This window comes from Leptodactylus fuscus, chromosome 7 (assembly GCF_031893055.1).
Source record: "Leptodactylus fuscus isolate aLepFus1 chromosome 7, aLepFus1.hap2, whole genome shotgun sequence".
In the NCBI taxonomy this organism is placed as follows: domain Eukaryota; kingdom Metazoa; phylum Chordata; class Amphibia; order Anura; family Leptodactylidae; genus Leptodactylus; species Leptodactylus fuscus.
In genome coordinates this window covers 48,951,019-49,023,107 of record NC_134271.1, presented here as the reverse complement: position 1 = coordinate 49,023,107, position 72,089 = coordinate 48,951,019, and the positions used below count along the sequence as shown (strand labels likewise).

Sequence of the window (72,089 nt, the reverse complement as noted above, 5' to 3'; positions counted from 1 at the left end):
TCTTGCTACTGCCATATAGTGCCAGTTTCTGACTGGTAATTCAAAGAATATATTGGGGTTACGTGCACCCACAATTTTTACTACTGGTATACAGTGCCATTGTCTGACTGGGAATTCAAAGAATATATTGGGAATACAAATACCCTCATTTCTTGCTACTGCCATATAGTGCCAGTGTCTGACTGGGAATTCAAAGAATATATTGGGGTTACGTGCACCCACAATTTTTACTACTGGTATACAGTGCCATTGTCTGACTGGGAATTCAAAGAATATATTGGGAATACAAATACCCTCATTTCTTGCTACTGCCATATAGTGCCAGTGTCTGACTGGGAATTCAAAGAATATATTGGGGTTACGTGCACCCACAATTTTTACTACTGGTATACAGTGCCATTGTCTGACTGGGAATTCAAAGAATATATTGGGAATACAAATACCCTCATTTCTTGCTACTGCCATATAGTGCCAGTGTCTGACTGGGAATTCAAAGAATATATTGGGGTTACGTGCACCCACAATTTTTACTACTGGTATACAGTGCCATTGTCTGACTGGGAATTCAAAGAATATATTGGGAATACAAATACCCTCATTTCTTGCTACTGCCATATAGTGCCAGTGTCTGACTGGGAATTCAAAGAATATATTGGGAATACAAATACCCTCATTTCTTGCTACTGCCATATAGTGCCAGTTTCTGACTGGTAATTCAAAGAATATATTGGGGTTACGTGCACCCACAATTTTTACTACTGGTATACAGTGCCATTGTCTGACTGGGAATTCAAAGAATATATTGGGGTTATAAATACCCTCATTTCTTGCTACTGCCATATAGTGCCAGTTTCTGACTGGTAATTCAAAGAATATATTGTGGTTACGTGCACCCACAATTTTTACTACTGGTATACAGTGCCATTGTCTGACTGGGAATTCAAAGAATATATTGGGGTTATAAATACCCTCATTTCTTGCTACTGCCATATAGTGCCAGTTTCTGACTGGTAATTCAAAGAATATATTGGGGTTACGTGCACCCACAATTTTTACTACTGGTATACAGTGCCATTGTCTGACTGGGAATTCAAAGAATATATTGGGAATACAAATACCCTCATTTCTTGCTACTGCCATATAGTGCCAGTTTCTGACTGGTAATTCAAAGAATATATTGGGGTTACGTGCACTCACAATTTTTACTACTGGTATACAGTGCCATTGTCTGACTGGGAATTCAAAGAATATATTGGGAATACAAATACCCTCATTTCTTGCTACTGCCATATAGTGCCAGTTTCTGACTGGTAATTCAAAGAATATATTGGGGTTACGTGCACCCACAATTTTTACTACTGGTATACAGTGCCATTGTCTGACTGGGAATTCAAAGAATATATTGGGGTTATAAATACCCTCATTTCTTGCTACTGCCATATAGTGCCAGTTTCTGACTGGTAATTCAAAGAATATATTGGGGTTACGTGCACCCACAATTTTTACTACTGGTATACAGTGCCATTGTCTGACTGGGAATTCAAAGAATATATTGGGAATACAAATACCCTCATTTCTTGCTACTGCCATATAGTGCCAGTTTCTGACTGGTAATTCAAAGAATATATTGGGGTTACGTGCACTCACAATTTTTACTACTGGTATACAGTGCCATTGTCTGACTGGGAATTCAAAGAATATATTGGGAATACAAATACCCTCATTTCTTGCTACTGCCATATAGTGCCAGTTTCTGACTGGTAATTCAAAGAATATATTGGGGTTACGTGCACCCACAATTTTTACTACTGGTATACAGTGCCATTGTCTGACTGGGAATTCAAAGAATATATTGGGGTTATAAATACCCTCATTTCTTGCTACTGCCATATAGTGCCAGTTTCTGACTGGTAATTCAAAGAATATATTGGGGTTACGTGCACCCACAATTTTTACTACTGGTATACAGTGCCATTGTCTGACTGGGAATTCAAAGAGTATATTGGGAATACAAATACCCTCATTTCTTGCTACTGCCATATAGTGCCAGTGTCTGACTGGGAATTCAAAGAATATATTGGGGTTACGTGCACCCACAATTTTTACTACTGGTATACAGTGCCATTGTCTGACTGGGAATTCAAAGAATATATTGGGGTTATAAATACCCTCATTTCTTGCTACTGCCATATAGTGCCAGTTTCTGACTGGTAATTCAAAGAATATATTGGAGTTACGTGCACCCACAATTTTTACTACTGGTATACAGTGCCATTGTCTGACTGGGAATTCAAAGAATATATTGGGAATACAAATACCCTCATTTCTTGCTACTGCCATATAGTGCCAGTGTCTGACTGGGAATTCAAAGAATATATTGGGGTTACGTGCACCCACAATTTTTACTACTGGTATACAGTGCCAATTTCTAACTAGGAATTCAAAATGCGCAAGGCTCCCGGAAAGGGACGTGGACGAGGCCGTGGGCGAGGTCGGGGGAATGGTTCTGGGGAGCAAGGTAGCAGTGAAGCCACAGGGCGTCCCGTGCCTACTCCTGTGGGGCAGCAAGCATTGCGCCACTCCACAGTGCCAGGGTTGCTTGCCACATTAACTAAACTGCAGGGTACAAACCTTAGTAGGCCCGAGAACCAGGAACAGGTCTTGCAATGGCTGTCAGAGAACGCTTACAGCACATTGTCCAGCAGCCAGTCAGACTCTGCCTCCTCTCCTCCTATTACCCAACAGTCTTGTCTTCCTTCCTCCCAAAATTCCGAAGCTTTACAGAACAATAACCCAAACTGTCCCTGCTCCCCAGAGCTGTTCTCCGCTCCTTTCATTGTCCCTCAACCTGCCTCTCCACGTCACGATTCCACGAACCTAACAGAGGAGCATCTGTGTCCAGATGCTCAAACACTAGAGTCTCCTCCATCTCCGTTCGATTTGGTGGTGGATGACCAGCAACCCACCCTCATCGACGATGATGTGACGCAGTTGCCGTCAGGGCATCCAGTTGACCGGCGCATTGTGCGGGAGGAGGAGATGAGACAGGAGTTGGAAGAGGAAGTGGTGGATGATGAGGACACTGACCCGACCTGGACAGGGGGGATGTCAAGCGGGGAAAGTAGTGTGGATGTTGAGGCAGGTGCAGCACCAAAAAGGGTAGCTAGAGGCAGAGGCAGAGGTCAGCAGCTTAGGCGAAGCCAGGCCACACCCGGAATCTCCCAAGATGTTCCAGTTCGTACCCAGCCCCGAAAAACTCCCACCTCGAGGGCATGTTTCTCGAAGGTGTGGAGTTTTTTCAAGGAATGCGCCGAGGACAGATATAGTGTTGTCTGCACAATTTGCCTCTCGAAATTGATTAGGGGCTCTGAGAAGAGCAACCTGTCCACCACTTCAATGCGCCGTCATTTGGAATCCAAGCACTGGAATCAGTGGCAGGCAGCAACGGCAGGACAAAGGCCGCCTGCCGTTCACGCCACTGCCACTGCCTCTGCCACTGCCTCTGCCACTGCCACTGCTGACTGTGCTGGCGATGCACTCCAGAGGACGAGCCAGGACACCACTTCATCTGCCTCCGCCACTTTGTTGACTTCTACCTCATCCTCCCCTGGTCCTGTCTTATCTCCTTCTCCTGCACCATCAAAGGCACCATCAGGCGTTTCTTTACAACAACCCACCATCTCTCAGACATTGGAGCGGCGGCAGAAATACACTGCTAACCACCCACACGCGCAAGCCTTGAACGCCAACATCGCTAAACTGCTGGCCCAGGAGATGTTGGCGTTCCGGCTTGTTGAAACTCCCGCCTTCCTGGACCTGATGGCAACTGCGGCACCTCGCTATGCCGTCCCTAGCCGTCACTACTTCTCCCGGTGTGCCGTCCCCGCCTTGCACCAGCACGTGTCACTCAACATCAGGCGGGCCCTTAGTTCCGCGCTTTGCACAAAGGTCCACTTGACCACCGACGCGTGGACAAGTGCATGCGGACAGGGACGCTACATTTCACTGACGGCACACTGGGTGAATGTAGTTGAGGCTGGGACTGCTTCCCAAACTGGCCCGGTGTACCTCGTCTCCCCGCCTAACATTCCTGGCAGGGACACGAGAAGAACACCCCCCTCCTCCTCCTCCTCTACCGCCTCCTCCTCCGCCACCGCCTCCTCCTCCGCCTCCTCCTCCGCTGTTAGATTGACCCCAGCTACGAGTTGGAAACGTTGCAGCACTGGCGTTGGTAGACGTCAGCAGGCTGTGCTGAAGCTGATCAGCTTGGGGGACAGACAGCACACTGCCTCCGAGGTGAGGGATGCCCTCCTCGATGAGACGGCAATATGGTTTGAGCCGCTGCACCTGGGCCCAGGCATGGTCGTTTGTGATAACGGCCGGAACCTGGTAGCAGCTCTGGAGCTTGCCGGACTCCAACATGTTCCATGCCTGGCCCACGTCTTCAACCTAGTGGTGCAACGTTTCCTAAAGAGCTACCCCAATGTTCCAGAGCTACTGGTGAAAGTGCGGCGCATGTGCGCCCACTTTCGCAAGTCGACAGTAGCCGCTGCTAGCTTAAAATCTCTCCAGCAACGCCTGCATGTGCCACAACACCGGCTTTTGTGCGACGTCCCCACACGCTGGAACTCAACGTTTCAGATGTTGAATAGAGTGGTTGAGCAGCAGAGACCTTTGATGGAATACCAGCTACAAAACCCTAGGGTGCCACAAAGTCAGCTGCCTCAGTTTCACATCCATGAGTGGCCATGGATGAGAGACCTTTGTGACATCCTACGGGTCTTTGAGGAGTCCACAAGGAGGGTGAGCTCTGAGGATGCGATGGTGAGCCTTACAATCCCGCTCTTGTGTGTTCTGAGAGAATCCCTGATTGACATCAGGGATAACTCAGATCACACAGAGGAGTTAGGGATAGCATCCGATCCGTCACAGCTGGAGAGTAGGTCCACACATCTGTCCGCTTCACTGCGTTTAATGGAGGAGGAGGAGGAAGAAGAGTTGTCCGATGATGTGATGGTGATACAGGAGGCTTCCGGGCAACTTCGAATCGTCCCATTGTTGCAGCGCGGATGGGTAGACATGGAGGATGAGGAGGAAATGGAGATTGAACTTTCCGGTGGGGCCAGAGGAGTCATGCCAACTAACACTGTGGCAGACATGGCTGAGTTCATGTTGGGGTGCTTTACAACCGACAAGCGTATTGTCAAAATCATGGAGGACAACCAGTACTGGATCTTTGCTATCCTTGACCCCCGGTATAAAAACAACATCTCGTCTTTTATTCCGGTAGAGGGGAGGGCCAATCGCATCAATGCTTGCCACAGGCAATTGGTGCAGAATATGATGGAGATGTTTCCAGCATGTGACGTTGGGGGCAGGGAGGGCAGTTCCTCCAGTAGGCAACCAAGTTCTCACCGGTCCACACAAACGAGGGGCACACTGTCTAAGGTCTGGGACACCTTGATGGCACCCCCTCGCCAAAGTGCCGCCACGGAGGGTCCTAGTGTCACCAGGCGTGAGAAGTATAGGCGCATGTTGCGGGAATACCTTTCCGACCACAGCCCTGTCCTCTCCGACCCCTCTGCGCCCTACACGTATTGGGTGTCGAAGTTGGACCTGTGGCTTGAACTTGCCCTATATGCCTTGAAGGTGCTGTCCTGTCCTGCCGCCAGCGTCCTATCTGAGAGGGTGTTCAGTGCAGCCGGTGGCATCATCACTGACAAGCGCACCCGTCTGTCAGCTGAGAGTGCCGACCGGCTCACTTTGATAAAAATGAACCACCACTGGATAGAGCCTTCATTTTTGTGCCCACCTGTGTAAAGCACCCCAACATGAAACTCCATGTCTGTACTCAACCTCTCCAATTCCTCCGCATCCTCATACTCATCCACCATAAGCGTTGCACAATTCTGCTAATACTAGGCTCCCTCCAACATGATTTCCCCCAACTCTGCTGGTTAGAGGCTCCCTCCACCCTGATTTCCACCAACTCTGCTGGTTAGAGGCTCCCTCCACCCTGCTTTCCCACAACTCTGCTGGTTAGAGGCTCCCTCCACCATGAATTTGCCCAAACTGGGCTGTTTAGAGGCTCCCTCCACCATGAATTGGTCCAAACTGGGTTTTTTAGAGGCTCCCTCCACCATGTATTGGTCCAAACTGGGCTGTTTAGAGGCTCCCTCCACCATGAATTTGCCCAAACTGGGCTGTTTAGCGGCTCCCTCCACCATTAATTGGTCCAAACTGGGCTGGTTAGAGGCTCCCTCCACCATGAATTTGCCCAAACTGGGCTGTTTAGAGGCTCCCTCCACCATGAATTTGCCCAAACTGGGCTGGTTAGAGGCTCCCTCCACCATGAATTGGTCCAAACTGGGTTTTTTAGAGGCTCCCTCCACCATGAATTTGCCCAAACTGGGCTGTTTAGAGGCTCCCTCCACCATGAATTGGTCCAAACTGGGCTGTTTAGAGGCTCCCTCCACCATTAATTGGTCCAAACTGGGCTGGTTAGAGGCTCCCTCCACCATGAATTTCCCAAAACTTGGCTGTTTAGAGGCTCCCTCCACCATTAATTGGTCCAAACTGGGGTTTTTAGAGGCTCCCTCCACCATGAATTGGTCCAAACTTGGCTGTTTAGAGGCTCCCTCCACCATGAATTGGTCCAAACTGGGGTGGTTAGAGGCTCCCTCCACCATTAATTGGTCCAAACTGGGCTGGTTAGAGGCTCCCTCCACCATTAATTGGTCCAAACTGGGCTGGTTAGAGGCTCCCTCCACCATTAATTGGTCCAAACTGGGCTGGTTAGAGGCTCCCTCCACCATTAATTGGTCCAAACTGGGCTGGTTAGAGGCTCCCTCCACCATGAATTTGCCCAAACTGGGCTGGTTAGAGGCTCCCTCCACCATGAATTGGTCCAAACTGGGGTTTTTAGAGGCTCCCTCCACCATGAATTGGTCCAAACTTGGCTGTTTAGAGGCTCCCTCCACCATGAATTGGTCCAAACTGGGGTGGTTAGAGGCTCCCTCCACCATTAATTGGTCCAAACTGGGCTGGTTAGAGGCTCCCTCCACCATTAATTGGTCCAAACTGGGCTGGTTAGAGGCTCCCTCCACCATGAATTGGTCCAAACTGGGGTTTTTAGAGGCTCCCTCCACCATGAATTGGTCCAAACTTGGCTGTTTAGAGGCTCCCTCCACCATTAATTGGTCCAAACTGGGCTGGTTAGAGGCTCCCTCCACCATGAATTGGTCCAAACTGGGTTTTTTAGAGGCTCCCTCCACCATGAATTGGTCCAAACTGGGGTTTTTAGAGGCTCCCTCCACCATGAATTGGTCCAAACTGGGCTGTTTAGCGGCTCCCTCCACCATTAATTGGTCCAAACTGGGCTGGTTAGAGGCTCCCTCCACCATGAATTTGCCCAAACTGGGCTGTTTAGAGGCTCCCTCCACCATGAATTTGCCCAAACTGGGCTGGTTAGAGGCTCCCTCCACCATGAATTGGTCCAAACTGGGGTTTTTAGAGGCTCCCTCCACCATGAATTGGTCCAAACTTGGCTGTTTAGAGGCTCCCTCCACCATTAATTGGTCCAAACTGGGCTGGTTAGAGGCTCCCTCCACCATGAATTGGTCCAAACTGGGTTTTTTAGAGGCTCCCTCCACCATGAATTTGCCCAAACTGGGCTGTTTAGAGGCTCCCTCCACCATGAATTGGTCCAAACTGGGCTGGTTAGAGGCTCCCTCCACCATGAATTTCCCAAAACTTGGCTGTTTAGAGGCTCCCTCCACCATTAATTGGTCCAAACTGGGCTGGTTAGAGGCTCCCTCCACCATGAATTTGCCCAAACTGGGCTGTTTAGAGGCTCCCTCCACCATGAATTTGCCCAAACTGGGCTGTTTAGAGGCTCCCTCCACCATGAATTGGTCCAAACTGGGTTTTTTAGAGGCTCCCTCCACCATGAATTGGTCCAAACTGGGCTGTTTAGAGGCTCCCTCCACCATGAATTTGCCCAAACTGGGCTGTTTAGCGGCTCCCTCCACCATTAATTGGTCCAAACTGGGCTGGTTAGAGGCTCCCTCCACCATGAATTTGCCCAAACTGGGCTGTTTAGAGGCTCCCTCCACCATGAATTTGCCCAAACTGGGCTGGTTAGAGGCTCCCTCCACCATGAATTGGTCCAAACTGGGGTTTTTAGAGGCTCCCTCCACCATGAATTGGTCCAAACTTGGCTGTTTAGAGGCTCCCTCCACCATGAATTGGTCCAAACTGGGGTGGTTAGAGGCTCCCTCCACCATTAATTGGTCCAAACTGGGCTGGTTAGAGGCTCCCTCCACCATTAATTGGTCCAAACTGGGCTGGTTAGAGGCTCCCTCCACCATTAATTGGTCCAAACTGGGCTGGTTAGAGGCTCCCTCCACCATTAATTGGTCCAAACTGGGCTGGTTAGAGGCTCCCTCCACCATGAATTTGCCCAAACTGGGCTGGTTAGAGGCTCCCTCCACCATGAATTGGTCCAAACTGGGGTTTTTAGAGGCTCCCTCCACCATGAATTTGCCCAAACTGGGGTGTTTAGAGGCTCCCTCCACCATGAATTTGCCCAAACTCTGCTGGTTAGAGGCTCAATCCACCCTGATTTTCAAAACAAATGTTGGTGCCAACCTCAACTTACTACAAGGGCCAAATTCACTGCTGGTGACAAGCTCTCCTCACTGCAAGTGCCAAATACACATGTTTCAAGGTGTTTTCCTACTGTCAGAGAGGTGGTATTGAGTGTGTAAAGTGTGTAGTTGTTAGGCTGTGATGTTGGGGTAATAGAGGGTCTTTGGTGTGTTAGATGCCCCCAGACATGCTTCCCCTGCTGTCCCAGTGTCATTCCAGAGGTGTTGGCATCATTTCCTGGGGTGTCATAGTGGACTTGGTGACCCTCCAGACACGGATTTGGGTTTCCCCCTTAACGAGTATCTGTTCCCCATAGACTATAATGGGGTTCGAAACCCGTTCGAACACACGAACATTGAGCGGCTGTTCGAATCGAATTTCGAACCTCGAACATTTTAGTGTTCGCTCATCTCTAGTGTTTACCACCGCCACCAAAAATATTCAACTGCTACTTCTGTATTACAGAGTTCATTGCAGCAATAAACATCATACTATTTTTGCAGATTTGGATGAAAAACAACTTTAACCCCTTCTTGGCATCTGATGTAATAGTACGGAGGATGTTGGGTATTCTTATTATTATGCTTTTTTGTATAGCACCATCATGGTCCGTAGCACTTTACAGAGTCGCCACCGTGCTTGCACTGATTGTGGGCATTAAGGTGCTGAGGCTCCATTTTCCTGGTGGCGTATGGGCGCCACCATTTTGGTGAGGTTTGGGCGAGTATGAGATCTGGGGCCAGTGTTCAGTTGACTATGACTTGTATGACAGGCTGTTTTATGCAGCCTGTCATACAAATGCAGATATTTAGCAAAACTTTGCAATGCATTAACATTTTAATGCATTGCACTAGTGATCAGATTCCCTGGGCTTCAAGACCCCTAGGGGTCTAATACATGCAATATAGAAAAAAAAGGGAAAAATAATTAAAAAATAAAGCACTAAAAAGTAAAAAATTCAAATCCCCCCCTTTTCCCTTGAATATATATAAAAGTTAAAAAACACTGTGAATCACATACACGTTAGGTATCCTTTTATTCTCCTAATTGATCATAGATGATATAGTAATAAACTCTTTGACAGAATATTTGTATCAATGGGAAACAAGATGATAATACTAAGAAAGTGACTGGTCAAGTCTCTGAGGATATTAATCTTCCCATGACGACACTTTATTATAATTCTATGTTAGGGCACACATGCTGTCTGCAGTCCTTTGGGATTAAAAAAAAGTACCATAAATTTAGTGAGAAAGAACTTAGACTGTGATCACATCTGCATTGTGTTATCAGTTTTTCTTTTCCTTTGAAAGAACAAAAACAGATCAGTTTAACCATCCATTGATTTCAGTGTTTAAACTGCTCACTTGTTATCCATTTGTCTCCGTTCCATTGTGGATCCATTTTTTAGGCTAAATTCACACTGCTGATGTTCTTTTCTAATACATCATAGACAGAATGATGTATATAGATACAGCACCCTCCCTTTGCATCCATCACCATTCACTCTAGTTTTTAAAAGATATTGCTCTATGGCAGTGATGGAGAACTTTTTACAGACCAAGTGCCCAAACTGCAACCCAAAACCCACTAATTTATCACAAAGTGCCAACAGAGCAATTTAACCTTAACCCCTTTACGCTATTTCACGTACATGTACGTTAGGGAATGTGGTTCGTTCCCACATTTCCACGTGCCTGTATGTGATGGAGATCGCACGGGCTCAGAAGCAGAGCCTGTGCAATCACCATGGGAGCCCGGCTGTATCTGACAGCCAGGCTCCCGCTGTAACAGCAGGGACAGTGATAACACCGATCCCCGCTGTTTAACCCTTAAGGTGCAGGTGGTCAATAGTGACCGCCCCATCTTAAGTGTTCAAAAGTGAAAGTCAAAATGCCGGCGGCATCGGGAGCCGGAGCTAGCTGTAACACACAGCTAACATTCTGCTCCTTAACCCCAGATCGAAGCTGCGCTTTAAGCGTGGGTTTTAACCCTTTGAATACGGCGGGCAAACATGTCCCGCCTGCAGCCCCCACATACCTGGCTGATCCTGCCTTGTGTTGGATGAAGTTAGTCTATGCGTCTGCATAGACTAACTTCCTCTATAGACTGCAATACAAGTGTATTGCACGTCTATAATGCTGAATCAGCGATCCAGTGGATCACTGGTTCAGGTCCCCTAGTGGGACCTCAATAAAAAGTAAAAAAAAAAAAAAAAAAAGCTAAAAAAAAAGAATTTAAGGGTATGAAAAATAAATAAATTAATTAATTAATCAAGCAAAGAAATAATGAACTTTTTGCCATCTCGCCTTATTAAAATGCTATAAAACGAGATCAAAAAGTCACACATACTCCAAAACAGTACCAATAAAAAGTACAGATCGTCCCGCAAAAAATAAGCCCTCAACTAACTGTCAACTGAACAAAAAAAATGCTACACATCTCAGAAGATGGCGATGCAAAAATAATTGATTTCTTTCTCCAAAGTTTTTTGTTCTGCAAAACTAAATGAGGTATCGCCATAATTGTATTGACCAGCAGAATAAAGGTCACATGTTACTTATACACTACACTGGGTGGAAAAAAAAAAAAAGTTAAAAAACAATACCAGTTGCTGGGGAGGTTTTTAATCCACCAAGAAAGAGTTAATAACATGTATTCTATAGTTTATAGGCACCCAGAAATGTTGTCATTACATAATACATTTCATCCCGCAAAAAACAAACCCTTATATGGCCACATCACCAGAAAAATAAAAAAAAATATAGCTTGTACAATGTGAAGACAAAAATCTAAAAAAATCACCAAATCATTAGAACACAACTGGCTACGGCAGGAAGGGAATGCATAAGCTGTGTATAAGCGTATATCAGGGGACACCCCAGATTTAGAGCTTACGAGGGAAAATATACCAGAACTGACCCCCAAAGTGACCCCCCAATCTTAGGAGCCACTGGGGATATAGTCCGGAATTTGGTGTTCCCAATGCACTCTGCACAGCTTATATATTCACGTTCCACCATCCGCTGTGCAGTCATGTCTGGGATACTAATGCTCATTAGACCCCTGATAAATTTTTTGAGGGGTGCAGTTTACAAAATGGGGTCACTTTTGGGGGTTTCCAGTGTTTTGGTACGCTAGGGGCCCTGCAAATACGACATGGCACCTGTAAACTATTCCAGCAAAATTTGTTCTTCAAAAACCAAATAGCACTCTTTCCATTCCAAGCCCTGCCATGTCCCCCATACAGCAGATTCCGACCACATATGGGGTATTGCCGTGTTCAGGAGAAATTGTGTAACAATCTATGGGGGGCTTTTTCTCTTTTAACCCCTTGTGAAAATGAAAACTTTGGGGATAAAGTGACATTTTCACAATCTGTGAAAAGGCTGTGGGGTCTAAATGCTCACTATACCCCTTGATGAATTCTGTGAGGGGTGTAGTTTCCAAAATTGGGTCCTTTTTGGGGCTTTCCTTTGTATTGATACTCTAGGGGCTCTGCAAATGAGACATGGTGCCTGAAAATTATTCCAACAAAATCTGCTTTTCAAACACCCTGTGTCGCTCTTTCCCTTCCATGCGCTGTCGTGTGCCCAAAAATCAGTTTACACCCACATGTGGGGTATTTCTGTGCTCAGGAGAAATTGCATAACAAAATGAAAAAAAATGAAATGTCTAAATTTCGCCTTCATATTGTTTTAATTTCCATGAAATACTTAAAGGGTTAACAAACTTCCCAAATGCTGTTTTGAATTATTTGAGGGGTGCAGTTTTGAAAATGGGGTGATTTATGGGGGTTTCTATTATATAGGCCTTTATAATCCCCTTCAGAAATGAAGTGGTCCCTAAAAAATGAGTTTGGGGAATTTTCTTGTAAATCTGGAAAATCGCTGTTACACTTCAAAGCCTTGTAACATCCAAAATAAATTAAAAGATGATCAAAAGATGATGCCGATATAAAGCAGAGATATGGGAGATAATATTTATTCATGTATTTGTGTGATATAACTATCTGTTTGAAAAGCAGAGCAGTTCACATTTTGAAAATTCCGATTTTTTGCAAAATTCCATCAAATTTCCTATTTTTTTTTAATAATAAATACACAAATATTGATTCAATATCAACACTAACATGAAGTACAGTGTGTCACGAGAAAACATTCTCAAAATCACTTGTGTAAATTAAAGCGTCTCAAAGTTATTGCCATATAAAGTGACACATGTCAGTTCTGAAAAACGAGGCCTGGTCCTTAAGGCACTTTTGGGCTGTGTCCTTAAGGGGCTAATAATGTGCGGATCCACAATTGCACACAATTACAAACCTGTAAAATATGGTCATACTAATGGGGCTTTATAGAGCTTTCTGCTCCACTGTGACCCACACACAGTCCAATCTGCTCCACAGTGTCCTCTACACAGTACATTCAGCTCCACAGTGGCCCTCACACAGTATAATGTGCTGCACAGTGGTCCCCACACAGTACAATTTGCTCCACAGTGGCCCCCACAGTATAATCTGTTCCACGGATGGGTGCCCAAAGAGAGGGCTCTGAGTGCCACCTCTGGCACTTGTGCCAAAGGTTCGCCATCCCGGCTCTATGGCAATACAGTGATCAGAGAAACATGCACAGGGTAGAAACACTGTATATATCCATCTACGGTCACCCACCTAGGTTGCTTTATTAAAGTGATTCAGCTTTACTTACGCTTTGAACCTCCTATGAGCCAAGTTGTACAGCTTAAAGTCAGTGCCCAATTCATTAACATAGTAACCCACATGGGCACTCAGAGAACTCGATGCAGATGTTGAGTGGATAAAAACACCAGCCCAGCTCAGGATAACTTCTAAGCACTTGGCCAACATAATGTGGTCAAATGTTACTGTAGTTTTATGATCAATCTTTATATTACATAGGCCAGTCTGCAGCCACTTTCCACAGGTATCTCCTAAGGCTCTCTAAATCAGTGGTGGAACTACTGCCAATTGCAGCTGTAACAATAGGCCATTACCTACTGGAATTCTACAGCAGATAACAGCTGCTATTTACTTACCAATTGCCGATTCTGCCTATCCTGCCCACCGGTGCCTGTCTTTATCAGTGGGCAAACTTACAAAATCAGCAAGGGATCATATTCTTATTTCCTTCACTGTAGTTTTTTTTTGCAAAAGACATATTGGAATTTAGTTTGTTGGCTCTGCTAGTGACAGTGAGTGATGACTCCCTGGGATGATGATGTCAAGAGCTTCAGAATACTGACGCAAGTAAAATATTGACAAACCTTTGACCTCTAGGGTGACATGCACTATTGAATCCTATTACATATTTTTTTTAACTGCTAGAGGATTTTCCAGTCTTGACCAACTTGTTAGTCCTGAAAATATTTGTTATCGTTTCGTTCTCATCTTCAAAGGAGACAAAATATGGGTAAAGTATTTCACTTTTCAGGTTTCATTGTTCCCCCCCCCCCCCATGTATTATCAAGCCTGATGTCATATAGCCAAAGATAGTACAACAGTAAAGCATAGGATGATATAAATTGGTCAAAGCTAAGGTGAGTAGACATTCAGGGACTGGTTCAGGCTTTAGGTGAGAGGACTACATTTCTAAAGATATATTCAGACATCGCAGAAATCTCTATAGCCAATAAGTTACTGAATGAGGTTTACACTAAACCATCTATATACACTATCTACACCCATGCAAATGAAGATCTCTGCGGTCGTGATGTATGTCACGCCTTCTGACGTTAAATAGGAAACAGCATTGGCATTAGTTGCATGCAAGGTGCCACAAAGTTCAGAGTTGTCTGATTTCAAGAAAGGGGTAATTGTGGGGTACCACAGAAATGGTCGATCCTTAAGGGACATAGCAAGTGAACTGAATTACCCCATATCAACAGTGGCCTATGTGATTACGAAGTGAAAGGTGAACGGTGATTGTCAGAATGTTCCCCGGTTACGAACCATTCATTTCTATGAGAGCGTGCTATTCGAAACGGCTGTTTCGAATAGTGTTCGCTCATCTCTAGTAGACAGTGTAAAAGAATAATGCAATTTAACCCCTTAAGGACACAGGGTAGTTTGGGTCGTAAAGAGGATGTCCAGGATAAACTAATAATTATCTCCTAACCTAAACTCCCTCCCCCCACCTAACTTCTAATTTACTTCAATAAAAAAAAGTATAATTACCCACTTTCTGATAATCCGGTGACGTTCCATTTCACCGCTTCCAAAACGGAACATCACTATCACTCTTCCCCCTCCGCTATCTCCTGCAATACTTACCAAGCCTTGCTGTGTCCAGGGAACGAGTCCTCCCCCTCTTCCTGTCTTCTGCTAGTGGGCAGAATAGCTTAGTTAGGAGACAGGGAGTGTGGGAAGGGCTAGTAATGGGCGTGATTGCTAGTCAGTGAGGGTGGGAGGGGCTAGATTTAGCCAGATGAAGGGTATTGTAATGGAGTGAGAGGGAGTTAGTGCAGCCGCTACAGGAAGTCTGCACAGCAGGAAGCTACTGCATGTAAACAAAGAATGTCAACAGCAACCAGAGACACACAGAAATCACTCCAAAAACTGTTAAAGGTATATGGGTGTACTTATTAACCCATCACTAGCAGTAACACATTTTATAAAAATAAAAAAATAAAAAATGATTTTTAGCCCGAAAAACCCTGTTTTTCAAATATGACATGTTTTACTTTATATGAGGATAGCTTCATAATACATTTACCTATAAAGGTTATTCCAAGATTGTTTTTTCGTGACACATTGTACTTTATGGTGGTGGTAAATTTTGGTCATTATACTTTGTGTTTTTTTTGTTTTTTTTGTTAAAAATTTCAATTTTGAAAGTTTCTGTTATTTTGGTTAAAACACAGATAGTCATATCACACAAAATTATTCCTAATTAACATCAACCATATGTCTACTTTATATTGGCATTGTTTCTTCAATGTACTTTTTCTTTTCTAGGATATTAAAAGGCTTAGAAATTTAGTAGCAATTTGTTGGATTTTCAAGATTTTGTTTTCTAGGGACCTACCGTATTTAATTGTGAAGTGACTTTGAGGGGCCTATAAAACAGAAGCACCAATAAATGACCCCATTTTAGAAACTATAGTCTTCAAACTATTCTAAACAGTATATAGGAACTTTGTTAACCCTTTAGGTGTTCCACAGGAATTAATGCAAAATAGAGGTGACATTTCCAAATGCCACTTTTTTATGCACATTTTCCATTTCATACCAGATTTTCCTGTAACAAAGATAGGGATAATGGAAAAACATACCATAATATTTATTACTCTGATTCTGCAGTTTGTAGAAATAGCCCATATGTGGCCTTTCTGTGCAACTTAACTCAAATACAGTCCTCAGAAATGAAAGAGCACCTTTAGGGGTCATTCGCATGGAGTAACGCGGCATTGATTCTCGCACGAAAACTCGCGTAAGAATCAGCGCTGCAAAACAGAATCCCATTGACTTCAATGGATTCCGTTTAGCGCACATAACACATTAAAATCAGTGGGAGGGTTTTTAACTCATTGATTTCAATGTGTTACGCATGTTAAACGAAACCCATTGAAGTCAATGGGATACTATTTTGCAGCACTGATTCTTATGCGAGTTTTCGTGCCAGAATCAGCGCCGCGTTACACCATGTCCATGCCCCCTCACATGGACACAATTCACCACTCTCCGTCACACCTCCATCAAACCCTGCCCAAGTCCTCACCCCTATAATTTTATATTACTAATTATTACCTCATTAACTGATTTCCTTTGTGTAGCGTCTTACCAGTATTGTGCTGTGTTCTCAGTCATTCATTTGGAAATGCCTGAAGAAGAAGTCTCTGTGCCTTGAAAGTTCTGTGAGTATCATTTTTCTGGTTAGGCAATAAAGATATCAGACCTATAATACTTTTGCCTTTTTGAAACAGAAAAATCATATACACTATAGTCATAGATAGGCCTTCTATACAGCAATAGTGGTAAGACTACGAAACTTGCATAAATAGGATGTTGTAACAGTTGAAAACTTGCACAAGTTCAGAGGGGAAATAGACGCTTTTCTTACAAGTAAAAATATTACAAGTCATGGGAATTAGAATTTTGGGATATGTTGTTGATACAGGGATTTAGTTTGATAGTTGAGAATGATTTTTTTTTTTCAACCTAACATGGAGCAACAGGCATTCACATTATGGTTTTCTTTCCTCCGGATGAATATGGTATGTTTATAGCCTGTGTGTGCATGCATCCTTATAAACAATAATACTATATTACCCTCACCAATCTGGTATCACAGGTCAACAGCATTTTTGGGGCCAAAGATATTTCAACGAATTTAGGGTAACTTTGGGGTGCTGATTCTGAATATGTCATCAGTTTTGCCAGATTGGCTCAAGTTTTTGAGATTTGAGATTCCATGTTAGGATACTCCCATTTTCGTTTCTTATGCTTATTGAATCCTTGCACTTGCACTGCACAGAAATAACAGTCATCATGATGATTTTTTTGCTCTCTCCACACCATTGGAACACCAAATTTGAAGCTTTTTCTTTGTCCTTTGCTCCATTTTCGTAATAATTCGATACATGCTTTGCACACTATGTGTGGTGCCCAAGACTTGTCTTGGTCCCCAAGCATAACCTCAAAATAGGCCAAATACACTTTTTTATGAAGTCTGTTATGTTTCTTCTATGTTTTTGCAGTGTATATTCACCACAAATGTAACAGAATGAGTCTGGATCGTTAAGACAACTTCTTCTTGATGAGTTCATGCTTTTCACTGGAAAACAGACAACAACATAAAGTTAGTGCAAAAATCAAGCTATGAACAAACTTTTAGAACACTAATTAACAAAAAACTATATTGAGAACTGCTCAGTTCAAGTACTAATCCAAAGAAATTAATGAGATGATGCGTTGCATTTACCAACAAGTGCTATAAATAAGATACCAAAAATCTCAAAAACTTGAGCCAATCTGGCAAAACTGATAGCATATTCAGAATCAGCACCCCAAAAATACCCCAAATTCATTAAAATATTTTGGACACCAGTAAAAAAATTTTTTTTTGTTGACCTGTGTTATCTATCCGTAGGATTGGATATCAGTATCTAAATCCTAGAGAACTCTTTACATATCTCAATATTATAATAATACAAAGCATGTAAACATTCTTAAAAAGTCATAACTAATAATGTACAGTACAAATGTCGTGCCAAAGAATGAGATGTTTCTGTTAATATTTATTGAGCATACTACAGTATTTGTTTAAACATCAACGTCCTACATTGAAATGTTTATTTCCCTGGAACTGAATCAGCCTCATGGAGTTTGCACAATAGTTTCCTTCCCATTTTCGAAAACTCATCACATGTCTGCTGAACTCCAGATAAACTTTTAAGTATTCGCACTGAAGTATGTTTCATAGAACTGTAAAAATATTAAAACTTGGTGAAAGTGCAGAAAACTCTTCAAATTAGTCATTCTCTTAGTTCCTTTTTCCTAGGGAGTATGCCCCTGGTAGTCAACATCCTCAAGATTGTGTTACCCATGCCCAGGCTTCAGGTCATTGAACCCCTTTTTGGAGTAAGCCTAGCCCTCGAAATACTCTGGCGGTTCTTGGCTCTAACACAATAATGAACCCCAAAGATCCAGCAGAATACCACCCTATTTGGAGGAGATTTTGCAGTCAGTCACTTGCTACAGTTTCATATGGGCTGAATAATAAATATTAATATGTCCTGTGTGTACTGTAAAATGCTATTAAAAATGGATACATTTTCTGTATAGATGGGAGGGTCCCACAGGATCATTTTATCCGCTGGCTCCTCCTATAATTTGGCCACTTTTAGACCAATATTGATATACAAATGTTTTTGTTTGTGTAATAAAAAGTTGTACAATTTTCCAATATACTTTCTGTATCAATTCCTCACGGTTCTTAGATCTAGAAAACTGAGGAATTGATACAGAAAGTATATTGGAAAAGTGTATATCTTTTTATTATACAAACAATAACTTTTGTCTCTCAATATTAAAATATGTTTAAAACTCTTAAACGTGATACTATTTAATTTTTTGAGTATGGCACTTGTCTACCACTTGTGACTGCTTTTGGACTTTGTACTACTGTATGTTTGGCACCCACAGCATTCCTCTGGCCATTATCTACATAGCACATGATAGCAAACAGTAAAGTATGGCAATTACATAGGGGTATTATTTGCTGATAACGTCAAACACATGAAGAACAAACTATTGGGAAAGAGAATTGCCCCCCTTCCAAGCTGTTTGCCACATGTTAAGCTATTTTAAACCCATTTAATTGCATTTCAATTCAAATGAATTCTTACACATTTGTTAAAATTACACTTAAATCGGAGTTACTTTGTAAACCCAGTAACTGATTATAAAAAATCTTAAATATAATAAAATAAGTGTATGCCACTTTTAGTGGTCTGGGGGGGGCAGTAGAATTATATATGCCCCTGTTAGTCTTCCCTTAATAAACATGGGGGCAGCATAATACTGTAGGCAGTATGTGGGAATTACCAGCATAGCGAGGGAGCCTGCTGCCTTTTCACAGTGAAGTCCGCCTTCTTGTACCCTGTGGCCGTTAAAAATAAAATTCCCTTGAACTGGGTTTGGCTCCTTCCCAAATGCATGTTGTACACATTGCTTGAGCAATGTATAAATGGAAACTAACACTTGCAGTTGATTGAACATTCATAGGAATACTCATCTCATTCACCTGATAATCAGACCATGTATAATAGCTTATTGAGGTACTGTGTTGATTATCAATGGCTATATACCTGCGCCATTCAAGACCCCTAACAAAGAATTTAAGAGATGCTGGTGGTTCGGGAACGGACCCAATACTTTTCCATGCTAGACCTAGCGGTTACTAGCGAGGGAGATCGAGCAAAAACTGACGTCATGGTACCAGTGGGGCTGTATGAGTTGCTGTGGATCCCACCGGACGTAAACAATGAGGTGCCCATGTTCCAGTGATAGGTGGAACTGTTCCTGGGAAATTAAGCAAACAATTTTTTCTTCAACAATTGAGGAACACACAGATAGAATAGACAGGGTACTATACTGATTTGAAGGAGCATGAGTTGAAATGGAAACATCAGAAGTGTCACTTCCTCCATGAAAGTATTGAGCACCTAGGGCATGTAGTATCCCAGGAAAGCATAAGGCCCGTGGGTGTGAATATTCAAGCCCTACAACAATGGCCAGTGCCTGCCAACGCCATTGAGTTAATTCAGTATGTTCCTGGGGCTAATGATCTAGTACAGGTACCTTATGAAGAACTTTGTTAAAATCACAGCCCCACTGTATGATCAGCTGACCAGAACAACCAAAGAGAAGGCTTTAGCCAGGATAGACGTGAGCCACTGCTCACCAGTGCATTGATACTGGCCTCCATAGACTGCACCAAGCCAATCCTACTGTAAACAGATGGAAGGATGAAAGGAATAGAGGTGGTGCTTACTCACATCCAAGATGGTCAAGAAATGGTGATAGCTGTAACCAGCCAGAATCTCTGCAAGAGGAATCCCAATATACTAGAGGTCCTGGCAGTGGGGTGGGCAGTAACCAAAAGTTTATAGAGACCTTAGGCAAAGAGTTTACCCTGGTGACCAACAACAACCTTCTGATGTTTCTTGATACTGGCTCATCTCAGCAAGTATTCACTTACTCATTGGTACAGCGTCTAGGTGTTGGACCATCAAAGATCAGATTCAGATGTCCTGTGGAAAAAGCCATGCTGATTAGGAGTGAAAAAAAAAATTAATGGGTGACAATTCCTGAGAAGTTTTAATGATGATACCCAGCTGTCCAAGGAACATTCATACAATCATACAGACTTTTAGCTTGCAGGTATCAGTAACTTTTATTTACAAGTGGCTGTCACCATACCTGCAGTATTTGTCCATCAGCACAATACTGACCTTGGAACTATCCCTTCTGCATCTGTTACTACCTCAGAATGTCACATTTGTGAAGCAAGTCAGCGATAAAACTTGCGAGGTGGTAACAGTGAATTACGGTATACAGTATATGTAATACTGGATTCAGAAACAGCATACTGCACAATATGGCTTAGAAACCCCCAGCAATCTTGTGGGTTTTATTTCTTCAAAAACTCATTAGATGGAGATAGAAGAAGTTCTCACAGAAGCCGGGAATTCTCAAATATCCATTCACTAAATTGCAAAACTGTTTGCAGTGTAAATCTATGCATCTTTGCATGAAATCTATTTATAAAGCTTCCCTCCAACATGGAAATCCCCTCTAAAGTGGACCTGCCTCCTCTATGTCAGTTGTAGGAGATATATGTATTCCCAATAAAATATTTTGGAGTATCAGTTCCTCTGTTATTCCTCTTAAAAAGTTATCAAAAAATAAACAAATAAATATTACCAACTAATATTGTGTTGTAAGATTATGTAGGGCATATTCTTACACTTTCCAATTGGTGCTGACATTTGTCAGACTGTATAGAAAAACTCAACTTTGACAATGATAATGGTAAAATCTAGTTATGAATGTATTCAGAAATTTCTAGTAGGAGTAACCGAGGTACCGTACAAAAGAGAGTTTCCAAACAATTAGAGATGAGCGAGCTGCTTCATAACAAACCAGATCCAACTCAAATATTCCAAATTGAATGGTTTTTAACAGAATTGAACAAATAATGATTTCACATCAGATGACATCCTCTCAGCCAATAGATGATGCTAATTGCAGTAATGGTAGATATAGTGTAGGTCTGTGAGTCATCTGGCTGTATCATACGGAGCACAGTTCTGAAAAGCTTGTAAGTAGAGATGAGCGAGTACTGTTCCGATCAGCCGATCCGAACAGCACACACGCATTGAAATGAATGGACGTAGCCGGCACGAGGGGGGTTAAGCGGCCGGCGTCAAAGCGGAAGTACCAGGTGCTTCCATTCATTTCAATGCGTGCGTGCTGTTCAGATCGGCTGATCCGAACAGTACTCGCTCATCTTTACTTGTAAGCAATAGAGTAGGAGAATTAAATTTTTTTTAAATTTAATAGATAGATAGATAGATAGATAGATAGATAGATAGACATAAATAAATAGGAGTGTAGCTGTGCTGCTGTTTGAGCTTGAGAGTGCTGCATTCCTGCTCCAATACATAATTATGCTGGGTTCACACCAGCGTTCGGGTCTCCGCTTTCAGTTTCCGTCTTCTGCATGCAGAAGATGGAAACCTGTCATGCCGAGTCCAGCCGTGAGCGCCGGGGAGCGTTTAATGCTCTCCGCGGCAAAACCGTTTTTTTTAAACCGGACACAAAGTCCTGCATGTCCGAATGTGTCCGGTTACAAAAAAAACGGTTTCGCCGTGGATAGCAGTAAACGCTCACCGGCGCTCACGGCTGGACACTTTTCAAACCCATTCAAATGAATGGGTTTGAAAAATGTCTGCAGGTTTCTGTTTCCTGCCCAGTTTTGGGCAGGAAACGGAAACCTGAAAGTGGAGACCCCGGTCGCAGATATGAACAAGCTCTTACAGAAACACAGACAGGGCAGTTGACCCTGTCATTGCCAATAATCTAATTTTGTCTACGTCTGTTGTAAAATAGAGCAGTATTATCTACACAGTCTTTAAGCGCACTTTTTACTGAGAATTCAATTCTGTTAGTGAAACCTATTTTGTTAAGGGCTTTTGTGTTTCAATTTTTTCATTAAATACATACCAACTACTGTTCTTACAGAAAAGTGCTGATTCTGCCTGCGCAAATCTAAAAAAGAACTCTTATTTAAGCAGCACTTGTTGTTCACGCAATATACAGTCTAGTCTGCACTAATCTGGAAAAAAAAAATCTTCTATGCTCACCACCAAATACACAGTGTGACAGAGTGTTGTTAACCTGAAAAAGATATTCAGATAATTTCTTAAGCATTTTTTTGTTGCTGATGTATACAGTATAACAGCCTAATCTACAAAAGAATCTCCATTATTTCAGCAGACTAGCCTACTCTAATCCAAAATAAACTCTGTTATTTAAAGATGGCTTTTTTCTGAAATACTAGTTTGTAAAAAAAAAATAAAAAAAACCTATACACAGTGTCAGAATTGCTGTTAATCACTATAAATAAATTGAGCACTATGTGCAATAAAAAAATGTCTGGATAAAAACAACTATGGGAAGAATATGCAAATCTGCCTTCCATGATGTAATTAGGAAGACAGTTGCTGCCTCATTGTTGCAAACCAATAGAGGACGCTCACTGGAATGTGCAAGCCTGTCTTAAGACAGGATTCCAGTGAAATAACCCAATAATGGCTGCTCCCTTTAGCCTCATGCCCGACCTTCCAAGAGGCCTTTGTTTAGCAAAGGCTTGCACAACACACAATACACCCTTCATCTGCCCCCAGATTCATGTCCCACATCTCTGCCCCAGATTCATGTCTCCCCCATCTCTGCCTCCAGATTCATGTCCCCCCATATCTGCCCCCAGATTCATGTCCCCCCATCTCTGCCCCAGATTCATGTCCCCCATCTCTGCTTCCAGATTCATGTCCCCTCCAGCTCTGCCCCCAGATTCATGTCCCCATCTCTGCCCCCAGATTCATGTCCCCCCATCTCTGCCCCCAGATTCATGTCTCCACATCTCTGCCCCCAGATTCATGTCCCCCCCATCTCTGCCCCCAGATTCATGTCCCCCCCATCTCTGCCCCCAGATTCATGTCTCCACATCTCTGCCCCCAGATTCATGTCTCCACATCTCTGCCCCCAGATTCATGTCTCCACATCTCTGCCCCCAGATTCATGTCTCCACATCTCTGCCCCCAGATTCATGTCTCCACATCTCTGCCCCAGATTCATGTCCCCCATCTCTTCCCCAGATTCATGTCCCCCATCTCTGCCCCCCAGTGTCATGTCCCCTCCATCTCTGCCCCCAGTGTCATGTCCCCCATCTCTGCCCCCAGATTCATGTCCCCCATCTCTGCCCTCAGATTCATGTCCCCCAACTCTGCCCTCAGATTCATGTCCCCCATCTGTGCCCCCAGTGTCATGTCCCCTCCATCTCTGCCCCCAGTGTCATGTCCCCTCCATCTCTGCCCCCAGTGTCATGTCCCCCATCTCTGCCCCCAGATTCATGTCCCCTATCTCTGCCCCCAGTGTCATGTCCCCTCCATCTCTGCCCCCAGTGTCATGTCCCCCATCTCTGCCCCCAGATTCATGTCCCCCATCTCTGCCCTCAGATTCATGTCCCCCAACTCTGCCCTCAGATTCATGTCCCCCATCTGTGCCCCCAGTGTCATGTCCCCTCCATCTCTGCCCCCAGTGTCATGTCCCCTCCATCTCTGCCCCCAGTGTCATGTCCCCCATCTCTGCCCCCAGATTCATGTCCCCTATCTCTGCCCCCAGTGTCATGTCATGTCCCCTCCATCTCTGCCCCCAGATTCATGTCCCCCATCTCTGCCCCCAGATTCATGTCCCCCATCTCTGCCCCCAGATTCATGTCCCCCATCTCTGCCCCCAGATTCATGTCCCCCATCTCTGCCCTCAGATTCATGTCCCCCATCTCTGTCCCCAGTGTCATGTCCCCCATCTTTGTCGCCAGATTCATGTCCCCCATCTCTGTCCCCAGTGTCATGCCGTCCCCTCCTTCATCTGCCGTTTCACATTCCACCTCTATGCATACATACACACATTAAACTTACCTTCTCCGACGATTCCGAGTCCTCGCTCCCCCGCCACACTCTCTCTCTCTCCCGCCTGCCGCGACCATCGCTGTCGGCTCAAATGAATGAGCCGACATAGGAGGGAGCTGCCGGGGGCGTCATCACGTCACATCACGTCTACACAGCAGCGAATAGCCGCGTGAGTATTGCACCTCTGCGGCCCGCACAAAAGTCTCAAACTTTGTCTCTTAGAGACAAAGTTTGAGACTTTTGTGCGGGCCGCAGATATGCCTGTAAAGGGCCGCATGTTTGACATGCCTGGTTTAGAGGACAGCAGTCGGGAGATGTTTCACCCAATGCTTCGAGTGTTTAGTCCTTGTGTAGGCAGTCGAGCATTATACTATGTGGGGGCAGTAATAGAGAAGTATACTGTGTGGTGGGAAGGCACTAAGAAGCATTACACTGTGAAGGTGCACCAACAGTTCATTATAACATGTGGAGGCAACTAATGGGACATTATACTGTGCTAGGAGCACTAATAACCCATTGTGCCTCTTTCACACAATACATTGCTCCTTAGTGCTCCTACACAATAAAAATACACTGTCTACCAATAAGTATTTGGACACCCATGCAAATGAAGATACAGTATCTGCGGTCGTGATGTACATTACGCCTTCTGCTGTTAAATAGGAAACAGCATTGGCATTAGTTGCATGCAAGATGTGACGTAGTGCAGAGTTGTCTAATTTTGAGAAAGGGGTAATTGTGGAGTATCACAGAAATGGTCGATCCTTAAGGGACTTAGCAAGCGAACTGAATTACCCAAAATCGACAGTGGCCTATGTGATTATGAAAGAAAGTGAACGATGATTGTCAGAATGTGCCCCAAGTTGGCAGACCCCCACAACTGGGAGATACTAGAGACTGATGGATGCTGGCCAGAGAAACCGCACCCAACTGATGGCTCACATACACCAGGAGTTTCACCAGGCATCCGGGAGTTTTGTGTTGCTCAATCCCATCTGTAAGGAATCATCTGCTGGGTTCTACCAACTATTGAATATGAAGAAATATTGTTTTTCTATTCCACCGCAGGTGTCCAAGTACTTATTGATAGACAGTGTACTATGTGAGTCCCCCACACACAGTATAATGTAATGTTAGTGTCTCCATATACTATAATGCCTTTAATGACTTTATTGTTACTATGAGGTTTTGTCAGGTCCCATTTGCTTCATCTGACTACCTTTATATATTGTTTGAGGCATTTATTTGGCGGTATATGATTGGTGATGCTATTGACTTAGTGCTGCATGGTAGTAGTCATTGAAGGAAAATTTTGTCAAGACTTGTGCAACTGGTAGTGGATTAACAGTATTGGAAAGTATCATGAAAGAGATCGAGTCATCGCAGCATCATTCCCCTTAGGGCTAGTTCACACGTGAGTATAAGGGGAGGTTTTTGACAGCGGATTTCGCGTCCAAAACCTCCCCTTATAATGGTGGTCTATGGAGACCGCCGGGCTTCTGTTCTCCGCTAGCGGCGAGCTGCTGCTAGCGGAGAAAAGAAAGGACATGTCCTTTCTTCAGGCGGAAGCCGCGCTGTCTCAGTCGCGCGGCTTCCGCCCCCCGCAGCTCCCTCCTATGTCGGCTCATTCATTTGAGCCGACAGCAGAGGGTTAAGCCGCGACAGCGATGGTCACGGCGGGCGGGTTTTGACAAGAGAGAGACGCGGCTCGCCGCGGCTCTCTCTGTGTCAAAACCCGCGCGGGCAGTTCACGTGTGAACTAGCCCTTAAAGTGAATTTTAAAAAAGTTAAAACAAGTTTGATTTTAAAAAACTCTAAAATAAAAGACAATAAAATAAACCTGTTATTTTACATTTAAAAAACATTTAGTAAAAATAATATATTCTTTACAACTGCTATTAAATGACGCACAAAAAATAATATAGTATTTATACCACATGGCATGAAAAAATGTGTAGACATGAAATACATGTACCATGAACTGCAGGTTGCGTTATTTCTCCAGTAGTTGGAGTCACATGATGGCAAACATAGCAATGATATAATAAGTATGCATTCATGCTATGTATCCTGGGAATCAGGTTGTAGAACCAGTTTGTTACATAATAGGTGTAGTAAAACATACCCCTAGTGTATGAGTTATCCGCGCCAATGCAGGCTGTTTCTAGTGTCTGTAGTATTCTGATAGTTAATGTAAGATATTAGTGATCAGTTTCACAGCAAAACTAATGTAAATGAATTTCTTGGGAACAACACTGTAATAGCAATTTAATGGTTACTCCTATCACAACAAATGAAGTCAAATCTCAGAATCTCAAGAAACTAATATCATATCCTAGATTTAAGCCCAGACGTTCTGCCCAGACGTTCTGAGACAAAATTCTCCTATAAGATAACATGCACCCAGGAATACATTTTTAAAAAAACCTTTCACATCCTCATCGATGTACAAGTCTATGGAAGAATACTGTCAGAGATGATGCTCCTCATAACCTAGCAATGACGCTTCTGACAGTGGAGAGATATCGGTGCCAAAATTAATGGCACTGATATCTCCAGTATCGGGGCGCATACTGACAGCTTTCTAGCGATTTATAATACCGCACATTGATGAGGATGTGAAAGATCCACTTTAATGCATATGTTCCACTTCGATTTTCATGCAGGCTTTGCCGTGATTCTGCGTCGGAATCAGCATATGTTACATGTGGATTTTGTCAGAGATTTTCTTGAAGATTTAACCCCATGCAATGCAAAGGGTGAACTATGGAAGGAAAACCTGCTGAAAAAAATTGACGTCTCAGATTCCAGAATCCTCACTGCAGGTCAAGTCAGGTGCAGAACATACAATTGTCTCGAGTAGACTGACGTTCTCCAATGACATAACTCATTTAGGCTTAGGGTACATGCAGGCTGATTAACTTGAGAGGTGGGCCCAGAAACCTTAGGGGCCCATAAGCTGCTGTATCTCTGCCCAGTATGAGCAGACCAGTACTATAAATGATACATTTTAGGTGAGGGATCCGGTACAAGCTTTGCACTGGGTTCCAGGGGCTCCATGTTATATCTCTGGTAAGTACTGTATCCAAAATGTTTTCCAAACCTCTTAGACAGTGCAGAATAATCTGACCCATTGCTGCTTGTCCACCCTGTGAGCTGAATGTAATGTATCTGAATAATGACTGTACAACACAGATTCTTCTCTTCTATTAGCAAGCATTAGACTCAGGCTGGTAATAGGGAGGGGTCACTTTTCTTCCTGTCTCATTTTTCAGCACTACCTCTTTAATTGAAAGAGAAAATAGAAAAGGGGAATTTCGAGTGGGCGGGTGTGTGGGTTTACACATTACTGACTGCCTGCTTTCCAGGGTAGGTTTCTGCTTCTTCTGGCTTGTTCTTAGCAGCATTCAGCAAAGGACCTTGTTGTGGTAAGTAACAACAATATATAGTACCCAGAGCAATCCCGCAGAAGCAGTTCTCCCCAGTTCTCAGTGAAACAATTTATTTGCTGATTGTAGCCATTTGCAAGCACTTTGCTGACACTACAGAGGTGTCCCTAGAAACTCTGCATCCAACGACACAAGGTATTATGCTACTGCCGGTGCTTTTAGTATAAAGAGCATATGTGGACTTATATATGATTCTTGGCCCAGTGTCCTATCTTTATCATAGAGTATATTACAATGTAGCTTCAAGATCTAATCTACAGGGGGGTGGGGTGGTTTGTATACAGATGTTCTCTGTACGGGATGTCATACATAGAAAATATGGACAGCAGGCATATTCTTTATCTGTTAGGATACCTTTCCGTAACAGTAGGGTCTCCTCGTGCTGAAAATGACTATTGGAGCAGTATCTACTAGGACCACAGGAGTTTATTGAAAACATAAGCAATCTTGGAATGGTACAGACCTTGTGGATATCTTTCAGATACATTTGAGAAACACTTCTAGCAATGTCACCACAATGATTATTATTGTATGTACAGATTATCCTTAAGGCAATGATTGATTTGCAAATAAGTGGAATAAAGCCCTATGCATGCGGGCAAATCCAGACTATATATTACCCACATCTCCTGAATGTGGTCCAGAGACAAGTTCTCGTTGTATCATAGTAACCTGTTTCAAGAGTCCCTCCCCTGTCTGTGGCTCTACTGTATATAGTATGGGGCAATGGAGCCGCAAGGAAGCAAAGACTCCTAGTATCTCCTAGTATCTTTGATCATGATGAAGAAAAGTGTCTCAGTCTCCTGCCTGGGTTGAGCCAAGAAATCTGGCTGATGTGTGGACTTAATTTTCCGGTCCATATTCACCTGTATAAAGACAACCTAGGAGTGAATGAAACTCTTCACTGATTATTAATACTATTTATATGGGACACATGGTGCTTAGATTGAAAAATACTCTAATGCTCCATGCATGCAACCAGTTTTTACCCGCAATTGTGTATAAAAATACGGACAATTTCATTTTATGGCCCCATACACATTTTTAGTTTTTACGGATGTATGTCCAGACCATAGAAGAGCCTCCAAGTATGGAGCAGGTCCTATACCTATCCGTATTTGCGTCTTAATCAATACATTGAAATGTACGGGTCAGTGAAAAACAAGGATGACATAAGGATACCAATCTGTTTAGTTTCTACTGACCCACACAATGCACACAGTCACATGAGGAAGTCCTCACCGCACATGACCTAAAGAAAGGACATGCGACACGTCACAGGTGATGTACAGTATGTGACTGCCGTCCTGGTTTCTTTCTTTAGCTTTAACTCGTGCACCATTTATACAAATGTTTAACAAATGAATAAAGGGTTTGTTTTATAGGGCGTGATGAAAATGGGTTAAGGGGCTATAGACTTCAATGGGGCAGCACTGCAGTGCCCACACTCGCCACTAGAATTTGTATGTTGAGTGAGCATGATCTGCAGGTGTTCCTGGGTGTCGGACCCCCACAGATCTAATATAGATAAGCCTATCCTAAGGATCAATCATAGAAACCAGATAGCCTCTTTAATCATTGCCCTAAAGATTGGTTGTAAACAATTACATATTGGACATTCCTTATAAATTGGTCCTATATTTTTTTATAGTTGGAACATTATGATTATGAGCAACTGATTATTATAACTGCATTGACCTTAAATGGTGGGTTTTAATATCTGTAGGTAATTCAATTTGCGATGGAACATGCCACGTTTTGAGTAACCCCATATAGTCCATAGATCTGTTATATATAGATCTGTTAAGCGGTGTTCACACCGCCGCTGCTGTCCGCCCCGGGGTGTCCGCTGTAAACCCCAAGGAAACCGGACAGCAGACGGTTTGCGAGAGGTCGGCTTTAAAACCCATTCATTTGAATGGGTTTTCAAAGGTGATTGCCCGTGCGCGTTTTCAGCCTCGCCGCCTTGAGTCTGTTTTTTCCACAGTCACAAAATCCTACATGGAGGACTTTGTGTCCGCTGAAAAAAAAACAGACATCAGGCGGAGAGGCTGAAAACACGCACAAGCGGTCACCTTTGAAAACCCATTCAAATGCTTGCAAGCCATCTGCTGTTCGGTCTCCCCGGGATTTACAGCGGACAGCAGCGGCAGTGTGAATGCCACCTTATACAACCATGTGCATGGTCCCTCATAAATGATTTCTCTCCAAATGTAATTTCAATTAATTTCTGAAAAGCAGAAATTGAGGAACATCCTGAGTATAGTGAACATTTACTTCTACTTTTGTGACTGTAAAGTTAGCCATGTCATCTGTGCAATGAGTAATAGACCTGATATTTGTAGACATGTCACAATATACGTGCAACAGCTTCAAAAATATGAGTACTGTACAGCAAAGGGCTCGTTCACATCTGCGCCCGGACTCCGTTCTGCAGGTTTCTGTTTCCTGCACAAAACAGAGGCAGGAGACGGAAACCTGCAGGACTCTTTCATATCCATTCATTTGAATGGGTTTGAAATATGTCCGGCCGTGAGCGGCGGTGAGCGTTTTATGCTCTCCGCCGCAAAAACTTTTTTTTTTAAATCGGACACAGAGTCGAACATGCAGTACTCTGTGTCCGATTTAAAAAAAAACGGTTTCGCGGCAGAGAGCATAAACCACTCACCGACGCTCGCGGCTGGACACAGTCTAACAGGTTTCCCTCTTCTGCATGCAGAAGACGGAAACCACAGAACGGACTGCCGAACGCTAGTGTGAACCTAGCGTAAGACCTCATTCACACATCTTTGTTTTGCATCAGTGTATAAGCTAAAACCAAAAGTATAGACTACAGACAGATAAAGCGTAATAGAAAGATTTTCACCTGCTGTGTGGCTTTGACCTGCTTTTATGTATGGCTTACATTCACTGAAGCAAAACACTGATCAAAAAAATAACGTGAATATCTATTTAATTTCTATTGTTACTGATTTTTATTTAGGTATTTTAACTGTAATCTGAGTCTTTGAAGCCAGAAATATGTCATAGTCTTTCAGTTAGGCAAAATATTGCCTATAGTAAATGTGCTTATAAATGCACTTTCTTGTGTTGCTCCCCTGGGGTAGGCATTTTACTGGGGTAGGCCTTCACTTTACTTTTGAAGCATACATTCTGTGTTCAGGAAATATGGCTGTGTAGACATTCCAGCAATTGCAATAAGGTGTCATGTGGCTGATACAACACTTTTTTACATGAATGTGAAATGCACCTCACTCCAGCGGAGTCTGACTGCAACCCAAAAGCAACAATTATAAAAAAGAAAAAAAAAAAGTTGACAAAACAGATAAGAAATGTTTGCCCATTGAAGTCACAGTAAAGTTGCATGATCGTGTTACCTTTAACGTTCCGCTAGTCATCTGCGTGTGAACAGAAGCAGGCAAGCTCTAAGGCTATTGATGAATTAGTCATGTTACTGTATCACATGATGTAATATATACATTCTTTAAACATGACAGCATTAACAGATTTTGGTTCCTTTCCATGGAAACCTGTGCTAAAGTCCATGTCTGTCTCTTCTGCAACCCAACCTTGTTTCTCTCACTGCCTTATCACTGGGATATGAGTGTGTGGTCTATAATGCATTAGGGAGTGTGTGTGTGGGGGGGGGGGGGACTTTAAACACTTACCGTATTTATTGGCCGTTATAAAACATAGAACAGAGCTTTCTGTGTCATATGAAAGATGAGATTCGCATTAGTGTTTTATTCGTCCTATCATAAAAACACAATTGAGATTGAGGGCAGCTCCAGTTGTATATAAATATATCAATGCCTACTGTGTTTTTGTCTGATCATATCTATTGAAATAATATAGAAATAAGTTGCAATTTGAGAATCTTATCTTTCATATGACACCAAATGCAGAATTCTATGTTTAATGATGGCTGAGATACTAGTCAGTTTTTCTGCTTTATGAGAGCCTGTGCACCGCTACTCCAGTGAGAGAAACAAGGCAAAAATACAGAAGGGGCAGGAGTGAATTTCAGTTCAATATTTCACAAAAAGTAGTGAAGTTAGGTTACTACTAGAGATGAGTGAACAGTAAAATGTTTGAGGTTCGATATTCGTTTCGAGTAGCCCCTCAATATTCAACTACTCGAATTGAATATCGAACCCTATTATAGTCTATGGGGGAAAAATGCTCATTTCAGGGGTAGGCAACGTTCGATCAAATTATACTTACCATGTCCACGAGTGAGGGTCGGGCTGGATCCTCCGAGAAGTCTTCTCCGTGCAGCGCCCCGTGCATCTTCCGGCTCTTCAGTCACTCTGCCAGGCATCGGGCCTGGGCAGAGCCGACTGCGCATGCGGACTTGCGCAGTCGGCTCTGCCCAGGCCCGATGCCTGGCAGAGTGAATGAAGAGCCGGAAGACGCCGCGGGGAAGCTGCACGGAGAAGACTTCTAAAGGTAGTAGAAGAACCAGCGTTGATTGGCCGACTGTATAGCATTCGGCCAATCAATGCTGGTTCTGCATCGAACTTTTACATTCGAACAGCGAGTGGTACTCGATCGAGTACGAGTATTTTGAATACCGTAGTATTCGATTGAATACCTACTCGATCGAGTACTACTCACTCATCTCTAGTTACTGCAGTACAATACTTATTAATGACACAAATACTGCCAAAAAATCTAAGTTTAGTTACGCTTTAAATATGGACCTAAAATGGACTGTAAACATCCTGGTTACATGTTTGGGAAAACATCTATAGATTCAATATATTTACATAAGTTAAAAATATGGCGGTTACAATGCTTCATAATAGTCAGGTACAGACCCAAAAAAGCATTTGGTTGGTTCTAACAATATCACAGTCCTGGGCATAGATCTAGGCGGTTCATATATATTTGAAATAAACATCCCTTCATTCTTTCATGTTAAAGGGATTCTACCATTGAAATGAATTTTTTGGGCGATCACACGTCGGAATAGCCTTTAGAAAGGCTATTCGTCTCTTACCTTTAGATGTGATCTCCACTGCACCGTTCTTTAGAAATACCGTTTTTTACCAGTATGCAAATTGGTTCTCTCGCAGCGAAGGGGGCGGGCCCCAGCGCTGAAAATGCGATGGGGGTGTCCTCACTGCTGCTTGAAAACATGGTCCAGCGACGCCTCTATCTTTGGATGGATCCTCCCCTTCTTTCGTCGTCTTCCTTTGCATCACCTCCGACGCCTGCGCAGTTGGCTCTGCCAGTGAGACACCAGCAGAACCCAGTGCGCATGCCAGCCAGCGGCCATTTTTGGGAGGCCGCTCTTGCAGTTCAATACAGGAGCAACCTCCCAAAAATGGCCGCCGGCCGGCATGCGCACTCAGCTCTGCTGGTGTCTCACTGGCAGAGCCAACTGCGCAGGCATCGGAGGTGACGCAAAGGAGTTTTCGTAACGTGGGGCTTTTAGCTTAAAGAGATATGCTTTGTGATACACCCTTTATGGTTATCGTAGTCTCATGTATTTTTGATGCCTTAAGTATGATTAAAGCAATAAATAGTTTTCATATTATAGGTACTGTCTACTTTTTGTTGGTCTAATAGCATGCTAGCAATTATGTTTGCCTACTTGACAACCCCTGCTATGTTCTAGAGATAAATCTAGGTCTTCTGGATATGTCATTGTTAACTCATTAACCCATTGAGGACATCTTCTGAGTAATCCTAAAGCTACAGAGAAATGATATTACGTGGCACTGACCTCATTCATCACCATCTCAACCATGTAGCTGTTTACACTTACATTTACTTCCAGATTAGGGTAAGTTCACACAGGGTTTTCTGTGTAGGAACCTGAGGCGAAGACCGCCTCAGGATCCGATCCAAAAACCAGGGTAGCCGTGACTGCAATGCCGGTGCACTGCAGCGGCATCCAGTCGCACACTCCGATCCGGATTAGGCCCAATAATTGGGCCTAGTCTGGAGGAGGGTGAGTCTTCAGGCAGAATGGCGAGGTGACTCAGCCTGAAGAATGAGCATCTCACTTCTTTTTTCCGGGAGCTCTCATTGATTTCCATGGGAGCCATCTCCATGTGAACTCAGTCTAAGATGGTTTTTATACCTGTCATCACCTTAGTATCAATGTCAGTGAGCTACATCAGTGTGGAACATTTCTACCTGTTTCTAACCATTCTGTCCAGTCTGTAGAAGAACTACATTAATGGAGCAATTTCTATAAAAAACAAAACAGAATAGCAACATGAAATGAGACGTAATAACATATTGCCATTCTATACTAAATGCTATCAATGTCCTGTGTCTGGATCTACTTTATTTTTTAGCAATAAATAAATCGCTCCCACATGGAGCTATGTAAACCTTTTAAATACAGCCCAAGGCTGCCTGCGCTATACGGGCCCATGCACACGGAGTTAACGCGTGCGCATTTTAGCATAATACACGTGTATAGAATACACGTGTAAAAATAACATTCCCATAGGCTTCAATGAAATTTATTACACGTTTAAAAAAATGTATCAAAAAAACACGCCAAACGCTTGTTAACTCCATGTGCATGGACCCTACCAAGTACCTGACGTGAGACTCAGTCCGAACGATCACCATATTTCCCGGTCTGTACATTATGATAGTTATGTATGATGTTAGGTGCCCCTACCTCAGTGTCCCACTCTTGTGTGCTCACCATGGTTTATCCATCTTTCACGTCTGTGAAAAGTAGATCAATTTTTATTGTTTCATTTTCTATATTCTGTATGTCTCTGGGTCAGATGACATCAGTTTTTTTTTCATAGACCCATAGACTTTCATTGATGTGATGCATCAGAAGTTGTGAAAAAAAGGACATGCTTCCATTGGTTTTTGACAGGCCATGAAAACTGCTGACACCATAAAATAGGAAATGCAGACGTGTGAATAAGGCCTAAGGCATGACACTACTAGCAATGATTGAACAGTTGTAGAGACACAGCCCTTTGATTAGGGGAACGAAGACACACAGTTGTCTATCAATTTCCAGGAGAGAAAATAGGAACAGCACAATTGTACACAGTCCAGTCATATTAATGTGACCATCGCCTACTTTTGACGTCAACGTTAAATAACCAATCGCAGAAGACACGTGTCATCTGGGTGCACTCATCATTGTGGAAGGCACGATGGATCAACACAAGTATGCATCTATCCTTGCAGACCATGTTCACCCCTACATGCGAATAGTTTTTCCTCAGGATGATGGCATCTACCAGCAGGACAATGCGATGAGTCATAAAGCTTGCAGTGTACGTGCCTGGTTCGAGGAGCACCAGGATGAGTTTATCGTACTCCCTTGGCCAGCAAATTCCCCAGACTTGAACCCAATCGAGAATCTGTGGGACCACCTTGATCGGGTTGTTCGCGCCATGAATGCTCAACTGCGTAACCTAGTGCAGCTGGCCATGGCACTGGAGTTGGCATGGCTCAACATCCCAGTGATCATCATCACAACATCCTCTTTCTTCCTGCACGTCTCACAGCAGTCCGCTTTGCGAAAGTTGGTTATTCTGAATTCTGACAGGTGGTCACATTCATGTGACTGGACTGTGTAATGTTTCGGCACAGTTTTTACATGAGGTATGCAATTATCTACTAAAACCGGTATCTCAGGATAACAGATAGGTCTTTTTTTTTTTTTTTTTTTTAATAAAAGAAAGCCCAGCACAATTTAGATAATAGACACATTAGAGGACTAGGTATCACATTGGTCTCCAGACATCTGCGTTCTGTAATTTATTACAGAAGATATTGATTTGTCAAAAGACATATATGGATTATTATCAAATCTTGGAAACGTATTTTATATCTGAAGGGAATTTCCTGTCTGTTTTATGTACCGACTCGAATATGTTCTGCCAATTTATTTTATTATTACCTTCCTGCATTCCTTTTGAGCTTCATAACTACGCGGTAGAGATTGGCTTGATATTTCCTGCCAAGGTTCAGTGCAGGTTTTGCATCATGCAGTGAGTCATGTAATGTCATGAAAACAGTCTGTAAGAACATACAATTGTCACGTGGAATGGAAAGATGTTGCCCAAGCTTTCTCATCATCTAAATGTAGAAGCCCCCTTTAATGCTGTGTCCCAATGTAGTGAAACGCAGCAAAAAAATTCTGCAGACAAAAGCAGTAAAACGCATCACGTTTTTTTTCATTGCGTTTTTGTAGAGATTTTCTATGGAGACCTTCTGCCCTTATAATAACTATATGAAAAACATCAAGTGGATGTGTTGATGGGATTTGCGTGTATCCCATCCACTTTGCAAGTACTGTGAAACACAGTGTTTTTTGCCATGGCATTTCTTCAGTGCCAAAAATGCTGTGTTTCGCAATGTGAGGCTTAGGTTGATACCTCATGTTGTGGAAACGCAGCTTTTTTTGTTGCAGATTTTGTGTGCAGTTTTTTTGAGCCAAAGCCAGGAACAGATTGAGTAGTAGATAGGAGTATAAGTACTTCCTATATATTTCCCATTCCTGTTGTAGCAATTCTTGGTTTTGGTTTAAAAAAAAGCAAACAAAATCTACAACAAAAAAAAACGTGGGGCCTAAGCCTGAGTTACATATCAGAAAATAGTAGACCAGTGCAAAGTATGCAATGCTTAAAGAGGACCTTTCATGAGATCGGGCACATGCAGTTTTATATACTGCTGGAAAGCTGACAGTGCGCTGAATTCAGTGCACTATCGGCTTTCCCGATCTGTGCCCGGTGTAAAGCGCTATCGGTCCCGGTACCGTAGGGCTTTACAGTCAGAAGGGCGTTTCTAACACTTAGCCAGGGACGCCCTTCTGCCCAGCAGCGCCTATCGCGCTGTACTGTGGAGCGGGGAGGAACTCTCCTGATAATACTCATCTATGGACGAGCACTGTGAGCAGAGGGAGGGGGCGTTCCTCCCCGCTCACACTGTACAGCGCGATAGGCGCTGCTGGGCAGAAGGGCGTCCCTGGCTAACTGTCAGAAATGCCCTTCTGACTGTAAAGCGCTACGGTACCGGGACTGATAGCGCTTTACACCGGGCACAGATCGGGAAAGCTGAATTCAGCGCACTGTCAGCTTTCCAGCAGTATATAAAACTGCATGTGCCCGATCTGATGAAAGGTCCTCTTTAAAGGGAGTCCTGTCGGAAGGAAATTGGTTATAACCCTAATCCCAGTATATTGCATAGGTGATTCTACAGTTGCTAAATATGCTTCTGTTAATCAGTTTTGGAACCCCATTTTTGTGTCAATTGCAGATTCATTAATATGCAAATGAGGGAAAATATGTTTTTCCTGGAATCTAGAGCGGAAACTAAAGTCTAGACAAACTAAGAAACGCCCCACACAGCATTTTTTCTGTAATTTGAATAAAATAGGTATGTAAATGGGGCTTCAAGGCTGAAACACAGAGGCATATTGCTAACTGTAGAGTCACCTTTGAGGTACTGTGATTAGGTTTAGAAACAATTTACTGCTAACAGATTCCTTTTAACAAGACACATAACATTTTGCAAGTATAGGTAATTAAATATTTTGCAGAGTTTTAAAGATTTTCTCTAAATATCTTGTGGTCACAGTCGACCATGGATGCAAGATCTTTCTAAGGTCAGAAAATCCGCCATGATTTCCCTATTGTGGCCGGGATATCTTCTCGTACATGTAGTGTCTCTGCCTTATAACCCAGCTACAATAAGAAAATCATAGCTGGGTTTCTGACAAGTCCCAGACCATAGAAAGTTTCTGCATTTGTGATCATATCCATTGGTAATCTAGCAAGACAACAGATGCCACCTCTAAGGTAGTAGAGAAAATCTTTAAAACTCTGCTGAATTTTTAACTACTTACATTTGCAAAAATGTTTAACTTTTAATTATCTTCAAACATATAAAAAAAATGGCAGCACTCCACAATTTACTAGAAAAAATGTGGGTTTATCCCAAGAAGGGCGACGTTTCGGTCCTTACTAGAACCTTTCTCTGGCTTTAGAAAGGTTCTAGCAAGGACCGAAACGTCGCCCTTCTTGGAATAAACCCACATTTTTTTTCTATTAAATTGCTGGAGTTCTGACAATTTATACTTTTGGATGCCCAATTGAGGGCTTGCCACCCCCTTCTCTAGATCTGTACCTGGTTGGTATACTGTGCTGCTTCAGTATTTTCTTTTTTATCTACAAATATAGATATGGTTATGTTCATGGGAATTCCCCTTTAAGGGGTTGTATGATATATGTCCAAAGCATTCATGGGTTGTGCATGGTATTTCAACTCTCTGCAATGCCAGATACCAACTAGAGCTCATGTTATTAGGGGGCGTTCACACGATGTAACGCGGCGTTGATTCTGACACGTAACTCGTGTCAGAATCAGTGCTGCAAAACAGAATCCCATTGACTTCAATGGATTTCATTTAGCGCGCGTAACACATTGAAATCAACGAGTTAAAAAGCCTCCCATTGATTTCAATGTGTTACGTGCACTAAACAGAACCCATTGAAGTCAATGGGATTCTGTTTTGCAGCGCTGATTCTGACACGAGTTTACGTGTCAGAATCAACGCCGAGTTACATCGTGTGAACGCCCCCTTACTGTTATATGCATTATCACGCCAGTAAATATTTCTCTAAAACTCTTTAAAATAACATATACAGTATGTGATAGCAAAGATGCTTTTTTTTTTTTTCTGGTAATTGGCCATGTTATTTCCTTGTCTTCCTTATGTTACAGAATTCAGCGCTGACCTTGCTGCTTCCGATGAGAATGATGTAGCTGAACAATTTAAAGGAACGTGGAATCCTATCATCTGTGCCAACACTACTGTATATTGTCAGAAATGTCACTACCTATAATCAGTCAGAGGGACCTCAGGACCTACCAAATAGTGAAGACCAGTACAGAATATGTCTATAAATCTACCTATGCACCCTCTGGCTTCCCGGTCTTCATAAAACTTTTGGCTTTGGCTGAACGAACTGATAGGTAAATAGACTAGCCAAACATAACTAGATGCTTGTAGAATGTGGGTTCTAACCACGAAAACTAAAAGCTATCCACATCTGATAACACACCTTAAAGGGAACATTTACATTTCACATTTACAGAACCATTGATGGATCAGCTGTGTATAGACTGAATGTACTTAAAGAGAACCTTTTACCACCTCCACCAATTTAAGTTCTTAGCATCTGGTAATGGCCTCCACTCCACTGATTCCAGCACAGTTGAAATTTTCTCTCTAGGTCCCACCATTCCTGAGCAACAAGTGCAGTTAGTTTTGATGACTGATGAACTATTTCTGCTCTGGAGGGCCAATGTCAGAGCTCAGAATCACATACCTTGCCTGCTCATGCCTGACACCGACCCGAGCTTCTGACCGTAAAGAGCCTAAATAGCTTATAAAGGTGCAAAACTAAAAGCAGTGATTGCTCTAGAATGGTGGAGACCAGAGAAAAAAAATCCAACTGTGCTAGAATCAGTGGAGCAGCAGCTATTAACAGATACGACAAGCTGGACTTGGTGGTGGCGGCGAAAGGTCCTTGCTAAAAGACTTTCTTATCTGACTTTTTCATTATAGCTGTAATTCTGTTAAACATTGACAAAAATAATAACCATTAATAAAACACCATAACAACAGTGTCACACTGATAGTGAATGGTGGTCAGCCACAGCTTTATTTTAAAGAGCATATGATATATAGACAAATGTATGATATCAGTGTTATTACCGAGACTTGTAGTGGCTGATGTCATTCTCTATGCCAGCCAACCTTTCCTGGGTGGACATGTCCTTCATGATCGGCAATGGTTGTTTTTTTAAGACAGATCTGTCCTTTCTGCCACCTGTGACATCTAGATGAACAGTAGAACAGTATCAAAACTAACTGTAAAAGCATACTAAGGGTGCCTTCACACGGAGTCTACGCTCCGTGTATTCTGTCTACGCGCCATGTATTCTGTCCATTTTACACGTGTAAAAATACATTGCCATTAAGTTCAATGGCTTGTTCGTATAACGCGCATGAACTCAATGGCTAACTACATTTTACACATGTATTTTTACACGTGTGAAATGGACAGAATACATGGCACGTAGACAGAATACACGGAGCATAAACTCTGTGTGAAGGCACCCTAAGGCTAAGGAAATGAGCCGGAAACGCAGCGCTAAAGCGCTGCAGGAACAACCGCGGTGTGAACGCATTGCGATTCTTCCCGCAGCGCTTTGAACAGAAAGTTCACAGAGTTTTCCTTCGGATCCACCATTAAAAAAAAAACAAAAAAAAACCAGGTGACGACACACAGATGACAAACGGAATACATCAGTGTGCCGTCCTAGGTTTTTAGTCTCCCATAGGAGTCTATGGGCGAGTCCATTCTGCAAAAACTGAACAGAATAGGACATGTTCTTCTGATGTAGTGCAGAATCACGGCTCGATATATATATATATATATATATATATATATATATATATATATATATATATTTTTTATTTTTTTTATTTTTTTTTTGCACACCTACCTTACTATTAGTAAATTCCATAAAATGGGGACATATTGTAATAACAGAAGTGCCATGTTATCTTAAAGCGGTTGTCCACAAATTTCTGGACTGAGGGAGTCTGCTGTTGTGCCGTCCATGGTGGGCTGTGCCTTTGCCGACAAAATTCCTGTGTCATATGTGACCATTGAGGCCTCAGTAACCACTGAAATAGAACCGGTGAGGTATGTGAGTGACATCACTTGGTCATTTCCTATGGGCACTGATGCCACTGATTGGCTTCTGCTGGCAAAGGCACGTCATGCACGGGACAGAACAGTGGTGAACATGAGCGTGTTGGGGACAATTGGGTATGTTTTGGGGTTTTTTGTTTGTGGTTCAGCTTCCCCGGCCTCCTCCTTGAGTCCTGAAATTAGTGGCAATCCTTTTCAGTTATAAGAACAACAATATTAATGATTAATCTATAACATGTTTGTACTTGAAGGGAACGGCAAACAATTCTCAGTGGTGTGGAGTATATTAGTAGAAGAAAATCTGAACGTCTTACAGAAATTGTTGGGATATTTCGGACTTCAAATACAATTGGAATTGTGACAGAATGGATGACAAATGAGTCACTACACTCTCTTCTGTATCAGGTTGGAGATTTATCTCAGTAATCTAGTTTAAAAGAAATGTTTTATCAGAAAATTACATTTTAAGTATATACTTTTAAAAAAATGTTGATGATGAGACATAAAGATATTGAAATATTCCATTTTCCACAATGACCACTAGAGCAGTCATGGCAGGATAATTTTTTATTTCTGTAACTCACTAGTCAGCTTTGTTGTATAGGTTTAGGTCAGAGTAAGCAGAGTAATTTCATTATTTCAAGATGGCAGAGGATTTTATGACAGTCCTAATGTACTTCTGACAGCCTAGATACATTGGGATGCCATCGCTGTAAACTATACAGACAGATAAGGCTCTGTATGCAATTTCTTGGTCTCTGGGGGACTGAATATAAGAAGCGGGACTGAATATAAAAGCTATCATAAAGCATAAATTCTATCAATACAAAAAGTACAGGAAGAAATTGTGAAAATCGAATATAGTAACTTAAAGGATGTAAAAAATGTCTACAACATTTAGAAAATAACAAACACATCGGGGGAGATTTATTAAAGGGATTCTACCACTAAAACACATTTTTTTCTAGTTAACACGTCGGAATAGCCTTTAAAAAGGCTATTCGTCTCCTACCTGTGGAAGTGCTCTCCGCCGCGCCGTTCGTTCAAAATACCGGTTTGTACCGGTATGCTAATTAGTTCTCTCGCAGCGATGGGGGCGTCCCCATCGCAGGAGCAGCGATGGGGGCGTCCCCATTGCAGCTCGAAAACCGACCGCAGCGCCGCCTCTATGGTCTTCTGTATCCTCCCCTTGCTTCTTCAGCGTCTGTCGGACGCCTTCGCAGTACGCTCTGTTCGGCGAAGATTGCCGAACGTACTGCGCATGTGCGAAATTGCGGTGCCCGCACTATGGTGCCCGCACCATGCGCAGTACGTTTGGCAATCTTCGCCGAACAGAGCGTACTGCGCAGGCGTCCGACAGACGCTGAAGAAGCAAGGGGAGGACACCGAAGACCAGAGAGGCGGCGCTGCGGTCGGTTTTCGAGCTGCAATGGGGACGCCCCCATCGCTGCGAGAGAACTAATTAGCATACCGGTACAAACCGGTATTTTGAACGAACGGTGCGGCGGAGAGCACTTCCACAGGTAGGAGACGAATAGCCTTTTTAAAGGCTATTCCGACGTGTTAACTAGAAAAAAATGTGTTTTAGTGGTAGAATCCCTTTAAGAATGGCATTTGATTCCTTGCCTAAACGTTGGCTGCTTGTTGATGAACCCCATATACTTTTTCATCACTTTTAAAACGGGTCGAAAAGCTTAAGTTGCATGTTTTAGCACAACTGCCACATGCCCAAACTCAGCAAATTTTTTGGGCCATAAAATGGGCACAAATTCCCCCATAAATTGAATTAATGAGGTTACAATTAAATAGATGAGACATTTCCCCTAAAAGGGAAAAATAAACGGCAGTCATGGATTTAGTATAATGTATGTACAATAGTACCAAAAAGAAACATATGCACATATTTATAGGGGTTATTTTATCAATCGCATTCACATGACCGAGTTACAGACGTGATACTTGGTCGTTGTGTTGGCTGGATTTACCAGCATGAACAGTATGCTGGGAGAAGGCCTCCTAGTATTATAGTTGTCTATGATGCTAGGAATCCCTGCCTCCCAGCGAACTATTGTCCTATACAGATTATAATATGGGACAGTATGTCGTTGTGAGGCAGGGACTCCTAGCCGCATTGATAACTATTGCTAGGAGTTCCAGTCCCGGCATACGGTTCAGACGAGTAAATCCAGCCAACACAAGGACCAAATTTCCCAGCCAAAGCTCGGTCATGTGAACAGGTGCTCATATGGACTATTAAGACAGTGAAATGGATATCACCTGTGGGCATCTCCTACTGAAAGCCTGTAGGTCTCGACAAGGCATCTTTGACTAATCATTGGAATGATTGGGAATGGCATTCTATGTCTTCCCTATAGGGGGAATCTATGACAAATCTTGGCCAGGGCAGATTCTAACATGGTCAATGCCAATATAAAATAATTGCCAATAAAATTCAATTTATATCACCCAACACTTGTTACTAAAGCTGCATTGACAATGTATGATCTGCTTATTCTCGTAAAGATTAAAAAGTCTTTTTTTTTAACTAAATGGCATCTTTCTCTCTGCTTGCAGCATGATCTGTATCCTACAGTCCCACTCAGTATACGTATCAGAATTCTTGCAGATGTCGCTGCAGGATTGTTGTTTTTGCACAACCAGCATCCTCCCATAACGCTCCAGAGACTGAAACCTTGTAACATATTATTGGATGCTCAATTCCGGGCAAAGGTAATTAAGAGGAAAAAAGAATATTTTGTCCAATTATTTATGATTAAATCAGGAATAATTCAAGTGAGGGATAGATAGATAGATAGATAGATAGATAGATAGATAGATAGATAGATAGATAGAATGCATTATTATTATTATTATTATTATTATTCTGCTCAATTTTGTGGCGCACATAATGATTATCACCCATTATTACAGCTCTCAGATTTCTGGCAGTCAGACCTCCAGAAAGTAAATTTCTCCAAGGACCAGCAGGAAAATACTTCCATGATATATCTTTCACCTCAAAGGCTGCAAAAACATGGACCAACCACAGCAGATGATATATACAGGTTGGTAAATAAAGCATTAAATCAAAGATAAAGTTTCATTTTCTCTATATTCAGCTAACTCCATCAGTCCTATAGAATTGAATAGAACAGTATGGCTCATGTGTCACCACTGCTATATTCAAATGCCTTTGAACTGGGGGTCATGATGGTGATGATGGTGGTCCCAGTGTTCAAATGCCAGTGATCATGTCTGCGCAATCCACAGTGACACTGCTGCTCTACCACACTCTGAGCAAGCTTCTCAGGCATCTTAAAAGGTCTCGCCTCTCACTCTGCTATTTCTGCAAAACTCTGGCTTTTTATCCTGTCCCCTCCTAACCAGTGTCCATGTGCAATGCTGAGTGCTACAAAGCACGCCACCACCTCGACACTGGCCTCAGAGGTACTATAACATTGGTGCTATCTGGCTATACTGCCATACACTGTGGCCCATTATCCCTTTACAAGCTAAGGAATAACAAAGGTGTGGAAATCAATGTAAGTGAAAGACACACAATTTTATGTTTGGGTATTGGGGGATATAAGGACTACCACCTCATATTGACAGTGTGAATTCACATGTGGCAGATTTGTTGCAATCTGTTTGCATCTCTACCATTCATCTTAATGGGACTGCGCAAAATCAGTGCACATGCTACAAAAATAACACCACTTGTTTTTCACTGAAATTTTTGGCTCGTGAATTTAGTCTAATACAGGCTGTAACTCAGGATTAGGAACATGCATCCATATTTGGTGGAAATCATCTTGGGGCTGTTCACATTTCGATCATGTTTAACTGATACATTTTATGGATAAAAAAAACTGATGCTAATAACTTATGGAAACTGATCCATTTACATAGAGTACCTGACTGGGTTTTTTGTTGTTTTTTTTTTTGGGGGGGGGGGGGGGGCACAAAAGTGGGTATTTCCTCTTTGTAAGGTCTCCAGAAACTAATCTGATTAGATGGTCATCACTTTCTATCCATTATATCTGTAATTTTGACCAGTCAAACTGATGATCAAAACATTATCAAAACGGCAGCTTAAAGGGATTCTACCATTAAAACATTTTTTTGTGTGGATAAGACGTCAGAATAGCCTTTAGAAAGGCTATTTGTCTCATACCTTTAGACGTGATCTTCGCCGCGCCGTTCCTTAGAAATACCTGTTTTTACCGGTATGCAAATGAGTCCTCCCACAGCAATGGGGGCGGGCCCCAGCACTCAAACAGCGATGAGAGCGTCCCCACCGCTGCCAGAGAAGGGTCTCCAAGCGCCGCCTCCTTCATCCGCCACGTCATGTTCAAAGTCTTCTTCCGGCGCAGGCTCGTAACCTAGCAGACCAGAGCAGACTGCGCAGGTGACTAACAATACTGTGCAAGTGGCCATTCTCCCGTGACCTGTGCGCCTGCGCAGTCTGCTCTACTCTGCTAGAAGTTACGAGCCTGTGCCAGAAGAAGACTTTGAACATGACGCAGCGGACGAAGAAGGAGGCGGCGCTTGGAGACCCTTCTCTGGCAGCAGTGGGGACACTCTCATCGCTGTTTGAGCGCTGGGGCCGCCCCCATCGCTGCCAGAGAACTCATTTTCATACCGGTAAAAACCGATATTTTTGAGGAACAGCGCGGTGGAGACCATGTCTAAAGGTAAGAGATGAATAGCCTTTCTAAAGGCTATTCCGTCGTCTTATCCACACAAAAAAAAAGTTTTAATGGTAGAATCCCTTTAATGATCTGCTTATTGACAAAAACCCAAAGCATAGGGAGGTATGCTATATATCTATATAGATATATATATATACCTATATCTATATAGGTGACAGGCAAAGTGCTGGGGTCCCGCTATATCAGCCCCAGATTCCTGATTTATGTGTGGTCCAGTGTGAGTCTGGAATAGGTTTCAGCCCCAGGTGTGGGTTATTGGCTTGTTACTGGCCCATAAAAGCCTGCTGAGCCTGCACTGTAGGGCAGATCCTGGGAGGAGAGGAAGGTGTTGGGTCTGTCCTGACACTGAGAGCCTTGTGATACGGTATAGTGGGGTTTTTTTTTTTGGTTGATTCATGTGGCTGTCAGTAAGCTACATGTACAGTTAGTGTTTTCTGTTTAGTTAGTGGTCAAATGAGCAGGATTTTGTTTGACGTTATTTTGCCTGAAGTTAAGGCTGTGTTTTATTTTGCTTATTTTTGTGCCTGACGTACAGGTTTACTTATTTTGCTGTTTTTCTTAAATACACCGCTTTGCTTTCTGTACCTGAAATTCCTCCTGATGAACAGCCCATAATAGGGCTAGGGAAACGTGTTGAGGAGATGGGTATATGTGGGGAAAACTCTCTGAAGCCACTTTACTAGGAGTAGAGATAGAGTCTGGGTGTTTTATGACCAGCCTAGTCTTGTTTGCTTCCATGCCGGAGTCCCCATTGAATCTATGGGACTCTGACTACATGCCATGTTACTAAAGAAGCTCTTCAAATATAGCATTGAGGCTTCAACTTAATGTGAGGTTTGGTAGAGACCAGTGGGAGTATTTAAGTGGTTGATATTGATACCACACACACTATTGAAAGGTCTATCCACCCACATTTTTTTGGTGTTTTTAGGACTTAATTTATACTTGTACGAATTGTTTTAATGGATCCAGTAAAAGTTACATTTTAGTTACTCCTTCAGTGAACTAATACTGAGATGTGTTTTATTCTAATTATGAATCTTCTTTGCAGCTTGGGAATTATTATGCATGAAACCCTTAGCCGGAAGCAACCATTCCAAGGTAAGTACGTGATCCAGCCATTCTTACAATAAGAATTGTAGAGGGGATCCCCACTTAAGACCCTAAAAGTAGCTTGGTGCTCTGACAGATGTGACCTTTGCTGAACATTAGTACAGAGTGCCAGGAATATTGCCAGGAAACAGCAGTGCCCTTTCATTATGGCCAGCTTTTTTGGACTTGTTTGGAGGCAATGTTCACAAAGCAGGGCACTGAAGGGGCTCATTGCTTTCCTAACATTGCTTTTCAGCATTAGATGTCTAGTCCTCTCTGAACAGACATTGAAATCATATTCAAGCCATTTACCAATAATGTCCTAAATGGTCACTAAACTTTTTGTAATTTTTGCACAATTCAAAGTATAAACTTTTTTCCTTTTCCCCTCCAAATTCTACATTCCCTCTGAAATCTAGGCTTGTTCTATCTTGGTCTCCGAAGATGGATCATTAGCTAACTGAAGTATCAAATTAGAGCTGCCCATAGAAAACTAAGGCGGGAGGGCAGCCTAGTGAGAGAGACGCAGAGATACACATACATGCTGTATAATATATTTTCTGGTTAACCCGAGTCCTTGCTTTACACCAGTAGCATTTAGTACTTCTCTACGATGTCTTTCATGCTAGGTGCCATCAGAGAGAGTAAAAGTTTCCTCATACTTTCCCCATGAGCTATTTATGAGGGATATTGTAGCAGCTAGTCTCTACCTATGAACATGTGACTATTGAGAATTATAGATGAACACTGCATAAGGAAGACTAGAAATAAATCAAATACAGGTTCTATAATGGCCAGAAATATCGTCATTTCTCCTGCATGCCAATTTACGGTGTTAAATCATCAAGTTTGAGTACACTTTAAGCGGAAACATCTATTTAGATGGGCAAAAGTCATGTTCTCAGACAACTAAATCTATTCCATTTTACCATATATAGAAAATAATCCTTTGAAGCTGGTGACTGAAATTACCAGGGGTATCAGGCCTCAACCCAACATAGATGATGTCTTAAAAGAAACCAGTCTCCAACTCAGTCAACGTGATAACCTAAGTCAACTCACGCGCTTGTGCTGGCATCAGAACCCTAGTATGAGGCCGACTGCAGCTGGTAAGATGGATATTTACTTTGCATATGACCCTACCAGATCTTCTTACACAACAAGAAGTATATAATGTAAGATAACACAATCCAGTCTCTGATAATTGTCATGTCAAGCTTTGCCTAATTCAAACATTAAGGCTATTTGTACATTGATGTGTGCATGTATGAGTACGTGAGAAGGCGGCATGGAAGGCACATGGATGATATCCATGTGCTGTCTGTAGACTCCAAGGACCCATTCATTTCAGTATAGAGCATGGTTCGCAAAATGGACAGGAATAGAACTCATCCTGAGTTTTTCCCCCAGGGCTCATGGCTCCTTTAAGACCCTTTAAGACATAAATATAATACAGACATAATATACAGATGTTTGTGGGGCCATAAGAAAATAATGCGTAGTCTTTTTAATGCTTACACACTAACAAAGCGCACGTTTGTGTGCATGGAGCCTAAAATAATGTTCAGAATTAAGATGTTGGGGACACCCTTTATATAAGATGAAGTCATTTATGGTATATGTTATAAGTGTTCTGATAGTAGGGAGATCTTTGCTCAGTTCATTCCATAATCTCTATCCACCGCTAGGTTCAGATTGCGGCTGAGATACCCCTGTTCTCCCAATAGATAGAACTCAACACCTGAAAACCTCTTGTTAAGAAGTAAAAGACAAGTGCTTTGGCCATTAACTTAGACAAAGATCCGTAGGAGTGCAAGAAACCCCGAAACGCAGTATCATAGTCTTTTCAATAAAGTCATGTTGCACCAAGTTACACGTGTCCCTGAAATTCATGACTACAGTAAGGAGCACATATCCTGGTATATCTTTCTCGGAGCGAGCACCAGCTCCTCACAAATTGTCTATTATATACGACTCTGGATAGATATAGCCATCCATCCGCCTTCATACCTTTCTGAGCAGTTGTGGCCTTTCACAGCAGAAAAAGGTGTGCACCCAGTACAAAAGAGAAATTTTGCAGGCGCCCTTAAGATTTCCACTGGTTCCACACAAGGAGCACATCTTTTCTGATTTTATCTCTTTCAGTACTTACATTGTTAAGAAGTAATTTATACTTACAGTAAATTTATATCCATAGAGTGTTTGTCACGCCTAAATAACATCCAGCAGAACTTTTCAAAAGAAGAGATTCAAAGTGACATTGACTTCATGAATAAAGAAAAGGTGAGGTGAAAATCTGGTACAAGAATCCTTGCCAGTCCCAGACTTAAAGTATTAAGGACGGGATATACATTCCACTCTGCAAGACTGGAAATAATAGTTAAAACCTTCTTTAATGTTAGCGATGCATTGAGACAGATTTACGCTGGGTTCACGCCAGCATCCGGTCTCCATTCTGAGGTTACCGTCTTCTGCATGCAGAAGACGGAAACCTGTCAGACTGGGTCCGGCTGTGAGCGCTGGTGAGCGTTTTGAGATCTCCGTGGCAAAACCGTTTTTTTTAAACCGAACACAAAGTTCTGCATGTCCGACTCTGTGTCCGGCTAAAAAAAAACGGTTTCACCACAGAGAGCTCAAAACACTCACCGGCGCTCACGCCCAGACACTTTTCAAACCCATTCATTTGAATGGGTTTGAAAAATGCCTGCAGGTTTCCTTCTCCTGCCCAGTTTCAGGCAGGAAATGGAAACCTGAAAGCGGAGACCCCGAGCGCAGATGTGAACGAGCCCTTAGTTGCATACGTGTTACATATTCTGAACAACCTGTCAGTATTCCAGAGACACTTGAGATGTAGTGGCCATTTACAATTGATCATACACATTAGATGAATATTGGCTGAACCTGCTGACTTTGGTGACACCAACCAACCACCACACCTGTAAGGAGACCCCACAGGTTAAAGGGGTTGTGCCGTTTAGGACATGTATGCCCTATCCACAGGGGAGGAGTCAGATTCAGTACACATGTACAGCTCAGCATGTGCCTAGCACACATATGTGTAGGGAAATATGGTGATAGCTGTCACCAACACAGAGAAGTTTTCTTTACATAGTTCTCAATTTTAAACTATTACATAAGACAATAAAACCAACAGGAAAGATCAGATAAAAGGAGAAAGTGCTGGGACAGTACTTGTGCATTTTCTGTGTTTAGTGTTCCTTTAAAGGGATTCTACCACTAAATCGCTTTTTTTTGCTTTAGACGTCGGAATAGCCTTTTGAAAGGCTATTCGTTTGTTACCTTTAGACGTGGTCTCCGTGGCGCCGTTCGTTAGAAATACCGGTTTTAACCGGTATGCAAATGAGTTCTCCGCAGCAATGGGGGGCGTACTGTGGCCAGCCGGTGGCCATTTTTTGGAGGCTACAGTACGCTCCTGTATTGAACTACAAGAGCAAGAGCGACCTCCCAAAAATGGCCGCCGGCCGGCCACAGTACGCTCCCCATTGCTGCGGAGAACTCATTTGCATACCGGTTAAAACCGGTATTTCTGAGGAACGGCACCACGGAGACCATGTCTAAAGGTAAGAGACGAATAGCCTTTCTAAAGGCTATTCCGCCGTTTAAAGCAAAAAAAAAAAAAAAACACTTTAAAAAAGTGATTTAGTGGTAGAATCCCTTTAAGAAACATGGACATAATTTTGAGATTGTTAGTAGTCAGATGAAGAAAACTCTGAAGGGCCATTAATGATTGATCTACATTCTAAATGGACGTGGAACGTCTACTTTGTATTTAATTCCACGTTACGGATGTGCAGCGTTTTTTTGAGCCAACGTCAGGAAGGATTGAAAAGGAATGGAAAATACAAAGGAAGCTCTATGACATTTCTCTTCTGTTAAATCCACTTCTGGCTAAAAAAAACTGCAGCAAAATCTGCAACAACATAGGACTTTAGCCTAAAATGTTTTTTTTTTCTATGTAGAGAGCTATCCTTGCAACCTCTCTAAATACAGAAATCAGTGTCTTAGAGACATCAAGTATTCCAACATTTGTAGCCCAGATAGCAAGACATTTGTAAGTCTCGCCCATAGATAGCCTAGGGAAGCCTTCAAAACAGCCTGGAAATGCCTGGTTTACAGGAAAAGCCCATAGAAAACAATATAGATATCTGTTTTCGATTCTAATTTATAGAGTAGGTTGGACAGGTGTTTTACTGTTGTAGAAGAAAACTTCCATGTTTTTCTAATCTTGACAACCTGCGTTGCAGAAAGACATACACTGAGATTTTAAAACAGTGTTACAGTATATATATATCTCCAACATTGTGTCTGGAAAGACCCAAAGCTCTGGATGCTACTGCTATGGAAGCAGGGATTATATTGTCTGTAGGACGTTGCTAGTGTATTAGTCTAAATACAAATGGCTATTTCTTTTCCAGATGAAGGCAGTGCGGCAGTCTCAGGAGCGCTCTATGGAATTTGACATCAGATATTTAGATGTAAGTATTTATGTGGAGGAAATATTTCTGTATTTATATGTATAAAATATTTATATGCTCATGGTTTTATTGTTGCTACTGTGATTTTATGTGGTTTTTACTGCTTTTTATTTATATATTTTTGTACACAGGTGAGATTCTGATAATTTTATCTGATCCCTTGAAATTAAAGGATTTTTTTTTAATGAAAACACCCTGTATGTGGGTATAATAGGGCATATGTATGTCATAAGGTAACCCTGCATTCACACAACTGAAACTCAGTCTGTGTATTCACTTGATTTACTGGACTGAAGAGTGTGCAGGGAGAGGGACTCCAAGCAGGGGCGTAACTACCAAGGTAGCAGTGGTAGCGGCTGCCACAGGGCCCGGGACATTAGGGGGCCCGGAAGCAGCCTCTACCACCGTGGTTTTTTTTTTTTTTTTCTAACAGGCCGTTACCTGCTGGAGTAACTGTATTTACATACTGATCCTGGCTCCTACTTACAGCCGCCGGCACTTCCCCTTCCACAGAGGCCGCTGTGAGCAGGAGTCGGGATAGGTAAGTGAGGCTGCAGGCCCGGGAACCTCAAAAACACTATCATTATACTCGGAGGGGGGAGTATAATGATCAGAGGCCCAGGAGAGGTGAGAGAACATAAAAACTGTTACTTACCTCTCCTGGCTCTGGAAGGCTTCAGGCCTACTTGTGTGACGTCCTAGATGTCATGTGGGCTGGGCTTGCGTCCTTAGAATTAACCAGTAGTAGATTAATCCTTGTGGCCTCTTCAAAATTTCATGTCATCCTGCAGAAAATGCTGAAAAATGACAAACAGTGAGAACAACTATATTTGTTCCTAACAGATAGCATTCACGTTTAGTGTGCCTTTAATAACGCAGGTTTCCTGCTGAAGGCATTAGTGGTATATGGCTAGAATACACCATCAGCTGGGTTATGTGCAGAATATTACCCTGTATGTTGGTTCCAGTGTAATTTCTTCAGAAGTATTATGGTCACCTAATGTCTACAATGGGCGAGTCATGCAGTCTCTAAGAAGCCAAGCCACCAGTAGCATAAATGGTTGTAGTGAGCATGCTTACCACACTGATCACACATGACATGGTGGCATAACTTAGCGGGAAAACTTTAACAATGGGATTTTTGCTTCTTTTGACATTTGCATGTAAGAATAAGAAACAAATAAATTGGTTTGTACAATTTGCAGGAGGGCTGGTTGACTAGTAGCCAAGTGAGTAGAGCACAGAGTGTGCCCGAAGAAAGCACAGGAGAACACTCCCTATGTGCTGGGACGAAAAAAGAAAAGAGAAGTGGTAAGAGCATTCCTCCTACCAACCGTACATTGTTTCACTTCTGTGTGCCGCTATCACTACGTCTTCCAGCAGGTTAGAGGCTAGTTCTGTCTATAGACATACATAAGATGTGTAAGTTTAGTCAAAACCTAGCCAAAATTTAGCAAATATTTGCTCTTTACTTAGCAACTTGCACTAAGCCTTTTTTTTTTCTTAAACTAGTTGGTTTATGAGAAGGAAACGTTGTCACTCAAGGCTTTTTGCCATTGACTTGTAATGTATTACAGGATTTCCTGGGTACTAAGGTGAACAGAACAATTCAGAAGGCAAACTCAACAAATACAATAACTCTGTAGTAAAATAAATGTACACAGGTGAACACTGCTATTGCTGCAATAAAAACACAAAATATGTAGCAGCATTCTGTAGAGGTGCTAAGACATGTGTAAACATGAAGTATATGAAGCACTTAGCTACTATCATCTGTGTACATATTATATACATGTGAGGTTCTTAGCACACTCTTAGATCAAATTCTGAGAGCCCTTATGTCCCAACAAGGCAATCGCTTTCAGATGGGAACCTAAGCCATACAGACATACCTCTCTTAAATAAACAAGCGCCACTTATTTTTTATGTTAATTGTAAAAATTGGATTGTAGGAATTCTCCTTTCCTATGATAGATTGGTCACGAGGACTGTTAGATCATTTAAAATTTTAGGCTAGTTCTAGCAGAACTTCTTATGCAGCAGGAGCATCGGAGATAAATCTAATGAAACTTATCAGGCTTATCTCTAGGTAGATATAGACAGACAGAACTTCTCTACGGATGTCTGTGACACTTAACCACCTGTCCAATGGGTCCTGTTGGTGGTCTAGTGTCCCAAATTTAAGTGACGAGTTGCTTTTAAAAGTAAACTTGAATGTAATAGGGGTTTGGTACAAATCTTTACTTATCCAAAAAGATGTCCAGAGGGTTAACAAGTATCCTGCTTATTTCTGTCTCTCCAGCCAGCCTGCCAGTTTCAAGTTCCAAGACTAATATTCATCTGGCGAGCACATCTCCTGCACAGAGGGCAGCCAGGAATTGTGGAGTTAGACGGATACATAGTAATGTAGAAGGTAGGTGTGTCTTTCTTATCAGGGTGCAGCCGAGTTTGAAGGTTAAAGACAAACCATAAATCTTGCTAATTTTACAACCCTGAGAAGAATGAGAGATTTATTGATCAGCATGGGAACAGTTATATATAAATAAAATGTAGTTCTTAAAGGGGTTGTCCAGTTTCAACAAATACATATTGTTTATATAATGAAAAGTCATACAATTGTCCACTAAACTTTCTATATCATTTCGGTTTCCTAAATTTCTGCTTGCTGTCATTCATTCTGCTTACTTCCAGTGGATAAAAATCAGTTCATGGTCATATGATATACAGTCCAGGGTTATGTGATATACAGTCCATGGTCATGTGATGGACACACAGGTGCACAGCATGTTATAATCACAGCACAGTAGTGTTGAGCGAATAGTATTCCTAGATTCTAATAACTCTGCTTCTATAGGAATGCATGGGAGTGGGCGATCGTGAAGGGGTTAAGCGCCGGGCTTCAATGCATTCCTATGGGAGCGAGGTATTTGAAACTAGAATTCAAATACTGTGCTCAACACTACAGCACAGTAATCAGATATCTTCCTGGTAATGAGCTGTGTACCTATGTGCTCGTCACATGACCATGGACCATATAACACATGATCATGGACCATATATCACATGACATTGGACCATATATCACATGACATTGGACCATATATCACATGACATTGGACCATATATCACATGACCATGGACCATATAACATGATCATGGACTGTATATCACATGTCCATGGACTGATTTTTATCCACTAGAAGTAAAGAAATGGCAGCAGAGATCTAAAAAAACTGAAAGGAATTGATACAGAAATCATATTGGAAAATTGTAGAACTTTTCGTTTTACTAAGCCTGACATTTATTTGCTGAAACTGAACAGCCCTAAAAAATAGCTTTATTTATGTTATCATGTAATTATAGAATATGGAACATTCATTCTGTCTGTTATGTTAGACGAACACTGTAACACTGGATCTCCTGGTGTCCATAATACACTTAGCTTACATTCACACAGTAGTGAAAAACGGCCATGAAAAAGCAGTGACTGTTTTCATGGATCCCTCATACATTACGTGGAGGGAGGTATCTGTGAAAACAAGCAAGACCTATATTTTGAGGGTCCATGAAAACGGTCTGTCAAAATATCGTATCGGTCATGTGAATATCGGTCATGTCATATTGGTCATCGGTCATTAGCCACCACTAACAGACATTGAAATTAATGCAGCTAATAAAAAAAACAGAAATCAAGTGGCCGACTTTCACTGTCATGTGAATATAGAGTAAGGCTGGCATGCATGGAGCATGTTCACTAAGATTACTATGATCCCTCCACCATGCCCGGTGTGCACTGGAATCTATTGAAATCGGTCTGTGCTGATGCCAGTCCTGACTGTGAAAATAAGTCAAAAAGGTGCAAAAACTTATTTTTGCTTTTTTTTTGACAAGAGAACTCTGCAGTGCAGGACTTGACAACTTCTCCCCAATATTCTAATAAATTAGTCCATAATAAAATAGTATTGTGGGAACTAAAGAAGGAATTCATTTTTTTGGCATGATCAGAGCTGATCCTGGTTGCCCATGATGTCTCTTTAGCCTTAATAAAGTCCAATCTTAGATAAGTTGAAATATTTGGACTTTCTTTTCATTTTCTGATATTTTGGACATTTTTATACAGATTATGTTTCGTGTCCACATCTGGTCTGGAGTGTAAACTATGCTGAGACCCTAAAAAGGAACAGGGAAACTATTCTGAACCGAGTGACAGAAGGACATCTCAATCACCTCATTGATACCATGAGATCCAAATTTGTGCTCTCACGAGAGGATTCTGAAAATATCTATGCAGAAAGGACATTAAAGGCCAGAACAAGAAAATGCCTAGAAACCTGTTCTGAAAAGGGGGAAGAAGCATCCAGAATGTTTTTGGACAGTTTGTGTTCACGAAATGTCATTTATATTCACCCAAGAAATCCAGCCTGAATATGAGAACCTACAGAGCTGACGGGACACAGTAGATAGAATTTGGCTATATCAGACACATTGCCTGCTAGTGTTTGTTGTATTTAACACGCCATCCAATAACACGCCATCCAATCATTGGGATACTAATTTATAAAAGGATACGTATAAAGGAAGGTATTATCGTTTTTTTTTATTTTAATAAAACCAGACAGTGAAATATATGGCTTTTTCTAATCTGTTTTCTTCTTCTGATTGTGGATATTTTACTCTATTTTCTGTACATGATTATCTTGTCATAGCTTCTTTTGTGTTCTCTTAGCAGCACTGAGTGATATTCTCTACTCGTGGCCATAGGCAGCAATTGAATGAAACTGGAGAATTTTCTAGACATGGATGGGCAAATTTATCAAACTTTACACTAAAGCTACAAATCCCAAACGTAGTCTTAGACATAATTATAAATCTGTTATATGGACCTTCATAATTGTGCCTCACATTCTGATGTGCCAAAAACATCAGCCTCCATTTCCTGTGTGCCAAAATTCTGTCTCAACTGAATCTTCAAAAAAGTTTACACCATTTTACACCTGGTACTTTTACACAAGAAAATTGTATTCGTACTTTTCTGTTTCATGACTGTGTTGTAAAGTAGGACACTTTTATACCACATCTATTCTGGTGCACGTGTTTCAAAAGTGTAGAAACCGTCAGATTTTCTGGGGGGGCGGGGGCTTGGACATGCTGTTTATAAATATGTTTTAAATGCCGCGAACCATACTTTTCGTCATAAATGTAGACATAAAAGTTTCTGACTTCTATTGAAAAATACGACCCACTATGTGAAGAAAGTGGGGGTAGATATCACATCATCTGTTCTAAGTAGTATATGCTATGATGGGCCTGTAATGCTGTCTATAGAGTTGTTATCTTCTGTTGTAATCTTGTCGGTCCTATAAATAAGTGTAAGATTTAAAAATCTTAAAGCTATTAAGATGACATCACAAAAATTCAGCTAGACCTTCATATGCACATATATATATATATATACTAGCTGGTACCCGCGACTTCGTCTGGGGTGATTGTAGAAGTGGGTATATACAGGCGCGGGTAAGGTTTTCGTACTGTGTATAAGGTATGGGATATGAAATGTAACTTTGTATCTTGTTGTTTCTGTAATTCTGAGAATACGAGAGACTTTTGTGTTGAAGTTAATTTGTATTTCAGCTGCTATACGGTGTTCTGAGAAACTCTACATAGTGACTTTGGGACAGAGGTATTTCAAGTGAATATACTTGGATATACGACATTGTATGATTTGTTATTTTCTGCCAGTACATGTAAGTTTTGGGCACAGGATACTCTTGAGCAAGCAACATAAAGTCTGTCCCTGTGCGTGACAGTTCAGTAACTCCATGCGCCTCTTATTAATAGAAATGAACCCCAAAATTTCAGCCAAATTGATGGAGCGGGTTTTGCGTGATTGAGGAACAAACATCCGAACATCCAAACACACAAACCCACAAACACATCACATGCACCCTTTTTTCTGATTTCATTTGATGACTTTCAGTCTTTGCACCACAAGTTCTTTCTCCTCTGTTCTCTGGTCCATTGAGATTTTTTTGTCCGCAAGATTAGGATTTACAGACTTTCCCTGCCAAAAGTAGCAGCTGGTAAGCATTTAGGCAATCTTTACTATTACGTCGAACTGAGCATATAGTTAATGGTCAGCTCAGTAATAGTACGGCGCTGTTATATCCTGCTGTAACACTACCGAGGGCTGGGACCGACCGCCGGAGTTGGAGGATACTCTGTCTCCAGTGAATTAACATGAGCCATAGCGACCACAGCATCCAGGGGGTTCGGGGGCAAAATTGCTGATTCCATGGCAGCTAGGAGGCTGCACCACTACCTATGCATAGTTACCATAGGAACTAATGTGCAATGTTCTGCAATACTATGCATTTCAAGAAGTAGCTGCTTCCTCTCATCTGGTCTCTGGAATACAGACATCATTCTATCACTGACTAACCCAACTGAGTCCCTGACGCAGGCCATGGCGAACATTAAACATTATAGGACTCTCTCCTTAAAACTCAAATTCTCCCATAGAACTTCACATCTTAAGTTTTACTTGAGTTTCAGAGGAATTTCCCTTTTGATTGGAGAGAGCCAGAGAAATACTTAACCAGCTAAGCTAAAACACACCAGGTCATGGTTGGGCAGAGCAGCTACATTCCAAATGTTAATATTACAGAAACTGCTCTATTTACTGATGACAATCGCTCTGCCTCCTCCCTCGCTGTTCTTCCAGAAGGTAAATACTCTCAATAATAAGTTCATTTAGGGGAACAAAAAGCCCAGACTGACATCTTCAGTCTTAACTAGGCGTAATAGTCTTGGATGCCTCGACATACCAAAGGATTATGACTATAATGTTGCCTCTCATCTTTCCCACCGGTGCATCCAGGTGGTATGCCAATGGAAATACAACCTGGATGAAGATAGAATCCTGCCTTATTCCCAAACAGAGCCAGAAAAGCATGGCTTTATTACTCCTCAGTGTCTGATAATCATTTATTACCCTCATTCCCAATCCTCAATCATGACAACTCTATGGAAACAAACCCACAAGACAATTGACCGATTTCAGACTCTTAACCTTAGAGATGACCCTACTGAGATATTAGAACTAATCATAACTGACTTGGACGCAATTGTGAAGAAACAATGCCATGGGCCCAAGTGAATTCTTGTGAATGAGTAATTGTTCATATACCTTAGAATTAAACATTTTCTACTCCATCACTACACTGGGAAATAGATTTACAATAAAGACATATTCAATATGATAAAACTACCAATCCAACTTTGCAAGATCTTAAGCTCTATTTATAATACCAGTGGCGTAACTAGGAATGGCGGGGCCCCGTGGCGAACTTTTGACATGGGGCCCCCCCCCCATCCCAACTGACGCCGAAGACCTCGACCGACCCCCTCCTCCGCACTCTATTATGTCCCTTACTTGCCCCTGCACACAGTATTAACCCCAATAGTGTCCCCTGCACACACAGTATTAACCCCAATAGTGTCCCCTGCACACACAGTATTAACCCCAATAGTGTCCCCTGCACACACAGTATTAACCCCAATAGTGTCCCCTGCACACACAGTATTAACCCCAATAGTGTCCCCTGCACACACAGTATTAACCCCAATAGTGTCCCCTGCACACACAGTATTAACCCCAATAGTGTCCCTTGCACACAGTATTAACCCCAATAGTGTCCCTTGCACACAGTATTAACCCCAATAGTGTCCCTTGCACACAGTATTAACCCCAATAGTGTCCCTTGTACACAGTATTAACCCCAATAGTGGCCCCTGCACACACAGTATTAACCCCAATAGTGTCCCCTGTACACAGTATTACGTTCCTCTGTGGACACCCATAAACAATTATTATACTCTGGGGTCTTTTCAGACCCCAGAGTATAATAATCGGAGACCCGGGAAATAAAAACATTAAAAAAAAAAAACACTGTTGCTTCTTACCTGTTCCCCGGCTCCTGTGCTGTGCTGTCCTCCTCTCGCGTCCTTCGTTAATGACGTTGGACGTCACATGACCTGGGAAGCATGCCGGGTTCATGTGACGTCAGAGACGTCAGACAGCAGTAGGACGGAGGCCTGGCAGGATCGCGGAGAGGTAAGTAACAGTTTTTTATGTTCCCTTACCTCTCCGGTCCGCCGATCATTATACTCGGGGGTCTGCAAAGACCCCCGAGTATAATGATAGCCCTTGTGGGGCCCGCGGTGTCACTTGCCGATCCCGGCCCAGCCAGGATCGTCAAGTGAATAGGGCCCGTAACTGCCTATTGAAAAAAAACCGCAGCGGTAGCGGCTGTCACCGGGCCCCCTAATGGCCCGGGCCCTGTGGCAGCTGCTACTGCTGCTACCACGGTAGTTACACCACTGTATAATACCTTCACTAAGATGATCCCTCTTCACACTTGGGAACTTGAACTCCAACGATCCTTCTCTCCTTCACAATGGAAGAAAGTTATGAATTTTACCAAAGGCACATTCAGGCACATGCGAACCAACTATAAATCTACAGTTAAAATCCTTCTACATTGGTACTATTCTCCTTAAAGATTAAAGAGAATTTTCCCGCATACTTCAGGCCTGTGTTGAAGGGCTTGTGGAAAGACTGGCCACTTATATCATAACTTATGGACATGTCTTGCGTTAACCCATTATTGGAGAGAAGTTTTCGGGTGACTCCGCTCTCTTACAAACATTCCAATCACACCATCTACTGAACTGGCTTTGCTTTTTTCAGTGAACTGACCAAAACCTAGCACCAAACTTTCTGATTGTGTTTGGAGACTCGCATAGCAATTGACTGCCACGGGTTACCTATCTACAGAACACTCCTCCCAAGGGATGAGCAGAAACGGGGATTTGATTAATAAAATAGAATAAAAAACTAACATTTCTGAAGTGTGTAACTCCTTATGGAAAAGTACCCACTAAATAATGTGGAGAGACATAGTTGTCTCTATTACTTTTGGAAGAGATATTCTAGTTTGGATTTTACCTCAGACAACGTTTCTAGGCTTCATAGAATACAGGGCACTGATCTATAGGGAACTATCTCCTAAAAGTAGTGATAGAATTTTTTTTTGTTTTTTTCAATAAAGGAAAACTTATTAGTATCAGAAAATGTTAGCAATAACCTTACCACTGAGGTATTAGTATACATTCTTCTAAGGAAGCTGAGGACATCTAGTGGCAACTCTATGATATAACATTGATATCAAATCATAAGTACATGTTGCGGCTGAGCTTTATCTCCTTCCCACTCAGAACCGTACTTTGCAATTTTTAATGTTTTATATACTTAATATGAAAAAACGGATATTGCTAAAAATGTTATGCTGTTTAGAGAAATTTGATTGAGGCATATAATAGTTGTATGCTGGTTATTGACCGCTAGATAACCACTTCCGTGAAAAGTGAACTTCAGGCGTCAGAACATCATCACATTGGGACCAGTCAACAGAGGATCCATTGGAGAAGAAGAAAAAACAGGATATCCGCGCTCACCCAAGTCTTAGGCCTGGTTCACATCTGTGATCAATATTCTGTTCGGGGAGTCCGCTTGGAGACAACCCAAACACAATACAGAATCTATTAAAAAGCAGTGAGCAATGGAAGCACACGGACCCCATAGACTATAATGGGGTCCCTTTGTTTTCATCATAGTGTCCACACGAGTCATGCAGAGAGGAAAGTAGTTCATGAAGTACTTTTCTATCCACATGACTCGTGCGGACACCGTGCGGAAAACACATAGTTTTAAATGTATTATTATACATATAGTAGTATAGTATGTATTATAGTCTATGGGGTCCGTGTGCTTTCTTTGCTCACCACTTTTTAATGCGTTCAGTATTCTGTTCAGGGGGGTCCCCAAATGGTCTTCCCGAACGGAATACCGAACGCAGATGTGAACCAGGTGAAATAAAAAAGGATATCAGTGCTCACCCAGGTCTTATAGAAGTAATTCTTAATTGGAATCTATAACATATGTTTTAGGATGGGCTGGGGCCTCCACTGTGCTGCATGGAGGCGCCTGACCTGACCTTGTCCAGCGTCGGAGTCACTGCTGGTTCCGGCGCTGGAGGTTCTGGTTTCTCCCTAGCGCTGGGACCAGCACTTCTGGGATCAGGGGGGTCAGTAGCGGGCCTGAGGCTATTTAAGTCTCATTCTGGTCTCGGCCCACCGTTGGTTATTCATTTATCAATGGCATCAGCTCCCCTAGCAATGAGCCCTCCTGTTTTCCTTCCTTGCTCCCTGTCTGCTGCCTCCTGTCCCTGAAACTTGGATTCCCTGGATGTGTTGACCTGGCTTGCTTTTCAAACCTCTCCTCCGTGATCCTGATTTGGTACCTTCCTGACCTCCTGTGTATGACCTTTGGCTTCTACCTGACCTCCCTTCTGGATCCTGTTTTTGGCTAAACCATTACCTCCGGCTTCCCTGACTATGCTCCTGCCTCTGCCTTCTGCTACCACGTGACCTCCAGTTATCGGCTCGGCTTGTTTGACCACGTATTTGTTTCTTGGGTATCTGCATGACTTCCCTGGATTACCCTCCTTCTCATCTGCATTCCAGTCCATCCTGCTCTCTTGGATGTCCCTCTCAGGTTAGTGTCTGGGTTCCTTTGGGTCCTCTTACTTGGGGTTCGCTGGGTGTGCGTCGCTCTCTGGGCAGTTACGGATCTTGGCATCACACTTTTACCAAGTCCAACTCAACCATCAGGATCTCTGGTGAAGAACTCCGGGGCCTGGTTCCGCTCCGGTTAGAGGAGCGTAGTACACCCAGGGCTGTTTTTGCCTCAGCATCTGGGGATCATGGTTGCCTGGAACTTAGTGTTATTTTGTGCATCATATTTCCTTAAAATATGTTTCCGAGGAGAGTGATATGTACAGTATGTCCATACAGATCAATGTCCTCCCTAACACTCACACATTTCTACAAAAACATATTTTCGCATAAGGAATTTCTCTAAGAGGGTGTAATATACTCCGAAACGCATTTTGTTTTGGATTCCAATAAAGAACTACTTCTCTAAGACTTGGGTGAGCGCTGATATCCTTTTTTTATTTCACAAGCAGATCCTTTTTGGCCCAATTTGCTAATGAATGTAAACAGGTATTTTTTTTAATAATACATGTTTTATAACACATAATACTTGACGCTGTGCAAAAATATGCATCAACAATTGTGCCATGTGTCAAAAAAATGTAACAATTTTATAGAAAAGTGTATTTTAATGCATATTTGACAATGCTTATAAGTTAGTTTATAAACAGTGCAGGTATTGACATTTTAATAGAAGTCTTAGGGGAAAAAAAAACATGCAACAATTTTTTTCTAAGCCTCAGATGTGCCAGAAAAGCATCAAAAATCACAGACATGGCAAAATTCATTAAAGCTAAGAAAGTGTCTATGTATAAGGTAGAAACCACATTTTATCCAGATTTTTTGGCGCAGACACAGTACAAGGTAAATACTAAATAGCATGTGCCTTGATAGTAAATGAGCCCTAGTGAATTTAAGGCTAAGGCTCCACGTTGTGAAAACACAATGTAAAAAAACACTACCTTTTACTGTAAGAAATGCAACATGTTTTCGCTGCGTTTTTTTCTGCAGCATTTTTCGCTATGCGGGGCCTTAGCCTTAAAGCATCTTCTAAATAAGGATTTATTAGGTGGAAACAATTACATTATCTCTTTATTCTACAACTACTCAGCATGGACTAAATACAGGACAAGTGTGAATGAGTTCTGATACTGAGTGTAGCAATAATTCCAGTTTATTATTTTGAAGATAAGTGAAGGATATGATAATCATTTATTTACAGCATTTTATGCTTTAGCATTTTTTAACAAAGTGACCTGAAGAACATATATTAAAGCACTGAATATAGTAATACATATTTATGGTTTATTATATAACAACATTGAATAAGGGGGGATTTAGTTTTTACTTTAGTTGTTACCTCTCAAAAGAAAAATGCACATAAAGAGGATGTGTACTTGGACACCATAGAATTGCATACCTCCCAACTTTTGAAGAACCGAAAGAGGGAGAAAATGTGCAGCGCAGCAAATTTAGCCCCACCCACTTTTGTGTTGACTCCGCCCATTCTCATTAATTTTTCATGTGCCCGCACACAGTATAATCCTCCTACAGTCACCTGTAAATTATCTGTCCCCCCTCCATCTCTGCCCCCAGTTTCATGTCCCCTCCATCTCTGCCCCCAGATTCATGTCCCTCCATCTCTGCCCCCAGATTCATGTCCCCACATCTCTGCCCCCCGTGTGTCATGCCATCCTCTCCTTCATCTGTCCCCAGTTTCACGTTCCACCTCAGTGTACACATTACACTTACCTTCTCCTCGTTCCCTCACCGCTCTCTCTTGCGCACAGTTGTAGACGTGATGTGACGTCATCACATCGCGTCTACACAGCCAGTAGGCGGCGTGCAGCGGCGAAGCGAGGAGCTGAACTGTGACAGCTTCTTGTTTCAGTCGCGTATGTGTTCAACTCTGGACGCAGATCTGAGTTGAAATCGGGACATACCTCCCTCCAACCAGGACGGCGGGACACGTCACCGGAATCGTGAATGTCCCGCGGAAATCGGGACAGTTGGGAGGTATGGAATTGTGTTGGGAGGTCCAATACTTACAACTCCCTTTGTTGGATGGGGTAGAGCGTTGCTATGTTCTAACAATTCCCATTGTGGCAGAGTGAATAACCGATGGCCAATGTAGTGTCATATAAAATAGAGGATGTCTTCAAGTGAATAGAATTCACTCTATTCGCTGGGTCATAGTTTTCATGATGTCAGCTCATCCTCCTCCTCCTCAGAGGTTGGAAGAAGGTGTCGAGGGACTGTTGGACACCCAGGAAGGGTGATGCAAGGTGAGTGGGCCTCTTTTGTGGGTGGCAAAACCAAAAAACTTGTGTCTTATCTGTTATGGACATGGCATTATAGTAGATGTAGAGGCTCAACTCTGGTGTTTTTGATGGTTGATGTTATGAGTCAATTAGCTAAATGGTCCAGAGATCCTCCACCCAAAGGTTCTTAAAAAAACCCCTCCAATCTGTTATTGCCGCTCCTCTTACTAATTTATGTAACCAGTCCCTCCTAACAGGCAATGTTCCTGAAGATTGGAGAATGACTGATGTTAAACCCATCCTCAAGAAGGCTTATAGACAAGTAGCTGGAAACTACAGATCAGTTAGCTCGACCTCTGTAGTAGTAAAATAATGGAAATTCTCCTAAAATAGAGGATAACTGACCACTTAAAAACCAACAAGGTGTTGGATCTGAAACAGCACAACTTTACTAAGGGCAGACACCGGATCTGACTGATGTCTAGACTATAACATTATATCCCAAAAGTGTTGGATGAAGGTGGTGCCATGGATATCACTTACCTGGATTAAAGCAACACCTTTGATACGGTGCCACTTAAAGAGCTCAGGGCTACATTTATGGAAGACTTGGACTTAATCCCTGAATTCACAGTTGGCTGATGAATAGATATCAGGTGTCAGAGAGTCGCGTACCAGATCACCATAGCAGGTATTAGCTGTCACTTCTGGAGGTGAGTTCATGGAACACCAAGAATATGAGAGGGTAATATAAAAATCCATTGCTACTAAACATAAATATATAGCTATAGATATATATGTATATATAGATATAGATATATATACTGTATATAGTTCACTTGTATGCTAAAAGGAGAAGACTGGACATGTGCCAGGGGCTTGGTGCAGTGCGGAATCTTCCCCTCTAGCTACATCTTTGTATACATTTCAGTTTACCTTGTAGACATGATTATGGAGGGAGATGTAACTGGAATAAATTTTCTGACTAATTTCCATTATCCAACCATCTTTATTTCTGATATACAGACAAGGTTATACTTGCTAAGTCACCACATTCTGATTCGGACATAATCTTGTGATTTATAAACCCAAGGACTTGGCATAATTCCATATCCTGGGATTACTCTGCTGGGGATTGCAAATTCATACTATGTAAATGCAGATAATTGACTGCTAAATGAAGCCCATACAATAATTTGTCATATGTAACCAGAACTGCCCAGAGATGAAATGTCAACGGAAACACAAAATATTGTACCTGTAATAACAGTACATTGTAATACATTGTAGGAAACATAAATGAGCATATACGCTGTATGCAACTGCAAGTAGTTATAAGCAAAGGCAATGTACAATGTAATATAATCCAGAAAAATAGCAATAAGAAAACTTAGTAAGGAACTGATAACATTTGCAAACTATTCCCATAAAATGCTCTGATACCTTTGTCACATGCTCATATATCGTGTTTTAGCATCCCCGCTACTAAGTTCTGCTTATTTATCAGTATAAGGATTACAGATAAGTTTTTGCAAGAAAAATAAGATCAATTTAAAGTCTAATATCATTTTGTGATGATTTTCTGGGGCTAAAACATTGAAGACGTATTCTTAGGACAGGTCAACAATATCAGATTGTTGGGTTTCCAAAACACCCAGCACCTGAACCGATCAGCAGTTTGAAGTGACAAGTGCTTCAGCCTCTTCACGACATACAAAGTGCAAGAATATACATTGTACGGTGACTGTGCTTGTTACTGTAGCTCAGTCCCACTTGCTTGAATGAGACTTAGCAGTAAAGACCAATGAATGTAACATCACATGGCATATAAAGTGGGAGTGGCTCTCACTAGAGGTTCAAAGAGCTGATCTGTGGGGGTGTTGCCTATTGCAAGCACTCCCAGCACATAGTAAGGAGCTCATAAACTTATGGACATACCATTACTGTCATGCACGAGCTTTCATGGAGGGACATTGGATCAGGCTGCCGGTGTAAATCAGGGAAAGGGGCGAGAAATTGGTCAGGACAGGACTGGCCAGTGAGTCCAATCTCTGCAATAAAGATGGTATTAAGGGACAGGTAGGTGCCCACAAATGTCTAACTGCCCTAACACAGGGAGTCTTTTGGTAGTCATAAAGGCCTTTAACCTCATAATTTATCTGTATGAGAGTTGGAGCTAAACTTATTATTCATTACCATTCCATAGAAGCTGTAGAAATAGAAGAAGCTCCAAAGCTCCTCCTAGTGGTGACTAAAGGCAGTAAGAAATGTATCAATTAATGTGAAGAGAAAGGATTGAGCTCCAGCCATGATATATTATGATATTAATTCTGCCCAAAAAATTCTCATTTTAAATTTAAAGGCTTAGAAAAATAGAATAATAAAATAATGTTTGCAAACACCATCAGCCGCACGTCAACCAGTAACATATGTTTGTGGCCGTATCCCTTTATTCTCAGGAGCAGAAACCTTTATAATACTTTCTCAGTTACAATCCAAACCAGCACTGGAGCAATAACCAGAGGTAACAGGCTATGTTGTATCATGCACGCTAAACCTCGCAGGGTTTCTTTGTTTGTCTCTCCAGTATCCATGGCCCCCATTCTATTTGCTTGCTGATTCCTGGAAGTGCAAAGGTCATGCAAGTTGCCCTGGTACTGAATTTTCCTTGATTCCTGCCTGAGAGATTCCCAAATGGCTGCTGTATCGTCAGGGCAGTTGATCAGGACACTGCTTGCACACTTGTGGAATTCATCCCAGGATCTATAGAGATAAATACAATATTAGTCATACATTATTACTCATACATTATTAGTGATCATACATTATTAGTCATAAATTATTAGTCAGACATTACTAGTAGGGTTGAGCCGATCTTGAGATTTCAGGATCGTTTTTAAAATCTGATTTCCGATCATGTTCTATCTGAACCCGATCCCGATTCCGAACCTAATGCAAGTCAATGGGATTTTTTAATGATTGAAAATCGGATTTTAAAAACGATCCTATTCAAGGCTTCAATTTTTGTGACTCCACGCTGTGTAGTAATTAAAAAATCCCCCGGCTACTTAGTCCCCACCACTTACCTGCATAGAATTGCTGCTGCTGCCGCTCCCCATTGTTCTCGCTCCTCAAGCCCCGCCTTCTCCCAGCATCTGTAACACTAGCCTGGGAGGCGGGGACGTACACGATGAGCTGCAGGCATGTGAAGTAGAGAGTAGAGGAGCGAGAACAACGGGGAGCGGCAGCGATTCTGTGCAGGTAAGTTGAGCAATTGGGATCGGAATTCCATTCCTGATCTTTTTAAGCTCGGAACCCGATTTCGATCATGAAATTTACTTGATCGCGAATTGGGATCCTATCTTTTCTAATCCCGATCACTCAACCCTAATTACTAGTCGTAAATTACTAGTCACACGTTACTTATCATACACTATTAGTCACGCATTATTAGTCACACATTACTAGTTATACATTACTTGTTATACATTACTATAAGGAAAATGTTCGTTCTTGTACCGTGTTAGCCGGTGGGTTGGAAATATAAAAAAAACAAAAAAACTTGATAGTCTTCAGTAGTTGATACCTTTTTAATGGCTAACTCATAATGATGACAAATTACGACGTTTCGGACCTCTAGGCTCCTTTATCAAGTAGATTTAAAAACATTTCTGAAGGATGCATATTTATATACAAGAGGGCACATAGGGTTAGAATTCCCCCTTCCTCCTGGAATTCTAACCCTATGTGCCCTCTTGTATATAAATATGCATCCTTCAGAAATGTTTTTAAATCTACTTGATAAAGGAGCCTAGAGGTCCGAAAGGTCGTAATTTGTCATCATTATGAGTTAGCCATTAAAAAGGTATCAACTACTGAAGACTATCAAGTTTTTTTGTTTTTTTTTACATTTCCATACATTACTAGTCAGACATTACTAATTATACATTACTAGTCCTGCATTATTAGTCACACATTATTAGCCACACATTACTAGTCACACATTATTAATCACATATTACTAATCACACATTATTAGTCACATATTACTAATCACACATTATTAGGCACACATCATTAGTCACATATTGTCTTTGCAAGAATTTTCTAAATTACAACATATTCAAAAGTAACAATTTGTAATTTTGCAGCAATAAACACTAGCACTCCTTTTTTTCTCCATAGAGCTCAGCGTATACAGACGTACTCTGGGATAGACACTGTATATTTGTACTCTTAGTCAGGCATTTTGTATTGGGGCCATTCTAGTTAGCAGTATGTATAGGAGAGCACTCTGCTCTGACTCTCATATATACATCGGAATATGCATCGCAGAATCCCGGTGTGAACTAGCCCTAGTCTGCAAAAATACAATGGAAGAAAGTCCTTTCTTTTTCATGGATGCTGGTGTATCACGGATGCATCACTCCAATGAAAGTCTATGATATTTCTATATATGATAGATGATATTTGCGCTTCAACCATTTTTTACAGACCCAGAGATATACAAATATAGAAAATGAAACAAAATAACAATTGATCTGCTTTTCATAAACGTTAAAAGTGGATGAACCACAGTGACCATAATACCCGCAAATGAGTATAGACCACCTCACATCTGCATCTGCACATATGTGAATAAGGCTTCATTTTTAACCAGAGAGGAATCCAATGTGCTCATTTGACTGATCTCTGGTGCTCCTGGTGCATGTCTTCAATGAAATCAGGGCAGTATACCTAGCCTACACTGCAGATACGCTAAACATGGTTACATGCAATGTGAAGCCACGGTATACCACTTTGACTTTATTGAAGAAATGCACATGTACCAGGAACACATCAGTCAGTAAAGATTAACAAAAAAAACATCCCCAGGGCAGTAAGCCATACTATAGTCATACTCAACACCATAGACTATACACAATAGTATTAGCATACTTGCCTCCATTTACAGGCTCTGAATGGGGACTTCATAATTGGATGAGGCTATAGGAATCTATAAACTGACTAGTAGATGGAGCAGAAGTATAACTACCCTAAATCCCTTCTAATCTTTCCACACCATCATTCAGATGACTGAGGTGCAAAACGTCCATTTTTTTACATCTGCCTTGCACCCAAGTGGTGCCCATTTCTCAGATCTGCCATACATTTGAGTGTATTGAGGGATCAGTGAAAACAGCCAAAAATACGACATAGCTTGTATGGGGACTGCACCACACGTTCACGATTGGTTGAGGAAGGTTCCACAACAAGCCACAACAGTAGACAACCCCGCTATAATTGTTGTATTAATTCATCCTATGCTGGTTTATGGTCAGCCTGTATGTGGTTCTACCTACTGAAATGTTTGTATTGTTTATTGCATTGATATTGCGGCATCGGGTGCTCACCTATATTACATGACTATGAGAATGGAAGTGTACCGAGTCTCTTACATTTCCGTTATTTTCCCTATGAATTTCCCGTTTATTATAATAAGAGTTAATGAGCTTTTGCCACCTTATTCACAGATTACATTAATGTAATCAGAAATGAAGTCTTTCCCGCTAAACCAGGCTCCATCTGACCAGCCCATCTGGATAGACATTTGCACTGTAAATTAATTTCTCCTGTGATAGTTCAAGTTCACTGTAAATTGACACATACTAATTAGGAAAGAGCACAGGCATATAAAGCACATGTACAGACTGCGCTTCAAGCCACGGCTTCATAAACAACGCAAATAGAGCATTCATTTCTATATAAAAGTAGAGGATCTATTTTTTAGAGTGTCTAGCCGCTCTTGTCAAATTTTAAAATTAAACACATTCATAATTTTGTTTTTCTTTAGTGCATATTATTAATTATTATGAATTATTCAAATGTTTCCGTTATTTCTGTTTCCATGCCCTTTCTAACAAATAGTGTGAGAGAAGGGTTCAGTAGGACCAAGACATTGACTTAAGTACCTATTCTTCCCCCTTTAGACTAAGGCCCCACATAGTGGGTCATAGCAAAAACGCGCTGCAGCAACAACTGCGGTGGCAACACATTACGGTTTTTCCCTCAGCGTTTTTCACAGAAAATCCACAAATGTTTCCACTGCAGACCTTCTACTTCAATTATACCTATAGGGAAACCAGCGGTGTTTCCATATAATTCAAATGCTGCTATTTCCAAAACCGCGACTGTTTTTGAAATCGTAGCGTCTCTGCTGCGCATATTTTCCCACAATGTGTGAATGGGATTTGCTAGAATGCCATCCAGTTTGCAGGGACTGTAAAATGCAGCATTTTTTTCACACTTTTATGCCACGAGGGGCACCAGCCTTAAAGAAGACCTTTAATTTCCTCTGACCCTAGAATCTAATTCTGCTCCTCTACCAATGATTGACAGCTTTCTCTCCATGCAAAGTCATATAGAGAAACTTATCAATCAGTGTTAGGATTGTAGGGGCAACCCACCACTCATGAATTCAAGCCATGACTCCTGGCAATTTTTTTGTCTTTTTTGTCAAAAATGCTAAAGCCAGATATTATTTAAAAATCTACATAGAAAGGAATGATTCATCAAAACCTGCGGACTTTATGTCTTGATATCCCCTGTGCCTCATCGTGTATAAGGCTTAACCCCTCAGCACCCTTGCATAGAGGTGTAAATCTATGGCAAGCCCCATCATCTACATCACTTCTGAGGTGTACATGATAATGAATATAATGTGGGTGGAAGCCCTGTCCTTTATTCTTTTCACCAGCCTCTCACAATTTAGGAAAAGTAGTTAGGTCAGCGTAAAAACGTCACTTGTGAATACTTTAATTACTGTAAGTGCTTTTTTGGCTATTCTTGGCTTTGGCACAAGAAGCCCCAGCAAAATCTACAATAAAAAAGGCTGCGTTTCTGCAACGTAGTGCCTCAGCCTCAATGTTTTTATTTTTGCTGTTTTGTGGCATTTTTGAGGTTCTTAGTATTACCTTCAAATACACTATGGAGCAGTCATTGCACAGATGTACTGTTGATACTTTGTACATTCAGCTATTACAAGGGCCAGCTCTATCCTGAGGAGCCCCCTTGACCCAGTACAGGTAGTTGGTGACAAAAGGATACTATTCATGGTGAGCTCCATGCTGGAGAACAATTCCCATCTCATGTATGGGACTGTAACAGCACTGGGCGGCACGGCCAGCGACCAACTGCTTCACCCCAAGTGGGAGAAGTTGCGCAGCTGGGAACAGGTGCAGCTGGCGAGTTCTATACTCCGCTACTCTTCAGCAGCCCCGTTAATAGAGCACAGCAATGGTTCACAATAAATTGACAGAGAGGGGCGGGTATTGCCCAGTTGTCAATTTATTCAATTATTAGCATAGCAAGGGCTAATAAACATATAAATAGTGGATAAGGAAAAGGAAGAGAATGGAGCTCATGAAGAAAAAAAGAGGCTACAGAGAAGGAACCATAGGTTGCCATTGCCAAATAATTTACTCCTAAGTATTAGGAGGTTTTAGAGTTAAATTTTAACAGGGAAGTGAAGGAAAAAAATACCCTGAGATACAATATGGTAATGTTTTGTGACATCCCTGGGAATTTAGAGCAATGAAGGCGTTAATAAGAAAGGTCTTATTGGTCCCGAGCTGTGAAGGGTCATTGATGGTACAGAGTATTGGAGGGTATAATGTTGGCATCACTAGATATTAAATCTGATTAAATCCCTGAGGATTTGTGGTGGTTGATGGGTTGATGGTAAAGTCATTGGTTGTCTAGGACAGTAAAAGGAGTTATAGAATTCCTGGCGGTCTAGTGTTACTGAGCACTCTGCCTGGACAATTTCCCATTTTATAAACCCTTAAAGCCAACCTTGGGAGTGTGGTTTGCCCAGTGCCGCACCTCTAATGAGGCAAAGTGATGCAGAGGGGGTGGCAGCATGGGCGATTTTTTTTTTTTTTTTTTTTTTTTACTCTTTTTCTCTATACTAACGCAGGAGAAGGGCCACTCTTAAAATAACCCGAACGGCCCTTCTCCTCCGCTGACCTCTGCGTCTCAATGTAGGTGGCGTCATCACACCGCCTACACTGAGACGCAGATGTCTTACTGCCGAGTGAAGAGGAGGCGGCAGCGGGAGCAGCACGAGATCGGTAAGTAATATAACTTTTTTTTGTTTTATAACAGGCCGCTACCTGCTGGACCTCCCCGGACCTGTTCACTGCCACCCCCACTTCCCCTTGTACTATAGACCGCGGTGGGCAGTAGTGAATAGGCCCAGGCCACGATCCACTACAGATATTATTATACTAGGGGGTCTTTTCAGATCCCCCAGTATAATAATCAGAGCCCCAGGGGAGGTGAGGGAACATAATAAATAGTGTTACTTACCTCTCCGGGATCCGAAGTTAATTCTAGCAGG

General features: G+C 42.2%; 2 protein-coding genes across 2 annotated transcripts in view; one reads left to right on the top strand and one right to left on the bottom strand.

The window, feature by feature from the left end:
- The first annotated feature begins 27,708 nt into the window (after window positions 1–27,708).
- Window positions 27,709–55,436, top strand: LOC142213523 (receptor-interacting serine/threonine-protein kinase 2-like). The gene is made up of 12 exons (XM_075281882.1): window positions 27,709–27,788; window positions 38,532–38,783; window positions 40,786–40,939; window positions 43,109–43,264; window positions 43,466–43,599; window positions 46,298–46,347; window positions 47,277–47,447; window positions 48,536–48,621; window positions 50,775–50,834; window positions 52,040–52,145; window positions 53,137–53,247; window positions 54,955–55,436. The coding sequence occupies exons 2-12, from the start codon at window positions 38,638–38,640 to the stop codon at window positions 55,257–55,259; spliced, it is 1,479 nt and encodes a 492-aa protein (XP_075137983.1). The 5' UTR covers window positions 27,709–27,788; window positions 38,532–38,637; the 3' UTR covers window positions 55,260–55,436.
- Window positions 55,437–66,059: 10,623 nt separating this feature from the next.
- NRN1L (neuritin 1 like) overlaps window positions 66,060–72,089 on the bottom strand; it is a 24,384-nt gene continuing 18,354 nt past the window's right edge. The window contains exon 3 of the mRNA XM_075280578.1: window positions 66,060–66,472. Within this exon, the coding sequence (XP_075136679.1) occupies window positions 66,181–66,472 (292 nt within the window). The 3' untranslated portion in view covers window positions 66,060–66,180. The remainder of the gene's footprint in view (window positions 66,473–72,089) is intronic.

What these genes read in the sequence shown, in the direction of transcription:
- LOC142213523 (XM_075281882.1), top strand. Translation starts at nt 38,638, where the DNA reads ATGTCACTACCTATAATCAGTCAGAGGGACCTCAGGACCTACCAAATA. An exon ending in TTGGCTGAACGAACTGATAG is followed by an intron (nt 38,784 to 40,785) that starts GTAAATAGACTA and finishes TTGTACTTGAAG; the next exon opens with GGAACGGCAAACAATTCTCA. An exon ending in TACACTCTCTTCTGTATCAG is followed by an intron (nt 40,940 to 43,108) that starts GTTGGAGATTTA and finishes CTCTGCTTGCAG; the next exon opens with CATGATCTGTATCCTACAGT.